General features: G+C 45.5%; 2 protein-coding genes across 2 annotated transcripts; one reads left to right on the top strand and one right to left on the bottom strand.

Moving 5' to 3' along the window:
• Positions 1–9,859: 9,859 nt before the first annotated feature.
• On the top strand, positions 9,860–16,131 carry LOC122934704. Its single transcript, XM_044290358.1, has 2 exons — positions 9,860–9,978; positions 14,815–16,131. The coding sequence occupies exon 2, from the start codon at positions 14,841–14,843 to the stop codon at positions 15,942–15,944; it is 1,104 nt and encodes a 367-aa protein (XP_044146293.1). The 5' UTR covers positions 9,860–9,978; positions 14,815–14,840; the 3' UTR covers positions 15,945–16,131.
• A 3,660-nt stretch (positions 16,132–19,791) lies between these two features.
• Positions 19,792–59,567, bottom strand: ABCF3 (ATP binding cassette subfamily F member 3). The gene is made up of 21 exons (XM_044290680.1): positions 59,450–59,567; positions 57,816–57,963; positions 54,976–55,052; positions 53,736–53,788; positions 52,569–52,666; positions 51,769–51,891; positions 51,414–51,680; positions 49,665–49,745; positions 49,513–49,572; positions 49,182–49,238; positions 46,370–46,392; positions 46,227–46,282; positions 45,943–46,143; positions 45,759–45,835; positions 45,632–45,676; positions 45,375–45,507; positions 28,829–28,917; positions 28,473–28,564; positions 24,105–24,237; positions 23,924–24,011; positions 19,792–20,807 (listed from the first exon to the last, which is right to left on the bottom strand). The coding sequence occupies exons 1-21, from the start codon at positions 59,562–59,564 to the stop codon at positions 20,649–20,651; spliced, it is 2,175 nt and encodes a 724-aa protein (XP_044146615.1). The 5' UTR covers positions 59,565–59,567; the 3' UTR covers positions 19,792–20,648.
• Between the last annotated feature and the right edge of the window lie 12,522 nt (positions 59,568–72,089).

Here is a 72,089-nt window from a genome sequence, read left to right as displayed (position 1 = left end):
AGAACCGCAATATCTGCTGCACTAGAGGGAGCACCAAATGTATAATAATAGCGATACCGCGTTCTAGAACTTAGTTTGGTTTAATATTATAAAGGAAGATGGGGTTAAGCAATGTGCTACCCACCGTATTGCACACAGGTAAATACCAGCACAGCTATCTCCTGCATAGTGTACCTGTATGTACGTTGGTGGATTCCTGCTGGACGCAGATGTCGCGCCTCACTGAGGTCAGGGATCGCTGATATCGCTGGTGCCGAGGTCCGAGATGTAAGCCTGTTTGTAGTCTGCTTTAGATGGCGTGCTGCCTCGTGCCCCGGCCGGTGGCGCGATGCTGCAGCAGGTAGGAGTTTACCAGTTTTTTGCGCTCATTAGGAGCAGCGAGTGACGTCACTTCCGTGGTCGCCAGTGACCACAGGTGCCAAAAAAGTCTCTCCAACGCGTTTCGAACAGACGCTGTTCTTCATCAGGGAGTGTTACATGGCTACTAACGCTGTCTCTATTTATGCGCTCACTGCCTTACTACTGATAGTTAGCCTCTTCTGTGCCTCTATTGTTCAGAACTACAGGCAGAGACCGTGGGGCAGCTGCATGCGGATCGCGGACCCATTCACTTAAATGGGGTTTGCGATCCACATCCGACGGTCCGCACCGCAAAAAAGTAATGCATGTGCTACTTTTTTGCAGTGCGGAGGCACGGCCAGAAACACTACGGAAGCACTCCGTAGTGCTTCCGTCGGGTTCCAATTCGTGCCTCTGTTCCACATCTTTGTGATTGCGGACCCATTCAAGTGAATGGGTCTGCAATCCGTGATGCGGAATGCACATGAGTATTGCGGACCCGTTGTATGACTGTGTGCATGAGCCTTTAGACTTATTACTTCAGTTTTTAGCTTTCAACTACGCTTGCGTTTGGACTTTTCCATGTTCTTTATTATAATGTGGGAGAATAGATGTGCCATGGAAGAACATGGAAAAATCTATTCTCCCACATTATTATAAAGAACATGGAAAAACCTTCTAAGTCCAAACACAAGCGCAGTTGAAAGCTAAAAACTGAAGGAATAAGTCTATGTCCTGGATAATGCGCATTGTGTAGAAGGGAATGAAAATCCAACTTTTTCCCTACTCATGCGCAGTTTTGCATCTAGGTGAGTGGACCTCCACCTACTACATTGTAGTAAGACTCTACATGTTACACGAGCGGTGAGAACATATTGGATAAGATAGAAGGGAAACCCGCCCCTCATGCTGAAATTAGCACTCACTATAGCACTCTTGTTAGTAGTAGCTTCATTACCCCTGAGGACGCCCAGGTTATACCAGCATATACAGGAATATGACTGTATGTATATACCAGAAGAATCCAGATGGTAAATAGTAAGTACCTGTGCCTAATGCGTAGTGGACTGGCTCAGGCTGACTAGTGCTGAACGCTGGCTGATGACAGTGACTATGCCCGACAGTCAGAGAGAGAAAGTCAGGGTGAGGTGGTTTTGAGTGCTGTCTGGAACGTCGTGGTGGTGGGATCGTGGATGGGCCAGTGAGTGAGTAGAGTGGGCAGTGGCACCCACGCTCTGTTCCCGCCGCAACGGTTCAGAAATTGGGCCGGCACTTCATGCAGCAGCGGTGCTGATGACGTTGTGACATCATATCATACAGCGCACTGTGTGGTCCGGATGTGCTGCCAAGCCCTGCTTCCTGCCATGGGGATACTTAAAAGGCCCATGCCTGGATTGCCTGACCCGTCACCCATGACCACAAAAAAGGAGGACTTCTGGCCGGGAGGACCAGGAGTGCAAAACCCGGACTGTTTGGCCACCCTACCCAGTATCCTAGTATGCATGTGTCAATCACTCCCAGGCAATACAAAATGCAAAGCACAATGCCTCCGATTTGTGCTGAAGTGAAAGAAATTTTAATTTAAAAACTAAATACACTGATAAATCACAAGCTTCCCATTTACAATATCTCACAAAAGTGAGTACACGCCTCAATTTTTTTTGCAAATATTTTATTCTATCTTTTCATGGGACAACACTGAAGATACGACACTGTGATACAATGTAATCTAGTCAGTGTGCAGCTTGTATAACAGTGTAAATTTGGTGTGCCCTCAAAATACCTCATCACATACCTCATTTCCAGCACTGACCTAACTCTCTTGGGCATGGGGTTCACTAGAGCTTTACAGGTTGCCACTAGAATCCTCTTCCACTTCTCTATGATGACATCATGGAGCTGGTGGATATTAGAGACCTTTCACTCCTCGACTTTCCGTTTGAGAATGCCCCACAGATGCTCAATAGGGTTTAGGTCTGGAGACATGCTTGTTCAGTCCAGCACCTTTACCCTCAGTTTCTTTATCAAGGCAGCGGTCATCTTAGAGGTGTGTTTGGGGTCTTTATCATGTTGGAATACTGCCCTGCAGCCCAATTTCTGAAAGGAGGGGATCATGCTCTGCTTCAGTATGTCACAGTACATGTTGGCATTCATGGTTCCCTCAATGAACTGTAGCTCCCCACAGCCGGCAGCACTAATGCATCCCCAAACCATGACACTCCCACCACTATGCTTGACTGTAGGCAAGACATACTTGTCTGTACTCCTCACCTGGTTGCCGCCACGCACGCCTGACATCATCTGAACCAAACAAGTTTATCTTGGTCTCATCAGACCACAGACATGGTTCTAGTAATCCATGTCCTTAGTCTGTTTGTCTTCAGCAAACTGTTTGCGGGCTTTCTTGTGCATCATCTTTAGAAGAGGCTTCCTTCTGGGACAACAGCCATGCAGACCAATTTGATGCAGTGTGCGGCATATGGTCTGAGCACTGACAGGCTTCCCCCCAGGGCCGTCTTTAATATTGATTGGACCCTGGGCAAAAATTAACTTGGGCCCCCTGGATCCCGCCTTCCCACACCCTAGCATGCAATCACGCCCTCCACCACAACACGCACACAAAAAATCCACACATCTGGTAGAGTACAGTGAATGACTGTAAATACTTCCAGTTCTGAAGACTCCAGCGGCTCAGGATCAGTGCTCTGGGCAGCTGGGCTCAGGCTGGAAGTGGGCACCGCTCTGCAGGAAGGAGACCAGAGCTCAGCTCACGCTAGTGTTACAGTGCACCCCAGCACCCCACAGTATGCAGTATAGCACCCTATAGTATACAGCACCACACAGTATGCAGTATAGCACCCCACACTATACAGTACCCCACAGTATATAGTAGAGCAGTATAGCAGCCCACAGTATACAGCACCCCACAGTATACAACACCTCACAGTATACAACACCTCACAGTATAGCACCTCACTGTATACAGCACCCCAAACTATACACGATACAGCCCCCCACACTATACAGTACAGCAGTATAGCACTCCACACTAAATAGCACCCACAGTATACAGTATACAGACCCCGACAGTATACAGTACAGCAGTATAGCACTCCACAATATACAGGCCCCCCACACTATACAGGCCCCCCCACACTATACAGCCCCCAACAGTATACAGCCCCCCACAGTATACAGGCCCCCACAGTATACAGCCCCCATAGTATACAGCCCCCCACACAGTATAAAGGCCCCCACACAGTATACAGGCCCCCCCAGAGTATACAGGCCCCCACACAGTATACAGACCCCCACACTATACAGCCCCCCCACACTATACAGGCCCCCACACAGTATACAGACCCCCACACAGTATACAGGCCCCCCACAGTATACAGGCCCCCCACAGTATACAGCCCCTCACACACACACTATACAGCACCCCACTATACAGTAGTTTACAGTATATTAACATAACAGCCCCTGTCACCTTTTTCTGATGTAATATTCACACAAAAAAGCTCCACAGTTAACTTCTGCAACACTCCACAGGACCTGTGATGACCTCATAGCCATGTGACCAGTAATATTGCTAGGTTACTGGTCACATGGTGATGATGTCATCTAAGGTCCTAGAGCACAGCTCTAACACAGTACGATGCCTGGACTCAGTGCCGGCAGGCATGGCATGGCAGCACCCCCTGTGTAGCTGACAGCCTGACACCCGGGGCAGTGGCTAGCAGGGCTCAAGAGGCAGCTGCCTTGGGCCCCCCAGGAGCAACTGGGCCCGGGGCAGCTGCCCCTTTTGCCCCTTGGTAAAGACGGCCCTGCTTCCCCCCCACCCCCTTTTAACGGCTTCAGCAATGCTTGCAGCACCAACCTCTGGATATGACGCTCAGCACGTGCACTCAACTTCTTTGGTCGACCATGGCAAGGCCTGTTCTGAGGGAACCTGTCTTGTTAAACCGCTGTATGGTCTTGGCGACCATGCTGAAGCTCAATTTCAGCGTGTCGGCAATCTTCTTATAGCCTAGGCCATCTTTATGTAGAGCAAAAATTCTTTTTTAGATCCTCAGAGAGTTCTTAGCCATGAGGTGCCATGTTGAACTTCCAGTGACTAGTATGAGAGAGTGTGAGAGCGATAACACGGAATGTAACACCAGCTCCCCATTCACACCTCAGACCTTGTAACACTAACGAATCACATAACACTGGGGAGGGAAAATGGCTTATTGGGCACAATTTGGCCATTTTCACTTAAGGGTGTACTCACTTTTATTGCCAGCGGTTTAGACACTAATTGTTGTGTGATGAGTTATTTTGAGGGCACACCACATTTACACTGTTATATAAGCTGAGCACTGACTACTTTACATTGTATCAAAGTGTCATATGTTCAGTGTTGTCCCATGACAAAAATGTGAGGGGTGTACTCACTATTGTGAGATATTGTATGGTTTAGGCTACATGCACACGACCGTATGTGTTTTGTGGTCCGAAAATTGCGGATCCGCAAATAAAAAAAACTTTTTTTTTTGCGGATCCATTGTAACAATGATTAAAACGGACAAGAATAGGACATGTTCTATTTTTTTGCGGGGCTACAGAACGGACAGCACACGGTGTGCTGTCTGCATTTTTTGCGGACCCATTGAAATGAATGGGTCCGCATCCTATACACAAAAAAACGGAACGGACATGGAAACAAACAACATTCGTTGCATGTAGCCTTATACAGCAATGTACTGATATGTGAAGTATGAGGTGTAATTTATATGTCGTACCTCACATATCAGTACACTGCTGTATATACTATACATCTGTACACACTGCGTCTATTATACCTCGTACCTCACATATCAGTACACTGCTGTATATACTATACATCTGTACACACTGCGCCTATTATACCTCGTACCTCACATATCAGTACACTGCTGTATATACTATACATCTGTACACACTGCGCCTATTATACCTCGTACCTCACATATCAGTACACTGCTGTATATACTATACAAATGTACACACTGCGTCTATTATACCTCGTACCTCACATATCAGTACACTGCTGTATATACTATACATCTGTACACACTGCATCTATTATACCTCGTACCTCACATATCAGTACACTGCTGTATATATTATATATCTGTATACACTGCGTCTATTATACCTCGTTCCTTACATATCAGTACACTGCTGTATATACTATATATCTGTACACACTGCGTCTATTATACCTCGTACCTCACATATCAGTACACTGCTGTATATACTATACATCTGTACACACTGCATCTATTATACCTCGTACCTCACATATCAGTACACTGCTGTATATATTATATATCTGTACACACTGCGTCTATTATACCTCGTTCCTTACATATTAGTACACTGCTGTATATACTGTACATCTGTACACACTGCGTCTATTATACCTCGTACCTCACATATCAGTACACTGCTGTATATACTGTACATCTGTACACACTGCGTCTATTATACCTCGTACCTCACATATCAGTACACTGCTGTATATATTATATATCTGTACACACTGCATATATTATACCTAGTACCTCACATATCAGTCCACTGCTGTATATGCTATATATCTGTACACACTGCGTGTATTATACCTCGTACCTCACATATCAGTACACTGCTGTATATACTGTACATCTGTACACACTGCGTCTATTATACCTAGTACCTCACATATCAGTACACTGCTGTATATACTATACATCTGTACACACTGCGTCTATTATACCTCGTACCTCACATATCAGTACACTGCTGTATATATTATATATCTGTACACACTGCATATATTATACCTAGTATCTCACATATCAGTCCACTGCTGTATATATTATACATCTGTACACACTGCGTCTATTATACCTCGTACCTCACATATCAGTACACTGCTGTATATACTATACATCTGTACACACTGCGTCTATTATACCTCGTTCCTTACATATCAGTACACTGCTGTATATACTATACATCTGTACACACTGCGTCTATTATACCTCGTACCTCACATATCAGTACACTGCTGTATATACTGTACATCTGTACACATTGCGTCTATTATACCTCGTACCTCACATATCAGTACACTGCTGTATATACTATACATCTGTACACACTGCGTCTATTATACCTCGTACCTCACATATCAGTACACTGCTGTATATACTATACATCTGTACACACTGCGTCTATTATACCTCGTACCTCACATATCAGTACACTGCTGTATATATTATATATCTGTACACACTGCATATATTATACCTAGTATCTCACATATCAGTCCACTGCTGTATATATTATACATCTGTACACACTGCGTCTATTATACCTCATACCTCACATATCAGTACACTGCTGTATATACTATACATCTGTACACACTGAGTCTATTATATCTCGTACCTCACATATCAGTAAACTGCTGTATATATTATACATCTGTACACACTGCGTCTATTATACCTCGCACCTCACATATCAGTACACTGCTGTATATACTATACATCTGTACACACTGCGTCTATTATACCTCGTACCTCACATATCAGTACACTGCTGTATATACTGTACATCTGTACACACTGCGTCTATTATACCTCGTACCTCACATATCAGTACACTGCTGTATATACTGTACATCTGTACACACTGCGTCTATTATACCTCGTACCTCACATATCCGTACACTGCTGTATATATTATATATCTGTACACACTGCGTATATTATACCTCGTACCTCACATATCAGTACACTGCTGTATATATTATACATCTGTACACACTGCGTCTATTATACCTCGTACCTCACATATCAGTACACTGCTGTATATACTATACATCTGTACACACTGCGTCTATTATACCTCGTACCTCACATATCAGTACACTGCTGTATATACTGTACATCTGTACACACTGCGTCTATTATACCTCGTACCTCACATATCAGTACACTGCTTTATATATGATATATCTGTACACACTGCGTCTATTATACCTCGTTCCTTACATATGAGTACACTGCTGTATATACTGTACATCTGTACACACTGCGTCTATTATACCACGTACCTCACATATCAGTACACTGCTGTATATATTATATATCTGTACACATTGCGTCTATTATACCTCGTACCTCACATATCAGTACACTGCTGTATATATTATATATCTGTACACACTGCGTCTATTATACCTCGTTCCTTACATATGAGTACACTGCTGTATATACTATACATCTGTACACACTGCGTCTATTATACCTCGTTCCTTACATATCAGTACACTGCTGTATATACTGTACATCTGTACACATTGCGTCTATTATACCTCGTACCTCACATATCAGTACACTGCTGTATATATTATATATCTGTACACACTGCGTCTATTATACCTCGTTCCTTACATATGAGTACACTGCTGTATATACTATACATCTGTACACACTGCGTCTATTATACCTCGTTCCTTACATATCAGTACACTGCTGTATATACTATACATCTGTACACACTGCGTCTATTATACCTCGTACCTCACATATCAGTACACTGCTGTATACACAATATATCTATTATACCTCTCTTGTGTGCCGTGATGGCACACAATATAACATGCAGCAGCAAGCACAATTCATTGAATAAGGGAAGGGACGTGAATGGGTGGTGGGAGCGGCTATGAATGGGGCATGGGGGCCCAATTTAGATTCTTGCTATGGGGCCCAGTGATTTCTATGTACTCCCCATGTTGAAGGGTGTTGTTTCTTGCCTGACATGCCAACATCCATCCATATGATGCACTAGAAAATGTGATTCATTAGAGAAGGCAATATTTTGGAAATCAGCGGAGGTCCAATTCCAATACTGCTGTTAAAATTGGAGCTTTTTCTGCAGATAAAATTTTGCTACCAGATGTGCAGTGACCATCCATCTTCTTCGGGGCCCCATACACAGTAGTGTTCGCTGAACTGTGTTTTAGACACACGCCTGGTAGCCCGCTGGTTCATTTTGCACATCAATGCATGTGGTGTTTCTGCATGGTGCCTTTTGTTCACCCATGATACAATTTCACCACAGCAGCACATGAACAGTTCACAAACTGCACAGTTTTAGAAATACTGCCATTCTTGGCCCAAAATTGTCAGTTTCTGCAACTCTGTTTTTGCTTACGTCTTGACTATGTATGTATATATATATATATATATATATATATTTACGGTTCATTCCCGATAATTGTCTGGGTATCTGCCTGTGTAATAGCGACTTAAGATAAGAAGTGATGGTCAAGTATATAAATTATATGAACAAAAAGATATGGTGAAAAGCCGGTCAATGTCTCCACGTTTCCTGAAATGAAATGAGCTCTGCCTTTGCATGAAGAAAAATGTCCAGAATTCTCCCATTACAACTGAAGAGGATGGTAGGTGACAAAAAAATGACACTTAGACGAGAAAATCGTACATGTGAAAGTGTCCTTGGTGTGCAATGGTCTTTGGGGTTTCGATACCCCGAAATGGGATTTTCGATACCCTATAGATCAGGCACGCTCGACCTGTGGCCCTCCAGCTGTTGTAAAACTACAACTCCCACAATGCCCTGCTGTAGGCTGTTCGGGCATGCTTTTGCAACAGCTGGAGGGCCGCAGGTTGAACATGCCTGCTATAAGCAAATTAACTATTTCTGCAACAGTGCTGTATGTGTAGAGTGGAAGTCTGATCTTGAATCCCTTAACGCCATTATACGCCCGTAAGTTTAGGGAGCGCGCTGCTGCCGTGAGCCCTCTCCATATGCAGAGGGGTTCTGGCTGTATAATACATCAGGCACCCAGCCGCAAAATGACGGGGAACAGCAATCACACCAGAAAAGACTCAAATGGATGGCAAATGTGCTTAAGGGTCCATTCACACGTCCGTATGTGTTTTGCGAATCTGCAAAACACGGACAACAGCAACATGGGTTCTGCATTTTGCAGACCGCACATCGCCGGCACTCTCATAGAAAATGCCTTTTCTTGTCTGCAATTGCGCACAAGAATAGGACACGTTCTATTTTTTTTGCTGGAACGGAAGTGCAGATCCGCAAATGCGGACAGCACGTTCTGGCCCTATTGAAAATGAATGGGTCCGCACCTGTTTCGCAAAATTGCGGAACGGATGCGGACCCATTTTGCGGACGTGTGAATGAACCCTAACTGATGCACAAGATCAGTTTTTTTCTTACAGGATCCTTTTTTCCCCTGTTCTTCTAACGTATCAGAAGAACAGAAACATAACTGTAATGTGAACTCTCCCAAGTCTATACAAGCACATAAAACAGTGCCCCAAACTGCCCTGGGTGAACCTGCCCATGCTGGAGGTAGTGCAGTTTTTGTCCCGACATGTCCTCTCCATTCATTCTGCTTGGTTAGCTGGAGGCAAAGGGTGGAGCGAGGGAGGAACACAGAAGAGGGAGGGCTACAGATTACAGGAGATACATGGGAAGAAACGAAACTCAGTAGCAAGTGATCACTGACACAAATCTCCAGAAGAAGAAGAGGACCCACTAGAGACTAATCCAAGGCAGAGGAACGGAGGCATTGTAAGTAGCTGGGGCTCTGAGGAGCTATGGGGGGTACATGTATTTCATGTTTGTCATGTGCTGGTAACTTGTCATTTACTTATTATCTGTGGGTACTGCCAGGGCACAAGTAGATCAGAGGATTGTATAATGGAGGATAGAAATCAGTCTACATGGAGTATGAATCAAGGCAAGCAGAAGTTCCACATAGCAGGGCCATTATATTAGGCAGAGTCTTTTTTAACCAGCAGGGGGCGTGCCCAGAGATTGCTGTGATTCACCAGTTTCTCTGACAAGTCTGGACTTGTTTCTATTTATACTGACATGAAGGAAACCCCCCACCTCTTGCTGTGGGGGAACTGTTCCTCCTAAAATTGCAACTGAAAGCTTGACTGTCACCTCGCCCCAACTACCCCCGCCTCTTCGTCCCCAAACTGCAACTATAATGGAATAGTGTAAAGGACGCTGATTCTGATTCTTATCTTCAGGATACAGCTACATTATGATTTTGTGAGCAGCATACATCTCATGCCCAAAGTACCGCAGTGTAGCAGGGCTGCCATAGGAATGAATATAACCGTGTGTCGCAGTCACAGCAAACATGGGAGTCGCACTGTGACCCCATTCATTCCTACGGCAGCCCTGCTCGATTGTGATACTTGAGCATGCAACACATGCTGTGCCCAAACTCACAGTGTAGCCGTATGCTTATACTCACATATCACGTCTTCTCATTCACAAACCGGCCGCGCAATGCATAGAGAAGACCCCAGGACTCTTACCTTTCTGTGCATTGCATGACTAGTATGTGGGACCACAGCCGCCACAGGGTCATGCTCATGAATTTTTTTTATTTCCATTCTGTTTTTTTACAGGTCTGTATGCGGAACCCTTCACTTTAATGGGTCCACAAAAAAACTAATGCAATACAGATATCACACGGATGTCATCAGTTTTTTTTTGTGGACCGCAAAATACAAACCGTCGTGTCCATGAGCCCTAAGGATAAGAATTATAGCGTCCTTTACACTATTCACTGCTTACTGTAGCATGGGGGGAGGGATTCCAGTGAGGGGCATATTCAAGCCATACATGAAAGAGCATACTGGCATGCCACACACACCCAAAAATTCCAAACGCGCAAAAAAAGATGCACGCAAGTAAGAAAATATGGACACTGATGAGATAGGGGGAAATCCTCAGAAGGTCAGGGTATGCCTGGCCATAGGATTCAGAGTCCCTTGGCTTTCTGGCAGACTGTGGGGGAGATTTATAAAAAAAATGGTGTAAAGTAGAACTGGCTAAGTTGCCTATAGCAACCAATCAGCTTCCACCTTTCATTTTCCAAAGGAGCTCTGACAAATGAAAGGTGGAATCTGATTGGTTGCTGCGGGCAAGTAAGTCAGTTTCTGTTACACCAGTTTTGATAAATCTACCCCACTGTGTAAATCCAGATGTGTACAACTTTTCAGGCTTTTTTAGACATCCTTGTTTAAAGCAGCAGTGTCCCTTTAACGGCTCATGCACACAAACGTATTTTCTTTCCGTGTCTGTTCCGGGTTTTTCATTTCAATGGGTCCGCAAAAAAACAGAAGCTACTCCGTGTGCATTGTTTCTGTATGTCCGTTCCGCATTTTTTTTTTACAAAGTTGCAAATATTTGTTGCAGATTTTTCCGCAATGAAATAGGATGGGTATTTAAAGGGGTTATCTAATTTCAACAAAACCCCCCACATGTGTTGGGCCCGTCACTTGTATAATACTTACCCCGCTCCCAGTGCCGCTCCTGGTCCCTGCACCGCCTCTGCTGCTGCTTCTCTCTGCACACGGATGAAAACATCCTGTGTCGGGGGGGAGAAGCCAATGGCAGGCGGAGACGGTGCTAGGTAAGCTCGTCCCCGTCCCTGTCGAGATTAGGCATCAACTTGGCAAATGAGGTTCAATGTGGATAAATGTAAAGTTATGCATCTTAGTAGTAATAATCTCCGTGCTTCATATGTCCTAGGTGATGTAACACTGGGAGAGTCACTTATAGAGAAGGATTGGGGTGTCCTTGTATATCATAGATTGAATAACAGCTTACAATGTCAATCAGCTGCTTCTAAGGCCACCAGAATATTGTCATGCAATAAACGAGGCATGGACTCATGGGGCAGGGATGTAATATTACCACTTTACAAAGCATTGGTATGGCCTCATCTGGAATATGCAGTTCCATTCTGGGCACCAGTCCATAGAAAGGACGCTCTGCAGCTGGAAAAAGTACAGAGGAGAACAACTAAACTGATAAGGGGAAAGAAGGGTCTTGAAAAAAGATTAAAATAATTTAATTTATTTAGTCTTGAGAAGAGATGTCTAAGGGGGACATGATTAACCTGTACAAATATATAAATGGGCCATACAAAATATACGGTGAAAAGCTGTTCCATGTAAAATGCCCTTAAAAGACAAGGGGCACTGCCTCCGACTGGAGAAGAAAAAGTTCAGTCTCCAGAAGCGTCAAAGCTTCTTTACTGTAAGAACTGTGAAGCTGTGGAATAGACTTCCTCAGGACGTGGTCACAGAAGGAACAGTGGACAGCTTCAAAAAGGGTTTAGATTAATTCTTAAAAGTAAACAACATTAAGGTCCCTTTCACACGAGCGAGTTTTCCGCGCGGGTGCAATGCGTGACGTGAACGCATAGCACCCGCACTGAATCCTGACCCATTCATTTCAATGGGTCTGTGTACATGAGCGTTGTTTTTCACGCATCAGTTCTGCGTTGCGTGAAAATCGCAGCATGTTCTATATTCTGTTTTTCACGCAGCCCTGGCCCCATAGAAGTGAATAGGGCTGCGTGAAAAACGCATTGCATCCGCAAGCAAGTGCGGGTGCGATGCGTTTTTCACTGATGGTTGCTAAGAGATGTTGTTTGTAAACATTCAGTTTTTTATCACGCGCGTGAAAAACGCATCAAAACGCATTGCACCCGCACGGAAAAAACTGAAGAACTAAACGCAATCGCAGACAAAACTGACTGAACTTGCTTGCAAAATAGTGCGAGTTTCACTGAACGCACTCTGAACGCATCCGGCCCCAATCCGCAACGCCCGTGTGAAACCAGCCTAAGGTCCCTTTCACACGAGCGAGTTTTCCGCACAGGTGCAATGCGTGACGTTAACGCATAGCACCCGCACTGAATCCTGACCCATTCATTTCAATAGGCCTGTGTACATGAGCGTTGTTTTTCACGCATCAGTTCTGCGTTGCGTGAAAATCGCAGCATGTTCTATATTCTGTGTTTTTCACGCAGCCCCAGCCCCAGCCCCAGCCCCAGCCCCATAGAAGTGAATGGGGCTGCGTGAAAAACGCATTGCATTCGCAAGCAAGTGCGGGTGCAATGTGTTTTTCACTGATGGTTGCTAAGAGATGTTGTTTGTAAACATTCAGTTTTTTATCACGCGCGTGAAAAACGCATCAAAACGCATTGCACCCGCGCGGAAAAAACTGAACAACTAAACGCAATCGCAGACAAAACTGATTGAATTTGCTTGCGAAATAGTGCGAGTTTCACTGAACGCACTCTGAACGCATCCGGCCCCAATCCGCAACGCCCGTGTGAAACCAGCCTAAGGTCCCTTTCACACGAGCGAGTTTTCCGCACAGGTGCAATGCGTGACGTTAACGCATAGCACCCGCACTGAATCCTGACCCATTCATTTCAATAGGCCTGTGTACATGAGCGTTGTTTTTCACGCATCAGTTCTGCGTTGCGTGAAAATCGCAGCATGTTCTATATTCTGTGTTTTTCACGCAGCCCCGGCCCCATAGAAGTAAATGGGGCTGCGTGAAAAACGCATTGCATTCGCAAGCAAGTGCGGGTGCGATGCGTTTTTCACTGATGGTTGCTAAGAGATGTTGTTTGTAAACATTCAGTTTTTTATCACGCACGTGAAAAACGCATCAAAACGCATTGCACCCGCGCGGAAAAAACTGAACAACTAAACGCAATCGCAGACAAAACTGATTGAATTTGCTTGCAAAATAGTGCGAGTTTCACTGAACGCACTCTGAACGCATCCGGCCCCAATCCGCAACGCCCGTGTGAAACCAGCCTAATGCTTCGCATCCCCGCCTATCCCTTGGTTGAACTTTATGGACTTATGTCTTTTTTCAGCCGTATTTGTAATAATGAAATGAATGCCAGAAGCGACAAAAAAAAACTACAAAAACTTTAAAGCGCTGTGCCTAAGGCCCAAAAAAACCACCTAATTCTCCGGAAAAAAAAAAAGAGCTGGCATTTTCATTGCAAAGAAGGCAACTAAAATCCTAAGAGTGGTCTCATAAATGCCATTTTGAAGCAACTACCAGGATTGGATGATAAATGGAGGGGAAGTGTATACGAAAACTCTACTTCTGCTTTATTTGTAGGTTTGGCTTTAAAACCCTGCACCAAAGCTATGTGTGTAGTCTCTGTTGCTGCAGTGCTGTGCAGTGTGACTGAGTTACTATTATTTTTCCTCTTTTTTCTTATTCTTTCCCACTTTCAAAATTCTGCTGATTGCCCTTGAAAATAAACAGGTTACCACCCCATGATCTACCAGCTTATATCAAACTCTATCTTTATCTGAACTCCCACAATGCATTGCACATGGCAACAGAAAACCAGCTGGAGTCTGACATGGAGAAGAAAACCTGATGTAACCAAAACTTTACAAAGCGGCTCGAAGTTCCTTATCAATTTTGTCGATTAGAAATGTCTTTACGTATCCTGAATATCCAGTCTGCTATTGTGCATTAGTCTAAGGCATATGATTTTCAAGACTTATTTACTTGTTAAATATTTGACTATACATATGATTTTTTTTTCCCCCTCAGGTTCTCCAACTTATTAAAAAATAACAATGGACTCGTCAGTAGGAAAACATACACCAAAGGCTGTGCCAGGAAGAAGCACTACGCCTGCTGTGAATCCCCCTCAAAGCAATGCGTCAGCTAGAAAACCTCGTCTGGGTAAAGCACTGGAAATGCCTGGCCAATATGGAAAATTCCAGGAGCCATGCAAAGCCAGTGAACCACCTAAAGTACTCAACACACAAGGTGTCCATCCAACAACAAGGAGCACAAAAAGTACAGAAGACTCTTCAAATGCTGCAAGAGCAGCCACTGGCAAGAAGTATTCACGGACCTCAAAGGACTCTGGGGCTCTCCATCCTATCCCTGATGTCCCTAAAAGACAAGCAACAAGGGCATCTGGAAATCATCTTTCACAAGGAGATATTGATGATATAGAACGACAGACCCGTGGGCAGAGAGAAAATCCGGAATGGTATTACTGGCGTCAGAACCGCATTACCGCTTCTTTAGCGCATCGAATATCTCACAGTAGATTTGCTAATCAGAAGACCAATGATATTCCACAGTCTTATCTGAAAACCATATTGGGTTCAGCACCTGGAGTTCAAACTGCTGCCATGAACTGGGGTATCAGGAATGAGAAGAAAGCTGTCAATGCCTATGAGAGACTGGCATCGATCCATAAAGGCAGAGAAGTGCAGGTGGAACCATGTGGTTTATTCATTCACCCAACCAAAAACTGGTTGGCAGCAAGTCCTGATGGGGTAGTAAAAGACAGACAAACAGGAGAGACTCTAAATATTTTGGAGGTGAAGTGCCCATATAAACATAGAGAGCACACAGTACGTGAAGCATGCAAAGATAATGATTTCTGCTTAACCTTGAATGGTGATTCTTATACCTTGAAGCCGCGTCATACCTACTACACCCAGGTACAGACCCAGATGGCAGTTACAGGTATAAGAAATGTAGACTTTGTTGTCCACACTAAGAAAGAGACAGTAGTTGTCCCAGTGAAATTTGACCTAGAGTTCTGGAAAACCACAGAGCCAAAGCTGGAAAGATTTTATACGGAAGCTGTACTGCCTAACGTGGAGGACACCAACAAAAGAGAAGTGCAGAATAAAGGTGTGTACACCCCAGAGGAATAAAGAAGTACGTACAACTGCCCAAGTTAGGAGTCAGGTCATAAACTACAAGAGCCTGATCCCATAACCAAACCACACTGGCTTTTTGGAATGGCTGTGATAAGATTAAGCAATGACTCATTTCATTGTATATAGCAAAAAATTATGATTTACAGCTGGAATTATGGCAAATTAAATACTTTAGAAAATAGCCATTTTTGTCTTGTTTTGATATAAGAATGTATTTTCATTGATACAGATATCTTTTTGAGGTAATTGATTGGACCTCCAAATATCTATATGGAAAACAGAAGCAGGAATCAGGCCTAAGGGTCCAGTCACACATCCGTGTGTGTTTTGCAGATCCGCAAAACACGGACAGAGACAATGTGCGTTCCACATTTTGCAAACCGCACATTGCCGGCACTAATAGAATATGCCTATTCTTGTCCGCTACAAGAATAGGACATGTTCTATTTTTTTTCCGTGTCGGAATTGCGGGTACGCATCTCGTGCGGCCCCATAGAAATGAATGGGAGCGTAATTGCGGATGTGTGAATGGAGCCTAATTAATATATGTTTTTATAGCGTAAGGAGTACCTCCTGGGACAGGCTGAAAATGTAATGTTTATGGGATCCACAGATTGTGGGCTACTCAAATGTAAAACACGAACCAATAAAAAGTTAAAGGAATTGTCTTGTTAAGAACGTATCCCCTATCCACAGAAAACAGTCTGATTGTGTGTCCGATCACTAGAATGGGTGTCCTTGCTGCCAGCGTTATGTTACACTTTTTCATTCATCTGCCAGACATGAGGTTGTCCGGACATGTATTAAGACAGGCTTTTTATACGCTAGTCTTAAACCATACTCTGCTGGCATCAGATGCCCACACCTCCTAATAAATGTATATGTCTATCTAGACTGCCTATCACTTTTTCCTAAAGTGCTGCACGTGGTGTAAAAGAGCAAAAAGTTGCATAATTGGCTTCTGCAAAGATCTGCACCAATATTCTGGTGCAGAGCGCTTGATAAATATCCTCCTATTACTGTTGTCAGATTCCATCTACATAAGTAGACTACATCCCACAGTCCAATAGTATGATCTCTCCCTCTGCACATAAAAGCTTTTATTAACTTTAATATTTGTATATAAATATTTTATTCGTGCTTATCCAAATACGATGAGTACAACTTGAGATAGACACTGGTTTAGCGCCATTTTCAGGATTGGCAGAGATCAGACCCCTAGCCATCAGAAAGTCATAGCTTAAAGAAAATGTGTCACCAAAAATGTTATCTGCCAGTTAAAACCAGATAGTAGTACATATCCTTTTTTCTGATCTGTTTTTATTTTCCCGATTGTAGATAAAAAAAAAAAAAAATACAAATTCTGAACATGATTATGGGGCGGCCATCTTGCCTGAGCTGTTCTTAACATTTATACTTCATTAAAAAAGAAAAAAATTGCTTTACAGCCAGGGGCGTAGCTAGAAATGCATGGGCCCCATAGCAAAAAAATATATGGGCCCCCCCTGTGCCATCCACAGATACCCCCTCCCCTAAACAGTGCCACCCACAGATCTCCCCCCCTAAACAGTGCCATCCACAGACCCCCCCCCTAAACAGTGCCATCCACAGATCCCCCCCCCCCCCCTAAACAGTGCCATCCACAGATCCCCCCCTCCCCTAAACAGTAACATCCACAGATCCCCCTCCACGCCGCTCATAGCAGTATATTTATAAACTAATCAGTAATTACTTTAACTTTAATCATTGCTGAGCTCTTTACTTGGATTATTTGGACATCATACTCTGTCTTAGCTCCGGTAATAGCAGGCAGTGCGGGGGGCGGCGCTCACTCACTGACGTCACGCGCCTGCGTCGCCTAGTGGGAGGAGCAGGCATGTGACGTCAGTGAGTGAGCGCCGCCCCCTGCACTGCCTGCTATTACCGGAGTACCACCTACAGAGTAAGATGTCCAAAAAATCCAAGTAAAGAGCTCAGCAATGAGCAATTATTAAAGTTAAAGTAGTTACTGATTAGTTTATAAATATACTGCTGTGAGCAGCGTGGCTCTGTATATTCTAACCCCCAGGCAAGCGTCCCTGTCACCTTGGGAACGCCTGGGGGTTAGAATATACCATCGGATTTGAGTTTTTACGATCTCACTGAGATCGTGAAAACTCAGATACGATGGTATATTCTAACCCCCAGGCAAGCGTCCCCGCCACCATGGGAACGCCTGGGGGTTAGACTATACTATCGGATCTTCTGAGTTCTCAGTGGCCCAGCCCTGCGTGCGCCCTGCTCCAGTCCTGACTCCTCCCCAGCCAGGCCCGAGCCGCGGACCGCCCGCCCACTACACTAGTCTAGTCTTGTGTAGTGGGCGGGCGGTCCGCGGCTCGGGCCTGGCTGCCTGTGTGTAGTGTGTGTGTGTGTAAATTAAATTTTTTTTTAAAAAAATCAACAGAAGTCGGCACGGACGGGCCCCCAGTGGCGTAGGGCCCCATAGCCACTGCTATGGCGATCCCTACGCCACTGTTTACAGCAGCCCCATGGGCCATAGACACAATGGTCAGGAGGGGACCTCATTGACTTCTATGGGAGAGTTTTCAAGGCATGTTCTGTGACCTGTGCAAGAGGTAGGACCTATTCTGAATGGTGGATCCTTATCTATAAACAGAGGTGATATCATTACAGGCAAGATTAGAATGAGTTAAATGCAGTAAAGTGATCTGTACAAACCAAGAAGTGGCACCAATTATTAGACATAGTGGCCAGTGTAAAAACTGCAGGATTTTTGGTTTTAGTTTAAATATAAAAAGTGACATGGAAAATTTTCTGAGAACATTCTTGTTTCATTGTGTCTGAAAACCTGTACATATGAGAAGTGGATACGGTCTCCAATCTAAAAGCGCCTGGAATCCAGACCGATACAGACAGGCTGCATTCTAAAAGAACCAAACACAGGACAGTATAAAATACGAGACGCATAAGTCATCCCTTTATACAGGTCTCTTCTGTATTCAGTCCAATCCATGGTTCAAAAAAACTGCAGGTGAGAATCCAGCCTTGTAGCGAACAATCAGAAAGTCGTGTGCTGCTGCTGATCGCTCACATGTAGTTCATGTGCTGCCCTGCTATGAAGCCATTAGAACACCACGTTTCACCGTCCGGTGCCTCTGTAGAGGACTGGATTAACCTACACCATGCCATGACTGTTCATTTTGTGCCCATTTTTATTTATTTTTTCCCCCCTCACACACATTGGCTTTTCTCATCTGCAAAAACGGCCCAGAATAGGAGCTGCAGTGAGATTCTTAGATCAGGCACAGACATGTGAACAACCCCCAAGTTTCAAAAACTGATAGCACACTGAAGAAAAATAAATTTGTGTGCATGACCCCTGAGGGGCTATTCACATGACCGTATCCGTTTGGTTGTCCAAAAATCACGGATCCGCAAAATATAGATGCAGCCCTTGTGCATTCCGCATTTTTTAACGGGCCCTATTGTAACAATGCCTATTCTTAGGACATGTTCTATCTTTTTCATGGTGCCGTGGAAAGGACATACAGATGCGGATCAGAAGCAGACCGAAAATACGGTTGTGTCAATAGCAACTAAGGCTGGATTCAGACATGGTGTTTTTTTTTTTATATATATATATATATATATATATATATATATATATATATATATATATATATAAAGCCAACGTGGATCCAAAAAGAATGATAAGCTGGCCGTCAGGACAAAAAAATCTCAGTGGTTGACGAATATAAAACAAATGCAATGTATTAAACTAATGGAAGGCTTCCGTCCTAAATAATAAAAACTAAAAGGAGGAATAAGAAGACACAAGAAGCAGGTGGAATTTGCTCTTTATTTACATCTGGTTAGCTTCACATCTCCATCTCTTGGCACCTCTAATAACTTAACAGGAAGCAAAAGATAGCGGTTTAGATTGAGCAAGATGTTGACTGCACACTACTACTGAGCAAGAACGGCCCATGGTCTCCTAGATAAAAAAGCTGATGCAAGGAAAATTAAAACCTGTAGAAGGGACTCAGTAAGGGGGGGGGGGGGGGGATATTTGCAAGTTTATTATACAAGGAACACATTCACCAGGGAATAAACCTTGGCCTCTGTCTTACCTTCAACATAATCTGAGAACGTTTTATCAGAAATTGAACAAGCACTGAAGTCATACACATCATATACTCCCACTAATTATATTACACAATTTTTCAGTTTATAATATAATGAAAATTATGGGACGACAGTGGACTGAAGAACCAAGACCAGGTTAAAATACATAAACATCTCTGCAATAGAAAGAATCATTGACCGTCTGCAGGGTTAGCTCCTTAGAATCCGAACTTTGATATACACTTAAAATAAATAATAGAAAAGGGTCCTACATAAGATTGGATCTGCTGTAAGACCAGCGAGGGGATAAAAGAAAGGAGTAACAAAATGGTAATGTGCAGCAGAACATACATTTCATATAAACACAGCCATCTCTGCTCAGTCTGTACTGACGGCGTAATAAATATCTTCCCTCCGCTAGAACATCAGTCTCATTAGCTGCAGTGTCCTAGAGCCCATGTATGCACATCTGACTTCTTTAAAAGGTCAGGAACCTTGCTTGATATTTAACTGGACACCAGCGAAGCTAGGAAGCTACGCAAGAGCAATCGGCAAACTCTTGTGGAGTTCAAACTATAGGTAGCCCTCCTTGCGGAACTGGTCCTCCAAGATATTCCGGTATTCATCGAAGCCTCCCTCAATGCGGCTCACTCCACCATTTTCACAGACCCACAGCTCCTGACAAACAAGGCGGATGAATCGCTCATCGTGGGAAACCAGGATTACTCCTCCCTAGAGAAAGGATATAACCAATGGCGCATTAAAAATTGTAAAAAGGTCAAAGATACATGGACAAGACAAGACATAAAAATGAAATATAAAAAAGCAGTATAAAAGAAAGCTTTAGGGTAAATCTGCATGTAACTGGAAAGCTTGCAGCAAACCCGCAGCAAAATCCACATTCATTACATGCAGCTTTTGCCGAAATTCAACGTGGACTTCACCCCTGCTGCACTGAACAGGAGAAAATCAGCAACAGAAATTGCTGAGTTTTGTCAATTTCTACCTGGAAAAATATAAGTCAGTCCAATTGCTTAGTATTGTAACCAACTGTGGAGTTTACATGGCACAAATCCACAGGTAAAGTCCACAGCAATTCATTCCTAACCCTTAGTGTACAGTGCCTTGCAAAAGTATTCACCCCCTTGACTTTTTCCGTATTTTGGTGCCTCACAACCTGGAATTAACATGGCTTGTTTGAGGATTTGCAGCATGTAATTTACAGAACATGCCCACAACTTTGAAGATGTTTTTTTTTTTTTTTTTTATGTGAAGTAAACAAGTAGGACAAAATAACAGAAAAAGTCATCACTTTGTAGAGCCACCTTTTGCGGCAATCACAGCTCCAAATAGCTTTGGATAAGTCTCTAAGAGCTCGCCACATCTTACCACTGGGATTTTTGACCATTCCTCCTTGTAAAACTGCTCCAGCTCCTTCAAGTTGGATGTTTGCACTTGTGAACAGCAATCTTTAAGTCTGACCACAGATTTTCTATTGGATTGAGATCGGAGGCTTTGACTAGGCCATTCCAACACATTTACATGTTTCCACCTTAAACCAGTCAAGTGTTGCTTTAGCAGTGTGTTTGGGGTCATTGTCCTGCTAGAAGGTGAACCTCTGTCCTAGCCTAAAATCACGCACAGAGTGGGACAGGTTTTGCTGAAGAATATCCCTGTATTTGGCACCATCCATCTTTTCCTCAACTCTGACCAGTTTCCCAGTCCTGGCCGCTGAAAAACATCCCCATAGCATGATGCTGCCACCACCATATTTCACTGTGGGGATGATGTTCTTTGGGTGATGTGATGTGTTGGGTTTGCACCAGACATAGCGTTTTCTTTGATGGCCCGAAAAGTTTAATTTTAGTCTCATCAGACCAGAGAACCTTCCTCCATACATTTTGGGAGTCTCCCACATGCATTTTTGCAAACTCACAACGTGCCTTTTTGTTTTTTGCTGAAAGTAATGGCTTTCTTCTGGCTACTCTGCCATAAAGCCCAACTCTATGTAGCGTATGTCCGATTATCATCCTATGTACAGATACTCCAGTCTCTGCTGTGGAACTCTGCAGCTCCTCCAGGGTTACCTTAGGTCTCTGTGCTGCCTGATTAATGCCCTCCTTGCCCGTTCTGTGAGTTTTGGTGGGCGGCCATCTCTTGGCAGGTTTGCTGTTGTGCCATGTTTTTTCCCATTACGTTATGATAAATTTGATGGTGCTCTTGGGGATCATCAAAGATTTGGATATTTTTGTGTAACTTAACCCTGACTTGTACTTCTCAACAACATTGTCCCTTACTTGTTTGGAGAGTTCCTTGGTCTTCATGGCAGTGTTTTGTTAGTGATGCCTCTTGCTTAGTTGTTGCAGCCTCTGGGGCCTTTTCAAAAAAGGTTTGTATTTGTAATGACAGATCATGTGACACTTAGATTGCACACAGGTGACATCATTTCTCTAATTAAGTGACTTCAGAAGGTAATTGGTTCCACCAGAGCTTTTTATGGCCTTCCTAACAAAGGGGGTGAATACATACGCTCATGCCAATTTTCTGGTTTCTATTTCTAAACAATAGTTTTATTTATATTTTTTTCTCATTTCACTTCACCAACTTAGACTATTGTGTTCTGATCCATCACATAAAATTCAGATTAATAAAACATTGAACTTAAGGCTGTAATGTAACAAAATACAAAAAAGTCAAGGGGGTGAATACTTTTGCAAGGCACTGTATATGTGGCAGTGTAGTTTATGCGGATTTTCATGCAGTTTTCACAACAAAATTTTCATGTTTTAATCGGCAGATTTTTAGGCGGACTTGCTACGGATCTCACCCTTTGCATTGCAAAGGCTGAAAATGGCACTGAAAATTTATATAAACATGACATGCTGTGGCTTTTAAAAGCCACACCACAGCCCCATTTCCAATTTCCGCACTGAGTCCATAAGATTTTGAAAATCTCATCTATTCAACTGGCACTGTATTACAATACAGATTTTCTGTTCAATCATCCATGTGTAATACACACGGTGCGCATATACCTTTGTACCTTTTTTAATTCAATTCCAGTTTTAGCAACTGCAAACACCAAACTATATGACTAAGGCCTCTTTCACACTACCGTATGGCTATTTCAGTGTTTTGCGGTCCGTTTTTCACGTATTCGGTGTTCCATTTTTTGTTTCCGTTTCGGTTCTGTTTTTCCGCTACGTTTTTCCGTATAGCATATACAGTATACAGTAGTTACATAGAACAAATTGGCCTGGGCATAACATTTTCAATAGATGGTTCCGCAAAAAACGGATGCATTTCCGTATGCATTCCGTTTTTTTTGTGGACCCATTGACTTTAATGGAGCCACGGAACGTGATTTGCGGCCAAATATAGGACATGGTCTATCTTTGCACGGAACGGAGATACGGAAAGCATACGTAGTACATTCAGTTTTTTGCGGACCCATTGAAATGAATGGTTCCGTATACAGACCGTACGCAAAAAACATCCCGCAAAACGAAAACAAAAAAAAAAGGTAGGGTAAAAGAGGCATAAGGCCTGCAAATAGGGATCAAGTAGGGCAGAACTCTGATCAGTGACTACAATGAGTACTCCTTCTGGAGTCACAAATCCACAATTTCTCTGTGTTCTTCCTTCCTGGCCCTCCACTACGGTTTACTTTACATTACAATTTTTACATTGCCTGTGGCACAGAGAATCATTATAAATTATAGAAATCTCAATATCCACATTATCACCAGCACTATAGGTCATTAACTTCAAGAAAAAAAAACAAAAACAAAAACAAAAAAAAAAAAAACATATGCAGAAGGCTGGGCAAAGGGTAAAGCAACAATTACCCGGAATTTGTTCAGTGCTCTTCCCAAAGATTCAATGGTCTCCATATCAAGGTGATTGGTCGGCTCATCCAGAATGTAAAAGTTGGGGCTGACAAAATATAAAGACAATTTAATAATAATTTTTGCCGTCCATACAAAGAAAGATCCACTGCATATAAAGAAGCAAGTTTCAGTATCTTACCAAAGCATTGTCATTTGTGCAAATGCGACACGACTCTTTTGGCCTCCAGACAAACTAACTACTGGCCGTACTGCGAGTTCACCAGAGATACCGTAGCTGCCAAGTTGATGGCGATATTCCTCCTCTGATTTACCTGTAAAAGACGGAAAAGATCTAGCAGAGCTGATGAAAGGTACTTTATCATATACGGCATCTATTGACAAGAAACTAAGATGGTATCAGCCAACTCAGAGAATGAGCCAACATTAAAAGTTCTCATTATGCTAGAAACTAAAAGATTTGCAGATAACATGTCACTTAAAGGGGTTGTCTCATCTCACCATTACCAAGGTCCTGACCAGCTCCCGGCCAGGAAACAGCAGAGCACTCCGGCACTCTGCTGTTTCAGTAGCTCTCCTTGCCGAGAGCTATGGAAACATCATAGTACAGCAAGCTATGCCGTTTCTCTAACTCAGAACTGGCATAGCTTGCTGTGCTACGCTGTTTATGCAGCTCTCTCATGCACGGTAATGAGAGCTACTGAAACAGCAGAGCGCTGGAGCGCCCGTAGTCGGGACTGTCTCTCATCTTGCCTTAGTAACGGCGAGATGAGACAACCCCTTTAACTATAGATGAGCAAATCAATGCCTACAAATCGATTTGTTCATCAAATAGAGTTCCTAAGCCGCGAGGGGCTCTCCCTGCTACTGAAGAAGCTCCCCCCTGCCGCTTGATTAACAGGGCCATACATCTCACCCGGCCCCAACAATCTTGTGGCGTCGATGCTGCTCCAAGTAGAAGTGAAAGAGCAGAGGCTCTGCTGATTGTTCTGGGGCAGCGACTGTGCATGCACTACAACACTTCCATGTACCAGTGCATGAACAGTCCCTGCTGTGGTATCTAAAGCAGTGCCAATGTAATAATTGATTTGCTCATTCCTAAATTTATTCCATTAAAAAGGTTGGCATAGGATTTAAATCCATCACCTATCCAGAGAATAGGTGATAAGTGTCTGATCGGTAGGTGTAAGACTGCTGGGACCCCCATATGAATGGTGGACTGGTTGTACAGAGGACAGCACTCAGCTTTTTTGGCTGTCTGCAGATGCATGTGCGACCACTGCTCCATTCATACGTGGTAGGGATAACACCTCCATCCTCGTGATACATGGTGTTCCAGCAGTCAGACCCCCCAATCAGAGACTTATCCCCAATCCTGATAAGTTTAAATCCTGTGCAACCCCTTTAATGTATATCATATATGCATTAGGATAACTGGATTTTTGTACTCGCTGTAAAATCCTTTTCTCGTAGGATGCATTGGGGGACACAGCAGCATGGGTATATACCCAGCTGCCACTAGAAGTAAAAAGTATTGGCTCCTCCTATCTGGGCTATACCCACTGCAGATGCAGGAGCAAACCAGTAGGAAGAAAAGCAGTAGGAGCACAAGAAAAAAACTAAGCCAACGAGTCCTAAACCAGAAAGGACCAACAGAAAAAAAAAAACTTTGCCACAAAGGGCAGGATCTGTGTCCCCCAATGCATCCTACGAGAAAAGGATTTTACGGCGAGTACAAAAATCCAGTTGTTTTCTCTTGAATGCATTGGGGGGACACAGCACCACAGGACGTCCTAAAGCAGTCCACGAGTGAGGGCAGCAAAAAAACAGCCATGCAACCGCAACTAACTCACGGCTGCTTGCAGAACCCTGCGACCCAAACTGGCATCAGCAGAAGCCAAAGAGTGGATGTGATAAAATTTGGAAAACGTATGAACAGAGGCCCAGGTGGCGGCCTTGCAGACCTGGGAAGCTGAGGCCTGATGTCTAACCGCCCAAGTGGAATGTGCGGTCAATCGAAAGGGAGGAACGCGACCCTTGGCAACATAGGCCTCCTTAACTGCCAACCTAATCCAACTGCACAGCGGAGCCTGCCGCTACAAAACGGCCTTAGCCAAGGAATCAATCTTCTTGTCAGCGGGATCCGATAAGGAAGCTGCATCGGCCAAGGGAAGGGTGGTGGGAATAAACCAGAGGTGGGACTGACCAGAGGTTCACGGATTCTGCACTGAAGGGAAACAGAGCGTCCGAAATCTTAGAGATCTGCAGGCGCTTATGAAGCTGACTCCATTCTTTGGCCAGGAGTGCGTCAAGGTCTGGGGGGTGGTTAGGAAAAACCAACACGGAACGCCTGGAACGGCGGAAGGACAGAAGGTCCTGAGAAGAGGAGGGAGTACCCTCCTGCACATTGCGAGTATCTCTAACCGCCATAATGAGGTCCTGCATGGCCGCAGATAAAAGTAGAACTCTTCTCTGATACAGAATCGGAGTCAGGTGTCCCCAGGAGCGGCAGAAGACGAGACTTCGCCTGTCTCAGACTTGTCTAGAAAGTGACCCGAGGACGCTGAGGAGGAGCGGGACGCGGCTGAGATCACTCAAGGTCTTTTACGGGACCTGGTGTCAGAGCGGGGGCGAGCCCCTTCAGCAGCATGGTCTCTGTGAGGGGCAGAGACTGCCGCAATTTGAGCAGGCACCCAGATAAGAGGGCCCAGCAGGGATCGCCCATAAGAGAAATAAGCCCCTGGGAATAGCCAGCAATGACCCTCTGCCCCCCTGGGGGAAGACTATGGCCGAAATAAAGCTAGCTGCAGAGCCTGGTGTGGGGGGGGGGGGGGGGGGGGAGCCCAATGTCTATCACATGCGTCTCTGAGCCCAATAGCCACCCTGACTGCAGACACCCTGGTCAAGAGGATCAGTTGTCCAGCAGGGGGAGAGGGGAGCTGTACTTGCCCTCTGATGTCTTCAGGCGCAGCAGGGTCACCCCATCAGAAGACTCAACACCGAGCCCGTGGGAATGCTGGCAATCCACTGCGGCGGCAGTAATGGGGACTGAAGTACGCGCCCTTTAGAGGGTGCAACTAAAGTGGAAGCCCACGATGGAGCACCCCCTGCAGCAGGAGAAAAACCTGCATAAAGAGCAAAAAGAGAAAAAATAATAACAAGCATAGCAGCAAGACCTGCAGGAAAAAAAGCAGGTCATGTCTGCCTCCTAAAGACACTAGAAAAAAAAAACTGGTTTGCTCCTGCATCTGCAGTGGGTATAGCCCAGATAAGAAAAGCCAACACTTTTTACTTCTAGTGTCAGCCTCCTAGTGGCAGCTGGGCATATACCCATGGTGCCGTGTCCCCCAATGCATTCAAGAGAAAATTCTGTGTTCATATATACACAGTCAAGTCACATTACTATGACCAGCAGTAACCGCAGTGTGTGGACAGCAGCTAAACGGGCTGGGAGTGACTCAAAGTCGTGGTAGGTTGTTACAGGTATCTGGAGCCATGCTGACTTCAGTGTACCTCACAGCTGCTGGAGGGCATGTGGGGGAGGATCCATAGAACGAACACAACAATTGAGGTGGTCTCACAGATGCACAATTGGGTTCAAGTCTGGGGAATTATGGGGCCAGGGCAGTACTTGAAAGTCTTGGTCATGTTCTTCCAACTAATGTCAGACATTTCTAGCCATGTGACTTGTTGCATTGTCTTGCTGGAAGATCCCAACCACCCCAGGGAAGACAGTCGGCATGTATGGGTGTACGTGATCTGCTAGGATGGCTTCATATTCAAATTTGTTGCAGGTGTCTTCCACGTGGATGAGGGGGCCCAGAGAATGCCACAAAAATATTTCCCAGACCTAAACGTTGCCACCACCAGCTTGTGTTCTTTCAGCAATGGTTGCAGGATATTTGTTCTCTGATGTTTCTCACCTGACACGCCAACGTCCACCCATTCTAAGAAGGCAACCCTTTGCCAATCAGCGGAGGTCCAATTCTGACACTGCCAAGAAATTTTTCTGCCGATGCAACTTTGTTAGGTGCAGTGACCGTCCATCTGCGTCGGATCCCCACACACAGTGGGGTTTGCTGAACTGTTTTACTTACATCTGGTAGCCCCTGGTTCATTTTAGCTGTGTGCAGACATCCTATCGCACACTTTATATACCCACCAAGCCCGCTCACGGCACCTGACTTCCTTCAAGAGTTACACGCCGCAGACGTCAAAAGTAGGAAGCAGTCATAATAATGTGAATCGACTGTGTATAAAGTTGCAGAACAAGTCTTGATATCTTAGTGAGCTTGTCAAATGACAATCTCAGGGCTACAGTGACTGCAAATTCAATTCTGCCAGTTCAATATGACACTCATGGCAGTTAATAGCTTTGAAGTCTACAGAACCCACATGTGGGAGAACGAGACAAAAGTTGTAAGCAGCAGGACACTTTTCATGGTTTATTAGGATTAAAATTAATATGAAAACTATTACTATTTTTCCTATTTACAGGGAAAAAAAACTATTAAGATCTCAAGTTCTAAAACTTGTATGTATAATTTACCTGGGAACCGTTTTGCGAGTAACTCCACTGAGTTGACGTTCAGATCCAGCTGATCCACATGATGCTGACTGAAGTAACCAATCTTAAGATTCCTGGTGGTTGAGAAAAATGAAAGAAACCTTAAGTGCATTATATGTGTAGAGTCCAGATTTGATGAAAGAGAAATCTATATGTGCGATAAGATGGGACCCCTTCAATTTCTAAACTGTTCAAAAAAATGTAAACCTTCAATACAATGCCCATAATACCCATGCCCAGTTGCTACCACCAAATAGTAATGCTCCTTACCACATGCTTTCCTGCACCATTTATTAAGATCAACACTATAACTCCAGTAAAAGTTGTTTTTAACTAACCTGTGTGCTTGACGAATCCCATTTACCGGAGACAAATCTCCCATTAACAACTTCAACATTGTGGATTTTCCTGCTCCATTTTCACCCACCTAAAAAATAAAAGCACATAAATACATTAAAAAACCTCCATTACTTAGCTGTACTGAAAATGTTATCAATTCTGTCTTCTTAGGTCACTAGTAATGCTCCTAACATCATCTGAAAGGGGCTGTCCACTTACATATGGTATATTTTTTTATTTTTTTTACTATTGATGACCTATCCTCAGGACAGGTCATCAATAGCGGACCCACAGGGTCTGTTCAAGTGAATACTACAGAGCCGTCCCATAGAAGTGCATAGGCAACGATAAGCCAACTATCAGGAACATGCAGTTCGTTCTTAATATTTGCTGATGCATCGGCCTGTGTAAAAGGGCCTTATTGTTGTAACTGTGTCCATATGCTTGCAGCTGGTTTAGTGGCTATGGGAATATAGTTTTATCAGTTACAGGGACTTCTTAGAAATGCATGACTGCAGCTCTCTCCTTTTCCTGGCACCAAAACTTGTTCAAAACTTTCTCAAAGGGGCATCAACATATTATGATTTATATCAATAACTACAGATCTCTTAAAGAAATCTCTGGTTTCCAATGGCAGAATTACTGTGGAAGCAGTGGTAGTGACTGCTTTGGGCCTCACAGCGACAGGGAGGCCCGGGCCTTTAGTCCAGAGAAAAAGAGGAAAAACAGAGGAAAAAAAGAGAAAAAAAAGAGAAAAAAAAAAAAAAAAGAGAAAAGAAAAGAGAAAAAAAGAGAAAAAAAAAGAGAAGAAAAAAAAAAAAAAAAGAAAAAAAGATTATGCGAATCGACTTCGGATGTTTCATCCGTTGTCGATTCACTCATCCCTAATAACCATCATGTGATCAGTGTACAGGGGGCGAAGAGTTGGTGAAGGACCTGTGATGACATCATGTTACACGATATCACATGACAGCCTGGACCTGCTTGGAGTTGCATTCCTCTCCTCCTCCCTGTAATGTCCTCCGATATCACATAATGGCCTGGACATGTTGGGAGTTGTTGTTCTCTCCTCTTATACCTCCTACCTGTAATGTCCAATGGCAACTCCAACTCTTGGAGGCAGTGAGGAAATGTGTTAAATATTTGAAGTAGGTGCCAAGTTTGGTAAGCAAAGCAATGATTAATTTTATAGATCTCTGGTATAATTTGGCTGACGCTGTTATATAGATTACAATTTCCATTTTGTTTGATGTACTACTGTCCAGGGTGTGATGCAGGCACGATGCAGTGATATTGCTTTCTGGACTGAGCAGAAGAGGGCATGGACTGAGGATCATCCCCTGGCTTCTCCTCATCTACTCATCCCAGAAGGTGTGATTACCTCACTGCATCCCAACTGCCGGGAAGAGTGGGATGCGCTCCATTCATTGAGAGAATGGGGCTAGGTGAGTATTACGGATTTTTTTTTTTATTCATAGCCTTCACTTATATGTATATTAGGGGGAGTACTATTGTGTGGCTGGAGTAAGGGGGCATAACTACTGTGTGGGGGCACTAAAAGGCAGGGTGGTCTTGAGTAGCTGTGGGAGGGCGTTGCATTCAAAAACATGCTGTGGGGCCCAGGCCTTGTTTTTTGCCCAGGGCACCCTAAACACTGTATATTTTTGCCTCATGTACTGTTTTTCAAGTTAGCACTTTCCTTCACCCATTTTCTGCATCATTTAATCTGGGCAGGAAATGTACATGCAGAACTTCCTGTTTGATCTTCTAACCAGCATGCTTTGCTCTGTTTCAGGACTTGCTCCAACTTCCACACTGTTTCCTCTGCAGTAGTCACACCCCTACATCTTATTCCCCCATGTTAGTTAGAAGGAGCAAGCTCTGTGAAACATTACAGAGCAAAGCATGGTTAGAAAACCCAGCATGAAGCAGATGAAAACAAAGTTCTGCATGTAAACATCCTGCCAGAATGCAGGGGAAAGAAAATGCTGACATTAAAAACAAATATAGGAGCCAAAAATGATGCAGTGTTTGGAGTAATCTGTGCAGATAAAAAAATAAAAATAAAAATTGGCATTATGAAACTGGAGAATCCCTTTTAGGCCTCCTGCACACGACAGTATTTTTTAACGTCCCGCAAAACGTGGTTCCATTGTACCATGATCCGTGTCCGTTTTTTCTTCCGTGATTTTTGGAGGATCCACGGACATGAAAAATGAAAATAAAATCCAAGTTAAATTGTGAATTAAGTATGGATGGGCACTCATATAAGGAGGTATAGGACACACTTTAATGTTACAATAATTGATAATAAAAGATACAGTTCATACATAATTTTTTTTTCGTTAAATAACACACAATCCTGGCTTGAAACTGAAGCTGGCAGTCCAAACAACCAAGTTGTATAACTGGTGGTTACTCCTAATTACAGGAAAAACGGAGGTTGTTCGGACGGCAAGTCTCTGCTACGCCAGGCAAAATAGTTATATAAAATACGTATATAAAAAATGCTTAACACATTTGGCTAAACAGAATAAAAATTCATTAGTATGGTCCTATATAGGGGAAAGCAAAAAATGGATGCTTATTTGACACTGGGTATTTGTCTCAATAGGTTTTGACCTGCATCTGGAGATGTTGTTTCACATATGTAGCAGTCTCTATAGGAAAGATGGGCTTCCTTTTTTTAACTGTTGCTATACTTGTATCAAAGTTCTGTCTTTGAATGCAAAACGAGATTTTTGTATAACTTACCAGTAAAATCTCTTTCTCGCTCTTTCCTTGGGGGACACAGAAGACCTTGGGTATAGCTCATCTCCATAGGAGGCGTGACACTAAGTGAGAACTGTTAAGCCCCTCCTCCACAGCTATACCCTCAGCCTGGAGAGAGAGACTGCCAGTTGCGTGTCCAAGTAGTGAAAAAAGGCAAAGTCCAAAAGTGGAACCAACAAGCCAACTACCCAACGGGTAACAAACTCGGAAACCGTGTAGAGAAAAACAAATGAATGGGTGGGTGCTGTGTCCCCCAAGGAAAGAGCGAGAAAGAGATTTTACTGGTAAGTTATACAAAAATCTCGTTTTCTCGCCCAGTTTCCTTGGGGGACACAGAAGACCTTGGGACGTTCAAAAGCAGTCCAAAAGGGGAGGGACCACAGCACCAAGGCGAAGCACACGAAGGCATCCAGGAACCGCCGCCCGCACACCCAGGCGGGCCAAGGCAGCATCCGCCGAAGCCAGAGTAAGCCCCCTGCAGAACTCGGTAAGGCGTGCAAGGAAGACCAGTGGCCGCCTTGCCCAAATGCATGGCCGAAGCCCAATGCCTCCGGCCCAGGAGGCACCGACCGCTCTGGTGAAATGAATGGTGACATCAAAGGCAGACCCCTGCCCCTGGTGCGGCAACCTCAGCAATAGCCAAACTGATAAAGCTGAGAAAAGCCATCCCGGAGGCAGTCAACCCTAAGCACGGACCGCCTGGAAACACAAGAGACCGAACGTCGACAAGAGTCGGAGATCTCCAACCAAAACTGCAAAGCCCAAACAACATATAGGCAAACACCACCTTCAGAAGGAAGGAAGACATGGGATGTAGAACAGCCCTGACCTGGGGAAAGACAGAAGGCTCGAAACAAGAAGGGCCGCCATTCAGGCACCCGTCCGAGACACGACGGCTACGGAAACAACCGTACAGGACAGAAGAGGTAGAGAGAACTTCTGTAACGGCTCCAAGGGAAAGATCGGAGCGCCGAGAACTCAGCATGCAGCTCCCAGGGCGGTACCAGAGGACAGTACAGAGGAACCAAAGAGCCACTCCGAGGAAGAAGGTCTGGACAGGCCCCGAGGGCCGGGGAACGCTGGAAGAGGAAGGACAGCGCCGACACTTGACACTTCAAGCAAAAGAGTCCTAGTCCCAGGTCCAGGCCGGACTGGAGAAAGACAGAACCATGGGGGGGGGGGGGGGGGGAGGGCAGAGTGGGGAATGCCCAGCTACCCACAGACACCCAGACAAAAAAACCCTAAGTCCAACGACAGATCCTGGACGAAACCCAGCCAGGAGCGAACAGTAGCGAGCCCGCTGGAGTCACCTGGGCAAGCTGGTAAAAACCCAATGTGACCAGGCGCAGACCAGTAACACGGGCAGAAGGGTCGGCAAAACTGGTCCCGTCGGCCTCCGAGCAACGTTGTCCCGTATCCACCCGGAGTGGGGGAGCAGAAGGACAGATGGAAGGGAACCGAAGGGTCCGCCCAGCATCCGCCAGATGCCAGGACAAGACAGGCTAAAGTCCATGCTGATGTAGCCATCACAGGAAGACTATCTACAGTCCTGGTGTGGGAGATCTAAGGACGATCTGGACCGAAGGGCAGTCCCCCCAAGTTACCAGAAGGTAAGTCTACAGCAGGACCATAGCCTAGAATGGAAAGCGCAATCTGCACCCAGCGGGAGGACAGAACGCGGTAGACCCAGCAAGAGGCACACAGCTAATACAGCCAGTGTGAACAAGGGAGACAGTACGAGACCAAAGGAACACCGGAACCATCCACATGAACAACCATGCTCCCCCCAGAGGGGAGGACAGTGAAGGAACAGCCTCTGAAGCCTGGCCGGGGCAGAAGCCACATCGGAGTGATCTGTACCGAACGGGGAGCCAAACAGAGCCGGCGAGACAAGGTAGTCGAGACAGAGGCCGGCATCACACCCTCCAACCGAAAGGAGGAGTGGGCAGCAGGGAAGCCATAGGACAGCCCAAAAGCAGAACCCTGCTACACTGTGAGACGCCCGGTTCACCGCCTCGCAGAAGGCAAATACCCTGAAGAACCCAAGGTGGAGGTCCTCCGGACCTGGGTAATCGAGCATCCAAGAGAAGTTGGGTGATCTTCCCGAGAAGAGTGGCCCGAACCTGGTAGCAGATCAGACCGAAGCGTAGAGGGCGCCAAGAGGAAGGACTCATACCACACTGCATCCGAAGAGGAGGAAATGGTAGTAGGCGAAGGAACCATAGTCCCGACAGAGCCAACGAAGAATCCGAGGGCGCTGCAGACAACAGCACGCATCTAGGAACCACGAACACTTCCCGGGGGGAAGGGCCAACGAAATGAATGAGTACCACCCAGCTCGGTGCAGTAGAGAGCATAGAGCCCTCCGGGTCAGGTGGACAGAACGATCTCTGTAGAGACGAGTGCAAGGCTTGCGGCAAGTAACCCAAGAGAACAAAGGGATGTCGCAGGAAGGAGGGGAGGCATACGTACGAGCAGCCCCGTAAGCAGTGAGAAGGCCAACCCACCTACGGGAGGAGAAGGCATAAACGGCCCAAACAACGCACAAGAACGGCCGCTCCCTGCAAAAAAGCCACTCAGAGAAGAGGGCCAGCCACAGAGTGCCCCAGCATCTATGGAAGTGCAAAGTGCAACCTGAAAGGGAGTTATGCACAAGCCTAGCATGGCACGCGATGGAACGTAAGCAGTCCGCCCCGAAAGGGGGGAATGTACCTGGCAAACTGCAGTCGGCAAGAGTGCAAAGGCCCACCCCAAAAAGGGGATGACGCCTAAGGCCGTACCTACTCCAGAGACATAGGACATACCATATAATCCAGCAGGAACGCAGGAGGTCCACCTAGTGGAAGGGGGACATGCACAGGGTGATCCTAGCATTAAGAGAGCGTGCAATAATTCCCCCAACACCGAACTTTGTGAGAGTGCAACCACTCCGCCAATGAAGGGGACATGTACAAGTCCAGCACAGCACGTACAAGGACAGCCGTGAATCTCATGAGCGTGCAAAAGTCCGCCCATGGAATGGGGTGGTCACGCACAAGGCCAGCACCGAATCCAATGGGAGTGCAAGCGTTCCACCCATGTTAGAGGCCATGCTCATGGCCAGCAACGTATCCGGCTAGAGTGCAGTATGCCGCCCGGAAAAAAAAAAAAAAGGGGGGGGGGGGGGGCAGCATCTCATCCAGGGAGAGTGAGAGCACCCTGCCATGTACGGGAATCATGCACATAGCCAGCAACGTACTGGCGAGAGACAAACACAGTCAGTGAGAATGTGTGTATGTCGCCTGAGGAAGGGAGGCATGCCCATGGCCGGCAGCGAATCCAGTGAGTGCGTACACCGCCCACGGAAGAGGGGCCATGCATATGGCCGACAGCGGATCCAGCGAGAGTGCAAGCACCCCGCCATGGAAGGGGTTCATGCACATGGCCAGCAACGCACCGGCGAGAGAACAACCACAGACAGAGGGAGTGTATGTATGCCGCCTGAGGGAAGGAGGCGTGCCCAAGGCCGGCAGCGAATCCAATGAGAGTGCAGCATACCACCTATGGAAGGGGGTCATGCCCATGGCCAGCCGCGAATCCAGTGAAAGTGCAGCGTTCCGCCTATGGAAGCGTGTCGTGCACCTGGCCAGCACCGCATCCGGTGAGAGTGCAGATTTCCGCCTAAGAAAAAGGGGGACATGCACATGATCGGCAACAAATCCAGTGAGAGTATAGCGTTCCGCCAATGGAAGGGGGTCACGCAAATGGTCGACCGCGAATCCAGCGAGAGTGCTGCGTTCCGCCAATGGAAGGGGGACGTGCACATGGCCAGTACCGTATCCGGTGAGGGTGCAGTATTCCGCCTATGGAAGGGGGTCACGCACACGGCCGGCAGCGAATCCAGTGAGAATGCAGCGTTCCGCCTATGGAAGGGGGACGTGCACATGGCCAGCACCGTATCCGGTGAGAGTGCAGTATTCCGCCTATGGAAGGGGGTCACGCACACGGCTGGCAGCGAATCCAGTGAGAGTGCAGCGTTCCGCCTATGGAAGGGGGACGTGCACATGGCCAACACCGTATCCGGTGAGAGTGCAGTATTCCGCCTATGGAAGGGGGTCACGCACACGGCTGGCAGCGAATCCAGTGAGAGTGCAGCGTTCCGCCTATGGAAGGGGGTCGTGCACATGGCCAGCACCGTATCCGGTGAAACTGCGCAGCCCACAAGAATCTGTTAGACATCTGTTTATTCATTATTATTTCATATTTTATCTATTTCTTTATTTTATTTTTTATTTATTATTTTTTTATTTTTATTTTTTTAAACAGCCTCTCTGAGGCTAAAGGGGAACCACCAAATAGGGGCACAGATTCTCTTGAGGCAAGAAAAAAAAGGGGTGGCCAACCATACAGGCCCATTGGGAGCCGGCCTGCACCCAAAGTGTTAACAGGGAGCCGGCCTGGGGGCCGGCGCTGCGATCCACTGGGGGCGGAGGAAGCCCCAGGCGGGAAGAATTCGCGCCGGGAGAAGTACCCGCCCCCTCCAACAAAGGCCAGAATTTCGCGGCCTAGTAGGCCGTAAAGCCGGGGGCCTAAATTTGTGCGGCGCCCGGCCGACCGGGGCCGCATAGTATTATATACCGCCGGGACTGAGGCGGAGCGGCGCATTAAACCGGCCGCGGGAGGCCACCCCGCAGGCCGGAAGAGTCAGGGGCCCAAATGGAGTGCCGGGACTGAGGCGGAGCGGCGCATTAAACCGGCCGCGGGAGGCCACCCCGCAGGCCGGAAGAGTCAGGGGCCCAAATGGAGTGCCGGAATTGCGGCCCCGCAGGTCATTGCGGCGCCCGGCCGCACCGGACTGTCCATGCCGGCCGGAGGCGAGGTCTGTCAGGAGCGGGCCCCCAGGCCCTGAGCAACGCTCCGGTAAGGAGATGGGGGGACCCTGAGATCGGGTGCCCGCGCAGTATTATATACCGGCCGGGACATCAAAAGATAAAGGGGGACAGCAGCTGCCTGTCCTATGGGGGCCAGGGGGGGGGGGGGAAGCAGATTGCCGCCCTGCGACACCCCAGGGGCCAGCCTAGATCCAGCAGTGGAAGGGTTAAGGTTTGTCCAGGGATTCGAACTCATGACCTCTGCCATCAGAGGCAAGGCATTCACCCTCACAGCTATGAAAGCTGTTCAGAGAGGCACAGTATGGGGGTCAGGCCCGCAGGAGACCGGGTGGTGGTGGTGGAAAGGGGGGGGGACGTAGGGCTGGAGAAGCCAATCTCTCACCATAGCCGTCTTCACCCTCGGTCCATTCCAGCAGGGTCGCCCCTTCAGCTACTGGCACCGTAGTGGCAGGACGCTGGAAGAGGGGCTTGGCGTGCGGGCGACCCTTGCGCTGGCGGGATACAGGGGAGCTGGGCTGCCCTGGTCCTCCTTGCCTTCTGTGGGGGAGGCAGCAGTGCGGGTGACCGGCACTGGCGCAGCTCGACCCCGGGAGAAACAGAGAGGTCTAGTGCGTCTCTGTTGTCCCTGATTATCTGGAACAAAAAGAAAAAGTAAAAATCAAAAATTAAACAAGGAGAAAAGAGCCCTGCAGAGCAGGGAGTGTCTTGCCTCCTTGGACACTAAGCAAAAACTGGCAGTCTCTCTCTCCAGGCTGAGGGTATAGCTGTGGAGGAGGGGCTTAACAGTTCTCACTTAGTGTCACGCCTCCTATGGAGATGAGCTATACCCAAGGTCTTCTGTGTCCCCCAAGGAAACTGGGCGAGAAATTATGTTTTTCCTCTTACTGCTTGAATATGGTGGTTTGACAAGTTTGACCCACTATGTGGGCTTACCTTCACCTGCGTGCCTCTGTTCGTTCGGTGGGTTTGCGGTCCACAGTATCTGCCGGCGTCCCGGCTCTGAAGTTCACCGCGTCCCACGTGTCTCTCAGCTGGCTTGCAGGGTTTGAGTCAGTAGGAGGATCAGTAGGAAGATCGCCCGACGCAGGTTAATGACGTCTCAGGGTTTCTGTCCTTACGGAATAAGACCGTTCTTTTTTCTTTCTTTGTTCTTTATAGTGCACTCTTTATTCATAGGTCATCTGTAGTTCAGGGTATTCCGCCAGACGCGTTTCGAGGAGACGCTGTCCTCTTCCTCAGTGGCATACCCCAAATCTTACAACGGTCTCAATTTATACTAACTTTCGATCTGTTTCAAAGCCCGATCTGGATTTTAATTGTGTCTCAAAAAAACCCGGTCTGGATCTGTTTTTTGTTCCATATTTTATTTGCGTTTTTGCTGCGGTTCTTTTTCCTAGGTTATTTTCTTAGTCTTTCTTATACATTTGAATGGTAGGCTGTTAAACCTCATCTCAACATGATTTCTCATACATTTTTTCTTCCTATTTACCCATATACAGGTTTTTCTTTTGTAAAAAATCAATCAGCATTTTCTAAAAGACGTTATATAAACAAATTCAATTAAAATAAATAAATACATACGAATTTTACAGCTTTGATATTTCCTCTTTGTCAGCAGGTACTCAGATACATTTATAGGAAAAAAAAAAACGCATATGCGGTTTTATTGCGTTTTTTGGGGAATTGCCTGCATTTTGGTTCTTGGGAATCCCAGATTGTTCAAATTCATAAGGGGCCAATTCGGATGTTTCATACATTCAGTTTTCCTAAATATCTTTCATCCTCTCTCTTAAATGTAGATATAGAAGGGAGAGGGTGGCCTATGTGGGGTGGAGGGGGAGTTGCAGTGCTGGAAAACAGCCAAACTTGCAACTCTCCATCAACGCCCACACAGAACACCCATATCTATAAGAAGCCGAATATTTCTAATTCGGCATTTAAGCCTCTTGGTAACATGCTACCGAATTCATTAATTTTTCTCGATTCTGCCCGCGATAGTCTTTCAATTTGGTTGCCTCCCCGCCAATGTTTCTCAACCTTCTCCAGTGCCGTAAAGGAGAGACCCCTAGGGTCTTGATTGTGTGCATCCTTGAAGTGTCTGGACAGCGAATGTTTATCATAACCTTTACTGATATTATTCAGGTGTTCTGCTATCCTGACCTTCAAGGTGCGTTTAGTTCTCCCTATATATTGTCTTTGACAAGGGCACTGGACTAGGTATATGACATTATTAGAATTACAGGTGAGAAAATGTTTGATTGTCATTGCGTGGGAGATCTGTGTAGAGACGACTGATGTGGTTTTTCTCGGGAATTTAGTTTTTTTACATCCCAGGCATTTTCCACATCGGAAGAAGCCTTTAGGTTGCAGCCAGTTGGTAACTGTACTTTTTTTACGTCTATCTTTCACTGAAGGGGCTACTTGGATCCCTAAATTTGGGGCCCTTGAGTAGATTATTTTCGGTGTTAAAGGCAAAAGCATCCCTATTGTTTTATCATTATATAAATGATGCCAATGTGCCTTTATAATATGTTCGACCTGTCTTGCCTGAATATTGTATGGCAGAATAATCCGAAAGCTTAAGTCTTCCTCCTGTTTTGTTTTTTGAGTTGGCTGAAAAAAGGTATTTCTATCCAAATTTTTTACTTTCTCAAGGGCATCATTTATAATAAGTTCTGGGTATTCCTTTTCTTTAAATTGGTCCCTCATAATGTTTGCTTCCTCCACAAATGTATCATCTTCCGTGCAATTCCGTTTCAACCTTCGGAATTGGCCGAAAGGAACATTTGTTAGCCACCTTGGTAGGTGGCAGCTTGTGAAGGGAATATACCCATTTTTTGCTGTAGGCTTGTGGAATGTATTGCATATATATTTGTTTTCTTTACATTTAATCGCAATATCCAAAAACTCTATCTTTTCACTTCCAAAATTAGAAGTAAATTTTAAATTATTGTCATTAACATTGATCTCTTTTATAAAGTTTTCAAGGTCTTCTCTTGTTCCACCCCAAATAAAAATAATATCATCTATATATCTATATATCATCTATATACATCTCCAGATGCAGGTCAAAACCTATTGAGACAAATACCCAGTGTCAAATAAGCATCCATTTTTTGCTTTCCCCTATATAGGACCATACTAATGAATTTTTATTCTGTTTAGCCAAATGTGTTAAGCATTTTTTATATACGTATTTTATATAACTATTTTGCCTGGCGTAGCAGAGACTTGCCGTCCGAACAACCTCCGTTTTTCCTGTAATTAGGAGTAACCACCAGTTATACAACTTGGTTGTTTGGACTGCCAGCTTCAGTTTCAAGCCAGGATTGTGTGTTATTTAACGAAAAAAAAATTATGTATGAACTGTATCTTTTATTATCAATTATTTTAACATTAAAGTGTGTCCTATACCTCCTTATATGAGTGCCCATCCATACTTAATTCACAATTTAACTACTTTTTGAGGGGTGATCTCAAATCTTGTTTGGTGCACCTACCCTGAGGGTTACAGAGGTGAGCGGATCTCTCAAACCTTATTTAATTTGTCTACTTAATCACCCACGGAGATCAAGCTCCCTCTGCACCCATCATGGATATATGGAGTTATATGGAAACGAAACAACTTAAGGCAGAAAATTACAGCTTTGAAAATATAGAGGGTAAAGATAATGATCAGGAAGGAATATCTACAGCTGAATCCTTCCGAGAATTGGAGGACCTATTACACAAAAAATTGAGACAAATTTGGGAAATTCGTTCCCTAAAACTATATTTGGATCATGATAAAGTACCAAAAGGGTTACAATTGTCAAAAACCCCAGCACAAGATCTAATGGGTGAGGAGTTCAATAGAGAATGGGAAGACTTATTACACATACAATCCCGAGCCCTTATGGAATTAATTATTAAAAGGAGAACTATCCTTTTGGATAGCGTATCCGAAAAAATAATGAGATTAAAAACAAAAATTGATAAACTTCCAAAAGATCAGACATATGAAATGTGGCAAGAAAGATTACACAAAAGCCTGGATAAAACCGAACAAGAAATCATAGTCAAAAAAACAAAGAAATATAGAAACAATACTAAAAAAGATGAGAAAGAACTATAGTAGAGAAGAACATATAGAAGAGAATCCCCACACAACAGTTCGTGAACAAAAGGAATTAAAAAGATATAATATACCGACACAAAACAGATACGAAACTTTAGCCGATAATTCTTTTTTAGACCACACCCCCCCTCACCATTCACCACGATTAAAACAAAGACCCCCACAACAAGTAGATCACAAAAAGACAACACCTCACACATACAGAACGCCCTACAACCTGAGACACAGGGTACCACAAGGCCAGAGAAATCTAGGACACCCAACACACGAGAGGTGGACACGAGATATACAAGAGAATCACGATCGTAGGGAACATACGGGAAAATTACCAATACAGGGAAAATCACCAAAGAAGAGGAAGACCCGAAGATCCCAGAGAAAGAGATCACAGAAATCACCATTAAAACTAAATGATATTATAAATTTGAGCACAGTTAATCTTACTAATGCTCAGATTACACTTTTAAATAAAGGCCTAAAATTTGCGCCGTCGGCTACCTTGAATAAATTTGATACCTATATAGGTATTCAAAAGTTCATTCGAAAAATCTGTTTAAAAAAATATTTCATCAAAAATCCACCAATTATAGGAATACCATCAAAAGATCCCTATATCCATACACAACTAAAAAATAAATCAAAGAAATTTCCAAGAACTGAAATTGGCCCAGAGATGGCCACATTTCAAAAAAGTGTAGAAGTGGATCTAGAGAAATTAAAAATAAAAAAAGGGTAGAGAAATAATCTAACAAATGGGGAAACAAAGGCTATAAGAGAACTACAAAAAAATGAAAAAGTAGTTATCCGTCCGGCAGATAAGGGAGGAGCCATAGTGATCTGGGGAGAAGATCAATACAACGTAGAATGCCTCAGACAGTTAGCGGATTTAACCACCTATATCCCATTGAAAAAAGATCCAACGGAGGATTTTAGACGGTCCCTTTCCCTTTACTGCAAAAAAGGATTAGAAGAAAATATACTAACACAACAAGAATTTGATTTCATTATGAACACACAAGGGAGACTACCCATATTTTATTGTTTGCCAAAAGTCCACAAAAGTATTGTGGACCCACCAGGCCGCCCCATTATTTCGGGAATTGGATCGTTAACTGTAAAATTTGTCAAAATACATAGATACCCTGCTTCAACCTGAGGTAAGAAAAATTAGATCTTACATACGTGACACAACCGAAATTATTGGTATTTTGGAGGAACTGCATGTCCAGGACCATTGGATTATGGGTACCCTGGACATCCAGTCCCTCTATACCATAATAAATCATGATCAGGGCATACTAGCCCTAAGGGAACAATTATCTAAAAATAGATTGTGGAATGGGAAGCAGATTGATTATGTACTGGAAGGAGTAGACTATATCCTACATCATAATTATTTTTTGTTTTCTGATCAATTTTATTTACAGAAAAGAGGCACCGCCATGGGTACCAGGTTTGCCCCCAGTTATGCCAATTTATTTTTGTCGCATTGGGAGACTAAGAATATTGATCCCAAACTGGGGGCGGACCTGGTCCTATGGCGGAGGTATATAGATGATATTATTTTTATTTGGGGTGGAACAAGAGAAGACCTTGAAAACTTTATAAAAGAGATCAATGTTAATGACAATAATTTAAAATTTACTTCTAATTTTGGAAGTGAAAAGATAGAGTTTTTGGATATTGCGATTAAATGTAAAGAAAACAAATATATATGCAATACATTCCACAAGCCTACAGCAAAAAATGGGTATATTCCCTTCACAAGCTGCCACCTACCAAGGTGGCTAACAAATGTTCCTTTCGGCCAATTCCGAAGGTTGAAACGGAATTGCACGGAAGATGATACATTTGTGGAGGAAGCAAACATTATGAGGGACCAATTTAAAGAAAAGGAATACCCAGAACTTATTATAAATGATGCCCTTGAGAAAGTAAAAAATTTGGATAGAAATACCTTTTTTCAGCCAACTCAAAAAACAAAACAGGAGGAAGACTTAAGCTTTCGGATTATTCTGCCATACAATATTCAGGCAAGACAGGTCGAACATATTATAAAGGCACATTGGCATCATTTATATAATGATAAAACAATAGGGATGCTTTTGCCTTTAACACCGAAAATAATCTACTCAAGGGCCCCAAATTTAGGGATCCAAGTAGCCCCTTCAGTGAAAGATAGACGTAAAAAAAGTACAGTTACCAACTGGCTGCAACCTAAAGGCTTCTTCCGATGTGGAAAATGCCTGGGATGTAAAAAAACTAAATTCCCGAGAAAAACCACATCAGTCGTCTCTACACAGATCTCCCACGCAATGACAATCAAACATTTTCTCACCTGTAATTCTAATAATGTCATATACCTAGTCCAGTGCCCTTGTCAAAGACAATATATAGGGAGAACTAAACGCACCTTGAAGGTCAGGATAGCAGAACACCTGAATAATATCAGTAAAGGTTATGATAAACATTCGCTGTCCAGACACTTCAAGGATGCACACAATCAAGACCCTAGGGGTCTCTCCTTTACGGCACTGGAGAAGGTTGAGAAACATTGGCGGGGAGGCAACCAAATTGAAAGACTATCGCGGGCAGAATCGAGAAAAATTAATGAATTCGGTAGCATGTTACCAAGAGGCTTAAATGCCGAATTAGAAATATTCGGCTTCTTATAGATATGGGTGTTCTGTGTGGGCGTTGATGGAGAGTTGCAAGTTTGGCTGTTTTCCAGCACTGCAACTCCCCCTCCACCCCACATAGGCCACCCTCTCCCTTCTATATCTACATTTAAGAGAGAGGATGAAAGATATTTAGGAAAACTGAATGTATGAAACATCCAAATTGGCCCCTTATGAATTTGAACAATCTGGGATTCCCAAGAACCAAAATGCAGGCAATTCCCAAAAAAACGCAATAAAACCGCATATGCGTTTTTTTTTTTCCTATAAATGTATCTATGAGTACCTGCTGACAAAGAGGAAATATCAAAGCTGTAAAATTCGTATGTATTTATTTATTTTAATTGAATTTGTTTATATAACGTCTTTTAGAAAATGCTGATTGATTTTTTACAAAAGAAAAACCTGTATATGGGTAAATAGGAAGAAAAAATGTATGAGAAATCATGTTGAGATGAGGTTTAACAGCCTACCATTCAAATGTATAAGAAAGACTAAGAAAATAACCTAGGAAAAAGAACCGCAGCAAAAACGCAAATAAAATATGGAACAAAAAACAGATCCAGACCGGGTTTTTTTGAGACACAATTAAAATCCAGATCGGGCTTTGAAACAGATCGAAAGTTAGTATAAATTGAGACCGTTGTAAGATTTGGGGTATGCCACTGAGGAAGAGGACAGCGTCTCCTCGAAACGCGTCTGGCGGAATACCCTGAACTACAGATGACCTATGAATAAAGAGTGCACTATAAAGAACAAAGAAAGAAAAAAGAACGGTCTTATTCCGTAAGGACAGAAACCCTGAGACGTCATTAACCTGCGTCGGGCGATCTTCCTACTGATCCTCCTACTGACTCAAACCCTGCAAGCCAGCTGAGAGACACGTGGGACGCGGTGAACTTCAGAGCCGGGACGCCGGCAGATACTGTGGACCGCAAACCCACCGAACGAACAGAGGCACGCAGGTGAAGGTAAGCCCACATAGTGGGTCAAACTTGTCAAACCACCATATTCAAGCAGTAAGAGGAAAAACATAATTTGCATTCAAAGACAGAACTTTGATACAAGTATAGCAACAGTTAAAAAAAGGAAGCCCATCTTTCCTATAGAGACTGCTACATATGTGAAACAACATCTCCAGATGCAGGTCAAAACCTATTGAGACAAATACCCAGTGTCAAATAAGCATCCATTTTTTGCTTTCCCCTATATAGGACCATACTAATGAATTTTTATTCTGTTTAGCCAAATGTGTTAAGCATTTTTTATATACGTATTTTATATAACTATTTTGCCTGGCGTAGCAGAGACTTGCCGTCCGAACAACCTCCGTTTTTCCTGTAATTAGGAGTAACCACCAGTTATACAACTTGGTTGTTTGGACTGCCAGCTTCAGTTTCAAGCCAGGATTGTGTGTTATTTAACGAAAAAAAAATTATGTATGAACTGTATCTTTTATTATCAATTATTGTAACATTAAAGTGTGTCCTATACCTCCTTATATGAGTGCCCATCCATACTTAATTCACAATTTAACTACTTTTTGAGGGGTGATCTCAAATCTTGTTTGGTGCACCTACCTTGAGGGTTACAGAGGTGAGCGGATCTCTCAAACCTTATTCAAAATCCAAGTTAAGTTTGCCATTGAAATGATAGGAAAAAAACGGACACGGATCACGGATGCGGATGACAATCTTGTGTGCATCCGTGATTTTCACGGACCCATTGACTTGAATGGGTCCGTGAACCGTTGGCCGTGAAAAAAAAAAATAGGACAGGTCATATTTTTTTCACGGCCAGGAAACACGGACGCGGCTGCCAAACGGTGCAGTTTCCGATTTTTCCACGGGCCCATTGAAAGTCAATGGGACCGCAGAAAAACACGTTAAACGGGACAAAGGCCACGGATGCACACAACGGTCGTGTGCATGAGGCCTATGAAGAATGCCACTAGAGTTTCTCCTGACATTTCTAGAACACTTCATCAGCGAGTAACATAACAGCTGATATAGTCTGAATTAGAGTCTTTAGATGAAAAAACCCTGCAGTGCTGTTTGTGTAATTCTACAATATAGTGATATATAGATATTGGCTCATGGGCTCTTACCACACAGATTCGAGACTCCAGATCTGCAGACACAGAAAGATTCTTGAAAATTGGCTGATCTGGAGAATACCAGAAATCAACCTCATCCAACTGCAAGATTGGCGGAGAAAACTTTTCAAAGCCATCAGGAAACCTGTCGGCAGAAAAAGGGAACCCTTATACGATCTATTATAGAAAAAAATAGTCTATTATTAGACTATTAGTCTACTATAGAAAAAAAATGCCAAAGTAGAATGGGAATGAATAGGTGTCCATACCTCAATATCACCTCAGACTCCTTTTCTAAAGGCTTTAACTCTGGCCTACAAGAAGGGAAAAAAGGACCAAGATTAGCAATAGTGACTTCTTATCGGATCCCTCCCCCAAAAAAGGAGTAAGACTTACAGTTTTTCCAGGAGTTTAATCTTACTCTGCACTTGGGAAGCCCGATTGGCATTATATCGAAATCGATCAATAAACACCTATAAAGTGTATATGTACCAAAAAAAACTGTCAAGATCACCCACACTCTAATTACAGCATAAGAGTACTCCTCACCAATTTCTACAGAAAGGCTTCTCATGATCACCTGTATATGTTCCCGATACTGATGCTGGGCCTCATATTCCCTCTGCTGACTCTTCAGGCGCTCTTCCTTCGTTTTCAAAAAGCTTTCAAAGTTGCCGCGGTAAGCCTCCAAGCGCTGACTATGCAGATGCAAAATGTCTGTTGCAACTGCATTCAGGAAATTACGGTCATGGGAGACAACTAGGATTGTGGAAGGCCATGTCTGCAAGTGAAAGATACACATGTCTTCCAAGCTGCTCTCCATATTTGAAGATGGATGGGAAACATAAGATTATGCACACAGACCTGCAAGTAGTTTTCCAACCATAAGATAGCACGCACATCTAACATGTTGGTAGGTTCTGTAAAAATATAACACACAAAGTAAAAAAGAAGGTAAAAAACTAAATCTAACGTTTCAAATAGAATCAAACTAGCAGAATATTTACCATCCAGCAAAAGCAGGTCAGGCCTAGAGAGAGAAAGAGAAGGGACGATTTACATGAAGGTATTGTTCATCAGAACCTTTTCCTTTCATTCACATTTTGCTTACCCCGATCAGCACCATGTTTGTAATGCACCCGTGAGCATCCATTACAAAGAAAACATCATACCCCTAGGGCTGGACAATTAACGAAACTTTGAGGCTGCCAATGTTTCTTGCCGAATCGCAAAATTGAATTTTGCAAATTGGCACCAGCCATGCTTTTGGTGGGAGAGAGCCAGCATGGTTTTGGTGCTTACGGGAAGTTTTTGGGAGGAGATGACCATCTGTGTCCTCCCTTGCATGGGGGCACATCTGAGGGGACCTCGAGGTGCATTGGGCTGCTGCTCAGCATGCTCGTATTTGAACAGATCCAGTGTGTTAGTGGCTTATTTTGATGCATTTTTTTGGACTGTGGTGACACTTCTAATTTGGTTTGTGACTTTGCGGTACCTGCTTGCTTCCTTCTGGTTACAGTAATTAGTCTGGCCAGGCAAATAGCTGCAAGATGCAGCAGAATGGGAGATAATAACAACGTAATAAATGCAATAAGGTTTACCGGATTTAGGTTAGCTTCTTGACCATTTTACTTTAGGCGGCACTGCTCAGGGTCAAACACCGTTTCCTCCTTGTCCAACTCTGCGCTGTGCGAGTGTGCGCGCAGTAGTATGAGCAGGAGCCAGGACTGCTGTACAGCAATACACTTCGCCATTACAGGCGGCCCGTGAGCATCTGTGCTGATCTATTGTGGTTGTGCAGCAGTTCTGGATCCTGCATGGGCTGCTATTAGCTCATGTAGGAAAGGACGCTGCACAGCTTCCACCATCACTCCTCCACATCCTGCCGTCCACCTTTTGCAAGTCATTCACTTGATATTGTTCACTGGTTGCACACTACGGGGACCCCTTCCTATGTCCCCTCACCCTCAACATAAGAAAACCAAGCAGTTGTAAGTCACTCGGAAGTTCCCCAGGACTTAACTGGTAAAGGGGTTGTGCCACAAAAGATATTCTAAATTTTTCAAACCAGCACCTGGATCTGAATACCTTTGTTATTACAAGTAATTCAAATTTAGTATAACTACTGAGCTATTCAATAAAACGCATCTGTATCGCACCACCAACCGCTGGTTGCTTTATTCTTATTTCTCCGTCCACCTCGCTGAGGTGGTCGCACATGCTCAATTTAAATCTTTGTAAGCAATCAACCACATCCTCTGTTAGAAGCTGCGTCAGTTACTGTGAGATAGCTCTGCACCAGAAAGGACACACCTCGAGAGAGAACATGCCCTCTGAGCGGCTAGCCAAAAATAAATCTAGCAAAACAAATGGAGCAATCAATGGGAAGGTACAGGGCTGGTTCTAGCTTTAATTTCAAACGCCTTAAATTAACGCCTTAAATTAACACATAACTTTTATTCAGGTCAGACTAAAAACTCCATGGTGTCCTCCGAGGAAACCATGAAGTTTTTAATCTGACCTGAATAAAAGTTATGATTTAATTTAAGGCGTTCGATCCATCTAAATTTGAAATTGAAGCTGTTCATCACCCCAGATCCGGGGGACTCATCTGTGCAACCTTGCTACTTATTGGGAGGTTTTGGACAATGTGGACTTTGGGTGAGCTGTGCAAACATTTTTCTTAGTTTTTTTTCTTTTTTTCTGCTTCTAGCTTTGTTAGGATACCTTCACATCCGCATTAGCAGATGTCTGGTAGCCTGTTCCGGCAGGCAAACAGAAAATCGTGTAGACATAAACGCAGCATGGTTTGTGTCCGGATGTTCCTCCACTTGTCATCCAGAAGGGAATGCAATGTTAGCCAAATCCCATTATATTTCAATGGGCCCAGAAGACAACGCGTTTGCTTCCGGCTGTGCCGGATCCAATTCATCCCGGCAGGCTGTTCCATCTGAGAACAGCCTGCAGGAATGCAAAGCGCAGGTGTGCAAGTGGCCTTAGAAAAATACTATCATGTACAATATGAGGTCTCATTTTTCACATCAATCATGGCATGACCCGTTTAATTGCCCAGTGCTGCCCATCTTGTGTAATCAACAGTATACACTGGACCATTTCGGTGGGGAAGGATGGGAAAATAAGTAACCGTAAGTGTAAACTGTGGTCAGATTTATTGACAGGGGGACAGAATACAGTAAGGAGAGGTGTGCGGAGAAGTCACAAGAAAGGCAACTGTAAATATAATTACTTTTCAGGGGTAAGGGGTTAATCAGTTATGCAGATGGGGGGGGGGGGATATTGTGGTGGGTAGTGACAATGAGGACTATGGAGATGTAAAAGTGTGCAATGACTGAGGGAATACGGATACAGAAAGGTGAAGTCACTGGGAAGCTTATAGGAGAATTAGGTGACACGAAGGGCACTCCTTTGCACTCTGAAATCACACATTCCAAGGGGGGACTATTTAATTTAATAGATCGCAGATAAGAACAATGGTCCCACCAATGGTTGGTGTAGACCCGTGTAGATGTGAGAGCATATAAGGCAGGGCAGGGGGGACAAGACTATAGGTCTCCTATGTCTGCAGATCACTTACACATCATGTATCCCAGCCCCCTCTTCACCTCCATGCAGTCCTTACAATAGTTTTCATGGCAGTGTATGGAAACCTTCTGTATTTAAAACCCAGTACTAATCACAAACCCAGTGCCAAACAGTACTGGCATGCTTTGGGTGACAGAGGCAGGAGGTGTTAAGGAATAATATGAAAACGTACAGAATGGCACAACTTATCTTTATACAACTTATGTGATACAGTACCTGCCAAACAGAGCCCGTGCCAGTGCCAACCTCATACGCCATCCACCAGAGAATTCCCTGACAGCAGAGAAGTGTTAGGTAACAGTTAAAAAGATAAGACAATCAGCTTTAGGGGAAAAAAATTAAATCTACATGACGATCTGGATAAGTAAGCCCAGATTTTGAGTTAGCACTACTAGCTATAACATGTCCTGGAGGTATGAAAAACCATACTATAATTACTCACAACTGCACTAGGAAAGAGTCCCCCTCCCTCCTTGACAGCATCAATTAAAACGATTTTTACAACACTCAAGTGCATCAGGCATAAAAAGGGGTTAATGCCACTCACTTGGTCAATTGCTGCTGCATAGTGTGTTTAAATCCCAGTCCTGCAAGGATCACGGAGGCTCTGAGGAGGAAAAACAGACATAAAAAGGAAATTATTCTGGACCAAGAAAGAAACAACGTGGAGAAATAAACGTACGCTATATGACACTGTACCTGGCAGGTGCTTTATCTGCCTCTATTTCTTCCAGTTTTGCATAGATTTCGGACAGGCGGACGCTCTCTGAACCATCTCCCCTGGAAAGAGGAAATACATTTTAACAGTATGCAGACACCAAAACACATTATAAAGATCTATGTACTTCAGTGCAGACAGAGATGTGACATAAAATTGCCCAAATCAACCAGAGTTAAAGGAGGTTCCCAGGATTGGAATACTGATGACCTACCTTCAGGATAGGTCATCAATACCTGCTTGGAGGGGGTCCGACACCTGGCACAGCCACCTATCAGCTGTTTTAAGAGGCCACAGAGCTCCGGTGAGCGTTGTGGCCTCCTCACAGCATACCCAGCACAGTGCCGTTCACTGTATAGTAGCTGTGCTTGGGATTGCAATCCAGGCCCATTCATTTTAATAGCACTGAGCTGCACGTAGGTCATGCGACCGATGAACATGACGTCAACGGCCCAGGAAAAGGCCGCCGCACTCACCAGAGCACAGTGGTCTCGTCAAGCTGCTGATTGGCAGGGTGCTGGGCACCCACCAATCAGATATTGATGAACTATTCTAAAGACAGGTGACTAACAGCTTTGCATAAATCAATAGCACAGACAAAAAAAAACAAGAACTTTGTTCTATATCTTATCAGAGAAAAATGTCATGTTCTCCAGTTATCTGTTGTTGCCTTAATCCCCTTCCTTTTTTAAACTAACATTTCATTTTCTCAGAAATTTGTAAGAAATCTGTCTAGACGGTCTGCCTCTATGTAGAGGGAGACTAGGAGGGAGGAAGTTCAGGGGGATAGTACTTCCATGATTCAGTATCCAATAGTCAGGTCTCTTTCACATCAGAGGGTTTTCTGTCTGGATGCGATGCCCATTATGAATGTGTAGCATCCTTGACTTAATTAATTTCAATGGGTCTGTGCACACGTTTTTCACGCATCAATTGTGTAAAAATATTAATAAAATCACAGAATGTTCTATATTGTGCGTTTTTTCTTGCAGCTCCGGCTCCATTGAAGTGAACGATGCTTGTGTAAAAAATAAAAAAAACTGAAAGCATCCAGATGCAATCCCTTTTTCACAGATTTTGCTAGGACATTTAAATTGTTATTCTTCAATTTTTCTACACAAGTGAAAAAAAAAAACGCATGCAATCCAGATGGAAAAACCACACACACTGAACACAATCGCAGAAAGAACTGGTGTGCAAAACCATCAGTTTTATCCTGAACAGATCCTGAGACAATCAGTATCACTCCCATGACAACAGCCGAAGTGCTATATATCACCCCAGGTGCTTTCTTCACATCTATACTGTTCAGTACTTCTCTATGTGTAGTCTATTGGCAGACATGATAATCATCACATATAGGGATATTACTCATGCATACACATGGCATCTTATTCTGAAAAATGATATAAAACTTTAAGTCCTTTTCAAAGAAAGTTTTGACAAAAGACATTTTATGATCTACTTTACAGTCCTTTCTGCATAGAACATTCAACAAAATATATTTAGCAGACGTTTTGTACCTCTAAGCTACATTATCCTTTAAAATTGCCCTCATTGGTGTCGCCCAGGACTAGAAACACACGTCCATGGGTTATGTCTGTTATTGCAGCTCAGCTCTCACATAAATGAATGCACAACCTCTGGACAGGTGTGGCACTGTTCCTGGAAGAAGGCAGCCATGTTTTTCTAATCCAGTGAAACCCATTTAAGCATTTACATTCACTTACTTTCCAGCACTGATTCGTGCATTAAGTTCTCGCTCCTCTTTCAGAAGACTCTCACGTAACGTATCACATTCTAGTACACTTTGCAGTGCTGGAGTGTCATCTCCTGCCACCTCTTGCTCCACGTGTAGGATGCTTATGTGGGAGGGAACACGAAGACTGCGACTTGCAAGCATCTTCAGTAATGTTGTCTTACCCAGACCATTTCTGCCCACTAAACCAAATCGCCGCCCTGATGCCAAATGCAACTCAGCACCTGTCAAAAGGACCCTGTGATGACAAGTTAAGGGTATGTATAACTATACAATTTATAAACGTATTAGGTCCTTTAGGCTTGTACTGTCTTCTGTATAATCACCTCTCTCCAAATGACACATCAAAGTTTTCAATTCTAATATCATATGACTTGTTCTTGCCACTAGATTCAATTCGGTTTTCCTTTTTGTTGCCAGCTTGACTCGCTGAAGCTTCTTCCATTACCCTGCATGCATTGCGAGACAAAAACAAAAACACCAAAATATAGTAAGTAGCTTTAGTATTAAGTTGTTTTTATGGTTATAGCTTCTGTGTGCAGCCCATGCATTAAAACTAGGCTATGTTCACAAGCTCGGGATCTGATGATAATTTAGGCATGTATACCATGCCTAAATCCTCATTAAATCTGGTAACATTCTGGATCCAATGCAAAGGAATGGAGAATTTGTTGGCACATCCGTGGCAGAAATCTGAGTGTCAGCCCTGGATTTCTGCCTCAAATCCTGGAGTCCCGGAGGAGTTTTCGTATTTTCATTTTATATTTTGAAACATTTTTTTTAATCTTTTTTTATTTTTATTTTTAGCAAAGGAGGCTAAAATATGCAATATTCTGATTGCTTTTGGCTTACACTGTAGTTTAATAGAACTACAATCTAAGCTGCATTTCCAGTTATCTTATGGAGCCCTACAGCTCCATAAGAAATGCACATTGATGCTTTGAAACAGCAGAGATCCGGTGGTTATTGCGCCCGCAAGCGGGCACCATATTTAGAACCCCTCCTTCCTCAGTATATGTATGGCGCTGGGATGGAAGGGGTTAAGTACATATCAGATTTGCCATAGGCAAGTCTGAGACATGTTAGCATACTCAAACATGTGAGACCCCAATAACTTCACACTTACACATTCCCGTTGCCTTTCTGTGTATCCCGCTCGGAGCGTTTCTCTTGTTTTGCTTTTAATTTGGCTTCTGCTTTTTCCAGTTTCTTTACATTAACAGTCTGGGGATAAAACAATGACGTTAGTCCGGAAAAAAAGGGGGCACATACAAACTCAGACACAAGCTCGTATGTACCAAACACATACAGGTTCGGAGGTAAAAATTGTGGTTTTCTGACAATGAGGTGAGATTAGTTATCTCAAGTGACAACAGAAAACCTACTCTGAACAAAATATAGATATAACATAGCAGTATAGAAAAAGATAGAAAAAAACACCAGCCTACGTGAGCTCCCATGGTCCCGGCCACCAGAGAGGCCGAAACTTGTGCAAGCACGGCCACCACTGATGGATTGATGGGTGGTCGTAAACAAGCAGCGTATAACGTGATAGTAAAATGAATCCAGCCAGCAAAGGAAGCAATACGGGTAATCACAATACATTAGTAAGTGCCTTGTATTAACTTTCTCTTCATGATAAATGCTATTTGCTGAAGTGACAAAACCCCTTTAAGTGACCCCCTCACAGCAGGATATCCACTAAGACTTAGTGACTAAGTGATCCCTTAGTGCTCACTTTGCAGTAAGAGGACTAGAAGTGCCTCCTCACAGCAGGATGATCCCTGGGTGCCACCCACACAGTATGATACCCCCTTAAGTGCCCCCTCAGAGTTATGCCCTTTAAGTGCTCCTCACAATTAAACACACACCTTCCCTGACTAACAAAGAGGAGCAGGTCTGTTCCAGGCTGTGCTATGACCGTCTATGGTTCAGTGCATCAGGCGCGATGACACCACTGCACTGCACCTCCCTGAAATGCCAGGGGCAGGTTGACTGGTGGAGCAGGGAGCACTTGAAATCAGGACATGCAGGGGTCTAGACAGCTGGCATTAGTGGTCCCGATTTGGACTAGAGTCCACCAGTTGAGTATCCCCATCAATATTTGATTAATAGGGGCCCAATCTCCAGGACTCAGGCCAACCAGCACAATGAACAGGACAGGCTGTGGTGCTACATAAGGTCCTGGGGAACCTCTTTAACATGGATAATTCATTAATAATTAGCTCTCATAACTTCTCCTCCTCCTCTCTTCAACGAATATATTTATTAAGGTACATTAAAGGTATCTTACCGAAGACTGGTCCTTTTTCATTAACAAGACACTCAAGACCTCACCACCAACATCTAAGAGACAGGAAAAAAGAAGCCTTAACGCGAGCCCATGCCTGATATAAAACAGGTAGAAACTGATTGCTGAAATCTCGTTAATGTCCTTTAACATGAAAGTGCTGACAAGCATAAAACGGTGGATGTATCACATACGGCAATCTTTTAGACTCTTAGAAAGTCCATGAGCTCATCTGAACTCCATCGCCTGCAGTGAAGAGAGAGCGCGATATGCGAGCACTTCTCTTTCCTCCTTCTAGTGATCGGCGGTGGTCTCAACACTCAGACTCCCACTGATCAAAACCTTTATTATGCCACTATGACATATCAAAAGTTTTATGAATACGAACACTCACTACCAATCCAAAAGAGGAGGAACCAGGTGAAATAAAATACAGTGCCGTTCCTTTGAGTAGGCATCAATGGGATGGTGTGGGTGAAGGATTTTAAAGTGTTCTGTATTATTGGAGTGACTAGACGCAGTGTTTCCCAACCAGTGTGCCTCCAGCTGTTGCAAAACTACAACTCCCAGCATACCCGCACAGTCAAAGGCTGTCCGGGCATGCTGTGAGTTGTAGTTTTTCAACAGCTGGAGACACACTGGTTGGGAAACACTGGACTAGAGTACAGAACATTCAGAAACAAAACCCAAACTGGGTAGCCCGTAACGCAGGCATCCTCAAACTGCGGCCCTTCAGCTGTTGTAAAACTACAACTCCCACAATGCCCTGTTGTAGGCCGATACCTGTAGGCTGTCCGGGCACGCTGGGAGTTGTAGTTTTGCAACAGCTGGAGGGACGCAGTTTGAGGATGCCTGCCCTAACGGGTTGTCTCTGATCAGTGTTCTACACCATGTCACCTATTGCAAGTGCTGTCCTGAAAAATTGGGTGCATATCGGGGCCTTTTCATATCGCGTCTGCGAGACCCACTCTTCCACATGTCTTTCTTCACCAAAACGAGGATCATATGAGTGCAGAAGTTAAAGGACAAATACCCCTTTATTTCATTTAGAAATGTTTCATGTCGTGCTTCTGCCGGGATCCAGTCCTCCCTTACATCAAAGATGATATGTGGGAGAACAAACCTCCTGGCAGTGATGTGCAAGGCGACATACGAATTTCACTAGATATAACATGGGGCTATCTGTCAAATAATGGAGTGAGACATGCATAGATGAGTAAGAAGACAGCTCTTATAGTCTTACCATAATCCGCTATCTGAGAGAGCTGGATAGGAGCATCTAGGAGAACCTGCGCGTGTGACGGGACGTGATTATTCTCCCTGGAGCACATTGAAGAATGCGATACAGTTATATGACATCCCGTGCAGAAAAACAGAACCCCTTCAGCTTTATAACCCGCCCACCCCTGTTATTTCCACAGTAAAAGCTGCTAATTATGGAAAAATGGCAGAAAAGCAATGAAACAGCATGGTCGCTATCTGCGAACGTAGCGTAAACCACCTCGGCAGTGGGGACAAAGCTGCACCTCTACAATGATAACCGAAATATGAGAAACCATGAGCAGAACTTTTTAAATGGGGTTTTCCAAGATTTTTATACTGATGACCTATCCTCTGGCTACGTCATCAGTATCTGATCGGTAGAGGTCCGACACGGGGGACCCCCCGTCGATCAGCTGTTTGAGAAGTCACCGGTGCTTGCAGTAGGGTCGCGGTCTTCTTGCTGCTTTCCCTAGGCCGAGTGATGATCCGCTCATGTGTCACGAGGTCTAGAAGCAACTCATCCGCATTGAACATGGCAATGTTGAAAGCTTAAAATGCTAAAAGCAGGTGACAGATTCCCTTTAAGTGAATGAGACTGAGCGAGATACCAAGCACAGCTGCTATAAAATGTATGGCGCTGTGCTTGGTGCCTCCTCAAAATAGCTGATCGGCGGGGGTCCCAGGTGTCAGACCCCCACTAATCATATACTGATGACCTATCCAGAGGATGTCAACAGTATAAAAATGTCAGAAAACCCTTTTAAGTATTCACGTTTGGGTCGAGCGGGATAGAATGTTTTATATATACGGCAGAATAGGTATTTAAAAAATAAATAAAATATGCTGCATTATTTACATCAATGACCACCCTCCCACTGCGGTTCCTTTGCTTACGGTGTTCCTGCTGGTCTCTGCTCAACACACAGGAGATGCCTCCTCAGCCAATCACTGGTTGAGGATGGGACCCAGTAAGCAACAGAACAGCAGTGCAGGGAATTGGTAAGGTGAGTAATGCTTCTTTTATTAAACCATTCTACCGCCTGTGTGTGTGTATGTATGTATATATATATATTATATATTAGGGCTGCAACGATTAATCGATTATATTCGATAACTGGATTCGTTCTCGACTAATCCAGTTATCGAATAATCGCCGATTCGTTGCTATGCGGGCGGGCGGTCGCTGCATCTTTATTTTACCTTTTTACAATGACGCTCCTGTAACAGCCAGGCAGAGCGGACGGCGGCGTAACGTCACTCACTCACGTGACACGCCTGCTCCACCTTCTTCATTCATGAGGTGGGCGGAGCAGGCGTGTCACGTGAGTGAGTGACGTTGCGCCGCCGTCCGCTGCCTGGCTGTTACAGGAGCGTCATTGTAAAAAGGTAAAATAAAGATGCAGTGATTAGTCCGACTTATAAGCATCGGGGCCGGGGCTGTTATGGGGAGGGGGGAGGATCTGTCTATGGCACTGCTATGGGGAGGGGGGTCTGTGTATAGCACTGCTATGGGGAGGGGGGAGGGATCTGTCTATGGCACTGCTATGGGGAGGGGGGTCTGTGTATAGCACTGCTATGGGGAGGAGGGGGGGGTCTGTGTATAACACTGCTATGGGGAGGAGGGGGGGGGGTCTGTGTATGGCACTGCTATGGGGAGGGGGATCTGTGCACTGTTATGAGGAAAGGGATCTGTGCACTGTTATGCCCATAACAGTGCACATATCCCCCTCTCCATAACTGCGCCGTGCACATATCCCCCTCTCCATAACTGCGCCGTCCACAGATCCCCCATAACTGCGCCGTCCACAGATCCCCCATAACTGCGCCGTCCACAGATCCCCCATAACTGCGCCGTCCACAGATCCCCCATAACTGCGCCGTCCACAGATCCCCCATAACTGCGCCGTCCACAGATCCCCCATAACTGCGCCGTCCACAGATCCCCCATAACTGCGCCGTCCACAGATCCCCCATAACTGCGCCGTCCACAGATCCCCCATAACTGCGCCGTCCACAGATCCCCCATAACTGCGCCGTCCACAGATCCCCCATAACTGCGCCGTCCACAGATCCCCCATAACTGCGCCGTCCACAGATCCCCCATAACTGCGCCGTCCACAGATCCCCCATAACTGCGCCGTCCACAGATCCCCCATAACTGCGCCGTCCACAGATCCCCCATAACTGCGCCGTCCACAGATCCCCCATAACTGCGCCGTCCACAGATCCCCCATAACTGCGCCGTCCACAGATCCCCCATAACTGCGCCGTCCACAGATCCCCCATAATAGTGTCGTCCACAGATCCCCCATAATAGTGTCGTCCACAGATCCCCCATAATAGTGTCGTCCACAATTTGTTTTAATATGGCCTTTGAACATAATTTTTCAAGTAAGATCATATAAACCTCTGTTTTGTAATTTTGTCGTTTTTCCCGATTAATCGTAGAAATTAATCGGCAACTAATCGATTATTCAAATAATCGAATATATATATATATATATAAAAAGTGTTAGGGTCCATTCACACGTCTGTAGTGTATTGCGGATCCGCTATACACCCGGCTGGCACCCCCCATAGAACTGCCTATTCTTGTCCGCATTTGCTGACAAGAATAGGACATATTCTACTTTTTTGCGGAGCTGCGGCCCGGAAGTTCGGGGCTGCGCTCCAGAAATGCAGATACATCCATTCCTTCCCCATTAAGAATTAATGTGTCCGCACCCGTTCCCGATATTGCGGAGCGGATGCCGACCCATTTGCGGACATGTGAATGGACCCTTACTGAAGTACCAAGAGGGCTCATGAGGGTATACTCACATCCGCATAGTCCTGTACATCCTCTGACAGATGTCCCGGATGTCATTATCATCTTTGGTATCTCCAGACACATCCTGCAGAAGTTCTCCAACTGCCTCAAACAAGTCATTCTCCGATTCAAAGTCAGATTGACCACTGTCAAGGACATCTGGTGGGATAAAGTAATGGTGAATAGTAGACATTGCACTTTGATATTAGGATTAACATTGGCCCAATTTATATACATCTAAACCTAGGTTGTAGGCATTTGAGAAAATGGGAACATGAGAGAGAGGAGAAAATGTAGCTGGAGATGGACCCTTCAACACAACCTCATAGCCATAGGAACTGGTGTACACTGGATGTGGGGGACCACTTCTTTATCAGGGGCTGCAGCCCATAGAAGACCATGGAGTTGCACTGAAGTAATGATGGGAGAGAAAGTTGTTGTACCACCTTACCCGTTTTGCGGTCCGCAAACCACAAATCTGCTAAATATGGACACCATCCATGTCGCAATCTTCTTATAGAAACGGCAATTCTTGTCTGCAAAGCGAATGGGACACGGGACCACAATACGGTCCTGTGTATGACGCCTAACTGGGTAAAACGTGGCGACTCCCATCTTTTTAATGTCAGATCTGCGAATTCTCAGGCTCCTCTTCGGTCATCCGCGACGGCCACAATTCTCAGACTACCCCGTACACACTGTATCGCTGCTTCCTCCTTCTCCAGCCCTGCTCTGGGATTGGCTGGCACTGTTCGCGTACTGGCCAATCCAAGGGCAGCAGGAAGTCTACTAGGCTACCAACTGCGTGGTGTGCCTCGGGAAGTCCGAGAACCGGTGCGGCCATCGTGGATGACGGGAGCGAAGGCCGAGAACTGACAAATCTGAAGGGAAAAAGATGAAAAGGAGGGCCTCATGTAAGTGTTCTGTTCTTATTTTCTTTCTTGAACCAGATCGTTACTTTAAGCCATGCATGTCCAAAGTGCGGCCCTCCAGCTGTTGCAAAACTACAACTCCCAGCATGCCTGGATAGCTTACAGCTATTAGGGCATGCTGGGAGTTGTAGTTTTGCAACAGCTGGAGGGCCGCAGTTTGGACATGCCTGCAAGCGGTTTAGTCCTGACAGACCCACCCATCAAAGGTGTTATGGATCCATTCATAAAGAGAACGACTATACGTGGTCCTAAACGTGGCCACAAATTAAATCTGGAAAACACTGCAGAGAGTGACAAGGACACCAGGCGGATCAGATATACCTCACATAGTCTGCAGGGAACAGTTGTCTAATTGACCTCCTCCAAGGGGCAGGAATAGAACTCTGCTGTATGTCACTTACTGAAAAACCCTCCACCATATATTAAATGGTAGTAGTGTATATATACATTCCACAAATGCCCTGCCAATCCATCTGCAGAATACAGGCTGCTATAAGCAGCAGTGTATACTCTGCTGGTGGATGTGTGATCGGATGCCACTCAGTATTCCAGCCACACAGAAGCCAGTGGCACGGTCACCCCATGTAGCCGGCATACGTGGCGGTGTACCCAGATCAGTGCCAGGCGCATGTGTGGCCACTACATTGCCAGGCACGCCTGGGTAACCGGTGTGTGGTGCCACTGACTGCTCCGGCGAGGCCGCCTCCTCTTACCGGTCACATACTGAAGGAGCTCGGCGTCCAGCTGCGGGAACTCGCTCCTCAGGATCTCCACGAAGGTCGCCATGTTGGCCGGTATAGGCAGAGCGCAGGCTTGAAAGGAGGTCATGCGCTCCGGAAGAGCAGAGGCTGATGGGAAATGTAGTTCGCCCTCCACAGCGGTGACGTCTCAGACAGCAGGCGTTCCTATTCAGGATGAGACAGGCCTGCTCTACTCTGTAGTCTGCATTTCACTGTACCGCTCACTATGTGCAGACTGTAATGCCGGAACACATTGGGGGGGATAGAAAATAGAGATTAAAGGGGTTGTCTAACTTCAGCAAGTGGCATTTATCATGCAGAGAAAGTTAAAGGGGTTCTGCAGTGTTTTTTTTTAAATCCTTTAGATAGATCATCAGCATCTGATCGGCGGGGGTCCGACACCCAGACCCCCGGATAGATCATCAGTTTAAAAAAAAACTGCAGAACCCCTTTAAAGCGGCCCCAAACGGATCAGTTTAGCCCCAATGCATTCTGAATGGATGCGGATCCGCTCACAATGCATCAGTTTGGCTCTGTTCAGCCTCCATTCCGCCCTTTGGTGTCCGCCTGGCGGTGCGGAGCCGAACTGATCCGTCCCGACTTACCTGTATGAGGGGCCCGGGTATTATAGGGGTTGGATAACTGCTTTAATGCAAGGCACTTACTAATGTATTGTGATTTTCCATATTGGCCCCTTTGCTGGCTTGATTCATTTTTCTATCACATAATACACTGCTTGTTTCCATGGTTACGACCACCCTGCAATCCATTAGTAGTGGTCGTGCTGGCACACTATAGGAAAAAGCACCAGCCTATGTGAGCTCCCACAGTCCCAGTCACCAGAGAGGCAGACAATTTTCCCTATAGTGTGCAAGCACGGCCACAGCTGCTGGACTTCAGAGAGGCTGTGAGTCCCTGTAAGTACCCTCTGTGTGTATTGTAATATGTGTTGTGTAGGGCCCGGTCACGGCACTCCCACTAAGTGGTTTGAAGGGGGACCACTGCGGGTGATTCACCATAAGCTGGACCCCAGCGTGAACTAGCGGCACTGCGGCTCCCCTGAATGCACCTGGGGGCACAGCTGTGGCAGGTGGGAGCGGTTTCCCAGCGCAAGGTGGTGAGCTGGGGGCAGGTGGGCCCCAGCTTAGGGAGTGCCATGTTGCAATTGCAGTCAGGCTACTCCTGCACTATTTTGTTATGTTAACAATAAAGGGTAATAATTTTGTCAAAATTAATAGTTATGTTTATGTATATATAGTACCTAGGCGTTAGCAAGGCATGCCACCGCTGAGGGCATTGATCGGCCAGCAGCAAAGACGTGTGTAGAGGGCATACCACACCACACTTTTGGTCCAGCGGGTGGAACCAGAGCGCCGGTAAGCCATGCCTGTAAATATGAAAACAGGTTCCTGGTCTCAGAGAACCCCTTTACATAAAACAGGCCGTTTACAAGAGGTTTCGGAGCTTTCTGATCCACGTGACATCCTGCGACTATATTGAGAAGCAGAGGGGGCTCCAATCTCACCACAGGCCCCATAGCAGTGGCATTGTCCTGTCCTGCTTCTTCTCTAGTGCACTTCCAGTCAGTACAGACAGGGAAATCACACAACCCTACTGTTTATGGGGCTTTTGGGACTTGTCTTCACACCATACAGTTACTATGCTCTACGGTCTTTATCCCTCACACCCTGCTACTTGCTCTTTATATATTATGTTTACTTTATCCCGACAGTATGCGATTGTACTATATTGTGGGTGAATTGCCGTTCTGGTGTTGTGGCCCTCGTAGTATAGAATTCTATTCAGGCTAAACACTACACGATGCACCTAAAGGGGTTGTGCAGGCAGTATACATTGATGACCTATAAGTCTTTGGGGGTCCAACACCCCACCGATCAGCTGTTTGAAGAGGAGGCAGCACTCCATGTGAGCACAGCTTTCTCTTCATTACACTCCATTGCAGCGGCGGCGCCGTGTAATTACTAGTACTCGCTCCATTGAAGTGAGAAATCCAAATATCTGTACCTCTTGTCCTAATGTTTATCCCATGAACAGGGTTACATCTTTCCCTCCTCTGAGGACCAATACTAAATAATGACAAAGTCCTAGCAATCCCCGAACCCAGCGTGTCTTCCTGACATTAGCAGATAGGCTGTCATCTATGCCTGTAAAGATGTCCTCATTATCCTCAGGTTCTAGGACATCCTTAAAGGGGTTATCCAATAGTACAAATACCCCCCACAATGCCTTGGCCCCTCCTACAGATGATACCCAGTCCCTAGCTGCCTGCTCCCCCCATGGCTGGACGTTTTGATCCGCACGACAAGGAGATGCAGTGGTGGACTACAGGGATCCGGAGGGACGCTGGTGCCGGGGAACCACTAAGTATCGTCTATAGGAGGGGATCGGGCACTGTGGGGGGTATTTGTACTAGTGGATTACCCCTTTAACAGCAGCTTTAGGGCTAAATCCTGGAGTAGAGAAGAGGAGATTATTTCACCCTTTTTGCTTGATTCACAGATTATAGAATATAACAGAAGATTCAGTTTGCCTTTAATTCCCTTATTCACCAATCACTAGACCGATTGGGCAAACAGGGGACCAGTTATGTCATTTTGGGGAACAGTCTATCCAGCTTCTTCTCTAGTGCACTCCCTGTTAGTATTGGCAATAACGTAGTATAACATAGGCTTGATTCTTTGATTCCACTGTACTATGTGAAAATACATAGGTTTCCACTTGATGTTTTTACAAACTGGATTCCAAAAAAGTTGGGACACTAAACAAATTGTGAATAAAAACTGAATGCAATGATGTGGAGATGGCAAATGTCAATATTTTATTTGTAATAGAACGTAGATGACAGATCAAACGTTTAATCTGAGTAAATGTATCATTTTAAAGGAAAAATACGTTGATTCAAATTTTCACGGTGTCAACAAATCCCAAAAAAGTTGGGACAAGTAGCAATAAGAGGCTGGAAAAAAGTAAATTTGAGCATAACGAAGAGCTGGAAGACCGATTAACACTAATTAGGTCAATTGGCAACATGATTGGGTATAAAAAGATCTTCTCAGAGTGGCAGTGTCTCTCAGAAGCCAAGATGGGTAGAGGATCACCAATTCCCACAATGTTGCGCAGAAAGATAGTGGAGCAATATCAGAAAGGTGTTACCCAGCGAAAAATTGCAAAGACTTTGCATCTATCATCATCAACTGTGCATAACATCATCCGAAGATTCAGAGAATCTGGAACAATCTCTGTGCGTAAGGGTCAAGGCCGTAAAACCATACTGGATGCCTGTGATCTCCGGGCCCCTAAACGACACTGCACCACAAACAGGAATGCTACTGTAAAGGAAATCACAGAATGGGCTCAGGAATACTTCCAGAAACCATTGTCAGTGAACACAATCCACCGTGCCATCCGCCGTTGCCAGCTGAAACTCTACAGTGCAAAGAAGAAGCCATTTCTAAGCAAGATCCACAAGCTCAGGCGTTTTCACTGGGCCAGGGATCATTTAAAATGGAGTGTGGCAAAATGGAAGACAGTTCTGTGGTCAGACGAGTCACGATTCAAAGTTCTTTTTGGAAATCTGGGACGCCATGCCATCCAGACCAAAGAGGACAAGGACAACCCAAGTTGTTATCACCGCTCAGTTCAGAAGCCTGCATCTCTGATGGTATGGGGTTGCATGAGTGCGTGTGGCATGGGCAGCTGGCATGTCTGGAAAGGCACCATCAATGCAGAAAAATATATTCAGGTTCTAGAACAACATATGCTCCCATCCAGACGTCATCTCTTTCAGGGAAGACCCTGCATTTTTCAACAAGATAATGCCAGACCACATTCTGCATCAATCACAACATCATGGCTGCGTAGGAGATGGATCCGGGTACTGAAATGGCCAGTCTGCAGTCCAGATCTCTCACCTATAGAGAACATTTGGCGCATCATAAAGAGGAAGGTGCAACAAAGAAGGCCCAAGACGATTGAACAGTTAGAGGCCTGTATTAGACAAGAATGGGAGAGCATTCCTATTTCTAAACCTGAGAAACTGGTCTCCTCGGTCCCCAGACGTCTGTTGAGTGTTGTAGGAAGAAGGGGAGATGCCACACAGTGGTGAAAATGGCCTTGTCCCAACTTTTTGGGGATTTGTTGACACCATGAAATTCTGATTCAACATATTTTTCCCTTAACCACCTCCGGACCGCCTAACGCACATGTGCGTTCCGGAGGTGGCAGCGCTGCGCACAGTCACGCATATACGCGTCATCTCGCGAGACGCGAGATGACGCGACTATGCGCGCGCGCATGCGCAGTTCGCGCCGGCATTTCGCACAGAAGTATTTCGTCAGCAACCTGCCAGCCAATGATCGTGGCTGGCAGGTTGCTGATTTTTAAAAAATCCAATCAAAGTGCCAGATAGCAGATCATATTTGTAAATATGATCTGTTATATGGCTGCCCTGCTCCTCTGCTGGTTCTTTTCGTCGGTTGGATCCAGCAGAGGAGCAGGCTACACTGTGAGTACACCAAACACTACACTATAGCCCCTGATCACCCCCCTGAACCCCAATTAACCCTTTAATCACCCCTTTGATCACCCCTGTCAATCACAAGTGAAAAGAAAAAAGTGATCAGTGCAAACTGTCACCTTTTTTTTTCACTGGTATTGACCGTTAGGTTTTAGGTATAGGTAGGTTAGGTATAGTTTAGGCCCCTTGGTTAGGTAGTTAGCGATCAGTTAGCGCCCAGCCCACCGCACCGCAGTCCGTTATTCGCTGATTAGCGTATCGCTAATCAGCATTTGTACTTTTATAGTATCTGGAAATGATCAAAACTGATCACGGTCAGATCTATAATTGTATTAGTGTCACTTTAGTTCGCCCTCCACCCAAAACGCAGTGTTTGCCCGATCAGGCCTGATCGGTCGCCCACACCCGCCCCACCGCAGTGACAAAAAAAAAATTTTTTTTTGATCACTGCACATTCACTTTACACGCACTGCGGCGATAAAAAAATCAGTTTTGATATTTTTTATCAACCGCAGCGGCCTCCGGTACTTCGCTAGCCTCCCCTTTGTAAGACAGGCTTGCTTTTTTTTTCTTGGGTAGTCTCAGGGAATACCCCTAAATTTAGTTGCCCACATGTCTAACAGGGGGTATTCCTCTGAAGAGGCCTACAGGCTTCTGACCCAGTCGGATGAGGAGTGGGAACCCTCATCTGATGAATCCAGCGGGTCAGAATACGAACCTGTAGAAAGCAGTGGCTCTCTGACCCAAAGTTCGGACGAGGAGGCTGAGGTCCCTGATAGCACCAGGCGTACCCGGCCCCGTATCGCTAGACCGCAGGTTGCGCAGGATCCGCTTCAAGAGCAGCAGAGTGGGGCTGGTGCTGTCGGATTACGTGGTGAGGCATACACCAGCAGCCCAGCCCTCCCTGGACCTAGTACCAGCACTGCCGTACAACCTGGTGAAGTAGCGAGCACCAGAAGGGCAGTTGAAGCTGGTACGGTGGCACGTGCAGTAGTGACCCCGTCGCAGCCACCGCAAAGACGTGCCCGTAGAGCCCCTAGAATCCCAGAGGTGCTGGCAAACCCTGATTGGCAGTCCCCAACTTCAGCCGCACCTGTAGTTTTCCCTTTCACTGCCCAGTCTGGAGTTCGGGTTGAGACGGCTCAGATCGGTTCGGCCCTGGGATTTTTTGAGCTGTTCTTGACTGCGGAGCTTTTAGACATAGTTGTGGCCGAAACAAACAGGTATGCCACACAATTTATCACCGCTAACCCAGGAAGCTTTTATGCCCAGCCTTTCCGGTGGAAACCAGTCCAAGTTTCCGAACTTAAAACTTTTCTGGGCCTCCTCCTCAACATGGGCCTGACAAAAAAGCATGAATTGCGGTCATATTGGTCCACGAACCCGATTCATCACATGCCCATGTTCTCTGCTGCCATGTCCAGGGCACGTTTTGAGGCCATCCTGCGGTTCCTGCACTTTAGTGACAACACCGCCTCCCGTCCCAGGGGCCACCCTGCTTTTGACCGGCTCCACAAAATTCGGCCCCTCATAGACCATTTCAACCAGAAATTTGCAGATATTTATACCCCAGAGCAAAACATCTGCATAGACGAGTCCCTGATACATTTTACCGGGCGCCTTGGCTTCAAACAATACATCCCAAGCAAGCGCGCCCGGTATGGGGTCAAATTGTATAAGCTCTGTGAAAGGGCCACAGGCTATACCCACAAATTTCGGGTCTATGAGGGAAAAGATCAGACCCTGGAGCCGGTCGGTTGCCCTGACTACCTGGGGAGCAGTGGGAAGACAGTTTGGGACTTGGTGTCACCCTTATTCGGCAAGGGGTACCATCTTTATGTGGACAATTTTTACACAAGTGTGGCCCTCTTTAGGCATTTGTTTCTAGAACGGATTGGCGCCTGTGGTACCGCGCGAACTAGTCGCGCGGGCTTCCCCCAACGGCTCGTTACCACCCGTCTTGCAAGGGGGCAGAGGGCCGCACTGTGTAACGAAGAACTGCTCGCGGTGAAATGGAGAGACAAGCGTGACGTTTACATGCTCTCCTCCATTCACGCAGACACGACAATACAAATTGAGCGAGCAACCCGTGTCATTGAAAAGCCCCTCTCAGTCCACGACTATAACCTCCACATGGGAGGGGTCGACTTCAATGACCAGATGTTGTCTCCGTATTTAGTTTCCCGACGCACCAGACGCTGGTATAAGAAGGTGTCTGTATATTTAATTCAATTGGCTCTGTATAATAGTTTTATGGGAGAGGCTTAATTGTGATGAGTGGGTGAAGCGCTTCCCCTGACCTAGCTGGCTGTGTTGTGCCGGAAGCCAGGAGCGAGGGTAAGCCTAGTAGTGGGCAAAATAAACGAGGAGAGCAGAGTAGTGACCAAAAGCCTTCAAAACCACCCAGAGAGCAAGATTACAACATGCGGGTTCGGGATGTATCTCGTGAAGCAAGAAGAGCGCCACCTACCCAAGCATTTAACCCGTGCGCCGGGACCCCGTTTTCGATGCTGAGGGCGCAGCTCCAGTTCAGAGCGAGTGTCCCGTGGTGGCCAGCGGGTTACGACCGAGACCTGAGGCCAGCGTTATGATGTGGGCCACAAAACTGGATTGATGACAGGGGCCCCCCACGCCAAGGAAGCAGCGGGGCCTCTGGGGAGGCCCTTGCAACGGGGCCAGCAATTGACGGGGGACCATGACTGGGCACCAATCGTTGGAGGTTTTAAAACCTGACCTCTGAGGATGGTCCATGCTGATTGGCCTTCGTGGAAGGGAGCCAGAGGCCACAATGGTCATGGGCCCAGGACAACTGTCGCACCGGCAACCCCTAACGTTTAGGGGAGGTGCTGGTGAACTCACCTGGCCCGAGGAACCCGCAAAACCCGAGATACACGGCTGCCCTAACAATCAAACTAGGAGAGTGGCCAAAAAGGAAATCCATCCAGCGCGGACGAGAGTCGCCCAAACATCTCACCGGAGACAGGCTGCGCGCCACCTATCCGCATGGCGCAGTGCTGTCTCCCCGCTAGGTACAGCTTGATGGTGTTAAATGACAGCCTGAGATTTGCGGTGACAGTGGGCTATGAACGCCAGGGTGTAGGAGACATCGTTCAAGCCACCTGCGGGTGGGACCTTGAAAAACTTTGGAAACCTTGACGCCGGCTTGGTAGTTTCCTGATGGTACGGGAAAACCTCTGAGCGTTTCAGGCAAATATATTGGATCCTGACCGATTCAGGCAAATGCGAACAACCTGTGGGAAATAAGACCTGAGCGATTTCAGGGAAATACGTGACCTGAGTGAATCAGGAAAATACATAGTAACATAATAACATAGTACATAAGGCCGAAAAAGACATTTGTCCATCCAGTTCGGCCTGACATCCTGCAAGTTGATCCAGAGGAAGGCAAAAAACCCCTGTGAGGTAGAAGCCAATTTTCCTAATTTCAGGGGAATAAAAAATTCCTTCCCGACTCCAATCAGGCAATCAGAATAACTCCCTGGATCAACGATCTCTCTAGTAGCTATAGCCTGTAAAATTAATACATACACCCTGGAAATACCGACAACCTGAAGAGACAGGAAAATACAAACCTGAGCGATTCAGGGAAATACATGACCTGAGTGATTTCAGGGAAAATACGTAAAACCTGAGCGATTCAGGGGAATACATAAAACCCGAGCGATTCAGGGAAATGAGACCTGGGGTCATATATATTTCCCCCTTTTTTTTATATATATTTTTTTTTTTTTTTTTTATGCAGTGGCCGAGTGACCGGGCGAGAGCGGAAAGGAAACAGGAATGACCATGGTATAAAAAGGATCGCAACCTACCGGAATCCACGGACAGCGCTGCCAACTCTCCGGCGACACTGAAGACCTAGGAATGGAGGCTCGTGATGAATGAAGGAAAGCTCTGAGCTGTGGAGGTGCGTAAAGCCGCCACCCGGCTGGACCTTACCTGAAACCTGGCACCGTGGAATAACCGGACACGGAGACGCCCTGTGACACAATTGAGGAAGGATCGAGAACCAGGATGCAGCCTGGGCATCATGGTCAACTGCTGGATGACCCTGAACTGCCAGAATCAGGGCCCGAAGTCGCGCTGCATGCAACAAGACCTGTGGGAAACAGAAATCCAGACGTGCCGGACACGAAACCGGGTAACCAGGAACCAGCCGGACCCTGCTGAGAAACCCCCGAGCGTTCCAGGCAGACGCATGGAACCTGATTGATTCAGGCAAATACATTGAATCCTGAGTGAATCAGGCGCTTACCTACACCTTTCGGGGAGGATGACAGGCCTGGGTGAACCAGGAGACAGGTAGGTGTGAGCCTGGGCGATCCAGGAGGCAGAGGTAGGTATGAGCCTGGGCGAACCAGGAGACAGAAGAAGGTGCGAGGCCTGGGTGATCCAGGAGGCAGAGGTAGGTATCAGCCTGGACGAACCAGGAGACAGAAGAAGGTGCGTGCCTGGGCGATCCAGGAGGCAGAGGTAGGTATGAGCCTGGACGAACCAGGAGACAGAAGAAGGTGCGTGCCTGGGCGATCCAGGAGGCAGAGGTAGGTATGAGCCTGGGGAACCAGGAGACAGAGGTAGGTATGAGCCTGGACGAACCAGGAGGCAGAGGTAGGTGCGTGCCTGGGCGATCCAGGAGGCAGAGGTAGGTGCGTGCCTGGGCGATCCAGGAGGCAGAGGTAGGTGCGTGCCTGGGCGATCCAGGAGGCAGAAGTAGGTATGAGCCTGGACTAACCAGGAGACAGAGGTAGGTGCGTGCCTGGGCGATCCAGGAGGCAGAGGTAGGTATGAGCCTGGCGAGCCAGGAGACAGAAGTAGGTAGTAGATGAGACAGCAGTATATCACGTGAAGCATAGACATATAACATGTGGCACTGTCGCCCATAGAGTAGAAGACTGCGGTGAGCGTATGGTGACCGCTGAATGGGTATGGCGAGTATTGATGGCCTGGACTACTTGTGGTGAGACCCCCGATTTTTTTTTTTTAACCCGTGCTAACCTGGTCCCTTCCAGCCCAGCGGAATGAGGAACCAAGGATGACTGCCTCGCTCCCGCACGGCATGAAATGGCTGGAGATTGGAACCTACCGATTAACTTGTAGATATATTTAAATTTCTTTATACAATAAAAAAAAATAAAAAATGAAAGTTTCTCTTTTTTTAATTTTTTTTTATATATATTTTTTTTATTTTTTAAAAAAAAAATTTTTTTTTTTTTTTTTTTTTGAGGGCATGGCCTGACGTTGTCCGGGGGCTAGATACCCCTGCTTTGGCCGTAGACCTAATGGGAACACTAAATACAATAAAATATATTCACCAGGATCCAGATTTCAGCAGCATAGACACAAGCTTCTGTGACATCATTCTACACTATGAATATATATACTATAAACAAACATCTGCTGATAGCCTGTCTATCATGAAGAAGGATCCACAGGAAAAATGACCCAACAATTAGAGCTTAATTCCCTTAACAAAAGTGTCATGGTGCATAGTGATTTTAACTTTGACAGGGTTTCTGATGTACATTTATGGGCCCAGGCCTGACGGAAGCACTCCGGCGTGCGCTCTGGAACGCACGCCGCACACGCGACCAGGCCCAGGCCCGGCCGAGGGACTCCTGCGTGCACTCCAAGCCGGAACGCACGCCGACCACGTGACCCGGCCCATGCCTTGCGGCGGATTTCCGGCGTGCGCTCCACGCTGGAACGCACGCCGGCCTGCAGTGGGGCCTGAGGTGAGGACGGGGAGGCCGTGTGGAGAGGGGGATCTGCGGGCCAGACCCTGCCCCCCCTGCTGTCTCGGGAGGAAGTTGGAGGGGAACACAGGGAGGGAACCAAGAAAGGAGACAAGAAGCAATTTGGTGCGGACATGAGAATTGGCATGCGTTCCACGCTGGAACGCATGCCAACTCTGGGAGCCGGGAGTATGTGACCGTGGCTGATGGAGCCCTTGTGGCGCATTGTTTGCGCAAAATTACCTCTCCTGAAGACGTGACGGCAGTGTATGACAACGAAACCAAACGAACCGAACCGAACCAGATGAAAGCTACTCACGACATGCACAGATGCAGCACCAGAGCAGGCGACTCCCTATCCAGAATGTGAACAGAAGCGCCCTGAGGAGCTGGGGGCTGGGGCTTAAGAAGGTAATATGCCCCTCCCACAAATTCAGGCTGACTTTTCAGCCTTCCACTTGTTCTCTACAGTAAGGCTGGGAGAACTGGATCCTTCCTCAAATTTCAGGAAGAGATCATCGAGAACCTCCTGTATCCAGGAGGTTCCGTGGCCCCAACCACCAGTGTAGTTAGCCGTCTACACGAGCGACATTTCCCCAATGTCATTCCTGGTACCTCAACCCAACAGTCACCCCGAAAAAGATGTCGTGTCTGTAGCAGGAGTGGAATAAGGCGTGACACCTTTCTGTCCTGACTGTCCGGACCACCCTGCCCTATGCTTTGGAGAGTGTTTCCGGAAGTACCACACACAGGTACACTATTAGCATAGGGATCATCTCACCAGGACAGGCACACAGGGCTATTAGGGCCCATTCACTCACTGCTGCTGCAAATGTCTCCTTTCACATGGGACAAAGTGCATAACGCACTTCGCCACATCTTTGGGCGATTTGCGCTTTGCACATTGACCCATGGGGAAGGAGAGGTTTGTTCTATAAAGGTAAAAAAACAAAAAAAACACACCAGTAAGCAAACACGTTAATGTTCAGTTAAAAAAGTTAAAGTTTATATGTTCTGTTGCAAAGTTAAGAAAATTATTGCGTTGCGGCCTGGTTTTTTTCTTTTTTTTTTTTTTTTTCTTTTTTTACCTTCCAGGTGGACCAACCGATCTACTAGCTGCAGCACCGATGTGCATTCTGACAGAAGCATTGCGCTGCTGTCAGATTACACGCAAGTCGGTGTATGCGGCGCTGCAAGACGGGATTTTCTCCTCTGCAGTGACAGATACGTTTGCCGAGGCATACGAGCTGAGGAGGAGGCGGCGTTCCTATGCTTTGGCAAGCACTTTGTATATATATATATATATATATATATAAAAAAAATAAAAAAATCCCGGCAATGATTTATTCATCCACATCGATTGATGCGAATGGAGAAATCTTGTTTGCCAGGGCATACGAGCTAAGTGGGTATGGATGTAGGGCGGAGCTCCTATGTCCTGGCAGACGCCTTTCCCCTCCATTTTTTTTTTTTTGGCAGAGATTTTTTCATCCACATTGATCGATGCGAATGAAGAAATCTGTGCCGTTCATTTTTTTCTTTCAGCCCAGAGGCTGAACGGAAAAAAAAAATATCTCATTACCTGTATGCTCAATATAAGGAGAATAGCAGAAACTCCTAATGCTGGCCATACATGTAATGATTGCGGAGACCCTCAAATGCCAGGGCAGTACAAACACCCCACAACTGACCCCATTTTGGAAAGAAGACACCCCAAGGTATTTGCTGAGGGGCATATTGAGTCCATGAAAGATTTAAATTTTTGTCCTAAGTTAGCGGAAAGTGAGACTTTGTGAGAAAAAAATAAAATAATCAATTTCCGCTAACTTATGCAAAAAAAAAAAAAATTCTATGAACTTGCCAGGCCCCTCATAGGATACCTTGGGGTGTCTTCTTTCCAAAGTGGGGTCACATGTGGGGTATTTATACTGCCCTGGCTTTTTAGGGGCCCTAAAGCGTGAGAAGAAGTCTGGGATCCAAATGTCTAAAAATGCCCTCCTAAAAGGAATTTGGGCCCCTTTGCGCATCTAGGCTGCAAAAAAGTGTCACACATCTGGTATCGCCAGTACTCAGGAGAAGTTGGGGAATGTGTTTCGGGGTGTAATTTTACATATACCCATGCTGGGTGAGAAAAATATCTTGGTCAAATACCAACTTTGTATAAAAAAATGGGAAAAGTTGTCTTTTGCCAAGATATTTCTCTCACCCAGCATGGGTATATGTAAAATGACACCCCAAAACACATTCCCCAACTTCTCCTGAGTACGGCGATACCAGATGTGTGACACTTTTTTGCTGCCAAGGTGGGCAAAGGGGCACATAT

The sequence above is a fragment of the Bufo gargarizans genome, chromosome 4 (assembly GCF_014858855.1).
Source record: "Bufo gargarizans isolate SCDJY-AF-19 chromosome 4, ASM1485885v1, whole genome shotgun sequence".
Taxonomy (NCBI): domain Eukaryota; kingdom Metazoa; phylum Chordata; class Amphibia; order Anura; family Bufonidae; genus Bufo; species Bufo gargarizans.
This window is presented reverse-complemented; position numbering and strand designations above follow the sequence as displayed.

What these genes read in the sequence shown, in the direction of transcription:
- LOC122934704 (XM_044290358.1), top strand. Translation starts at nt 14,841, where the DNA reads ATGGACTCGTCAGTAGGAAAACATACACCAAAGGCTGTGCCAGGAAGA.
- ABCF3 (XM_044290680.1), bottom strand. Translation starts at nt 59,564, where the DNA reads ATGACCTCCTTTCAAGCCTGCGCTCTGCCTATACCGGCCAACATGGCG. An exon ending in ATTAAACTCCTGGAAAAACT is followed by an intron (nt 45,677 to 45,758) that starts GTAAGTCTTACT and finishes CCCTTCTTGTAG; the next exon opens with GCCAGAGTTAAAGCCTTTAG. An exon ending in GAGCACTGAACAAATTCCGG is followed by an intron (nt 20,808 to 23,923) that starts GTAATTGTTGCT and finishes TCCTTTCTCTAG; the next exon opens with GGAGGAGTAATCCTGGTTTC.